The sequence below is a fragment of the Macrobrachium nipponense genome, chromosome 10, assembly GCF_015104395.2.
Source record: "Macrobrachium nipponense isolate FS-2020 chromosome 10, ASM1510439v2, whole genome shotgun sequence".
Lineage (NCBI taxonomy): Eukaryota > Metazoa > Arthropoda > Malacostraca > Decapoda > Palaemonidae > Macrobrachium > Macrobrachium nipponense.
Genome location: NC_087204.1, coordinates 80,253,080 through 80,305,579, shown reverse-complemented (window position 1 = coordinate 80,305,579; position 52,500 = coordinate 80,253,080). Strand labels below are relative to the sequence as shown.

Below are 52,500 nucleotides of genomic sequence, written 5' to 3'. Positions count from 1 at the left end.
CCAGCTTATCCCATTCTTCAAACGCAAAGGGAAGACGGTAATCTTATGCTGTCAACATCTCGATAGTCTGAACGTGGTCAGACTCAGAGCGGAGAGGTTGTAGGTACCTTTCGTGTTAGAGTAGGACTGACTCTCTCGGAAAAGGTCCTTCGGAAAGTGAACTAGGAAGGACGTGACCTCTGTGAATCTAGGATCTTGAAGGCCAACATGGGGCGATCAGCGTCATTGTCGCTCCCTGTGACGTCAAATCATCTATTACATTTTCCTAAGCGTTTGAAAAAGGGGAAAAGAGACTAAATCATCCATCCCCGTTCAATATCATAGGATGGCGTTTAATGGTACCGCTCCCGGATCGAGAATAAGGGAGCAGAGAAGAAGCCGCCTCTCGTCCTCAACATAGCGAAGAGATGAATGAGGACGTCCCTAAAGTCTCCACAACTCTCAACATACTTCTAAAGAAAGATTCCTCAGAAGAAGTCAGTAGTTGCTGCCGTCGATCGAGACGATTCGTACGGACTTTGCAATCCTGTAACGAACCTCTAGAGGATCGTTACATTCTACGTCTGTTGTTATAATAGGCTCTTTCTCGTAAACCCGAACAGGGAACGAGAGAAGATACTTCCAAGATATGAGAGAGCTGTGGTAGATCAGAGTTGATATGGACCACTGGTTCCAAAAAACTCGTTTCGAGGACTGGAGGGACGACCAAATTGCTTCCACTTCTTTCAGATTATGATCCAGGACATCTGAAACCTCTCCAGATGTCCGGCACCTTCTTTCTATCACCTCAGGTGATACTTGACGCACTGAGAGATGTTCAGAATCATTCCTAGATCTCGAATAAAAAATTTCAGTTTCCCGGTAGGAAAACATGTAGAGGTCTGAATTGCAGTCTATTCAGGGAAACAAACTTCTTTAGGAAGGAAATGGTCCCCAGCAAGCTCATCCATTCCCTCACACAGTATGTTACTTCCCTAATAAGGCTGCGCTTTACCTAAGCAGGAGAGCATATAACAGTGCAATGTTGCGGTAGTCTCGTAGTCCTATACCGTGCGGTAACGAGCACCGAAAGGAGTAAGAGATATCTTTGTTGAACATAGTAAGGCAAAACGAATGCAATGTTTATTCATCATGTAAGAAAATCCCCTCAATCTTAGGCTAAAGTCCGTGATTGTAGGGCAGAGATACAGTAGTCAGTCAATCCCGCAGGAGAGACGTAACCGCCAGCACAGAGATACGGTTAGTCAGTCAATCCACGCAGGAGAGAGAGATGTAACCTAACGCGCATGACAGCACACGAGCTGGCAACTGGCTCGGTTGGAACTTGGACTGGAGGACAGTCACAGCAGCAGCTTACGATCGTCGTCTCTTAACTTTATGCCTGGGTTGCCAGCTACCCTATTCTACGAAGAAATAGGTCCGTTATTTTTGAGCAGAAAGAGACTCTCAAGCTGGTATATTTAAGCGAAACAGAAAACGCTAAATATATAGATGTGTTTGTGTCGTCATAACACTACCATACAACAGTAAAAGATGGAAACTCCTGGAAGGCTGCAGGGAGTAACGATTAAATGTTCTTAAAATAATAGACAATAGACCTCTCGGTTTGCCATCCGAAGAGGTAAACTACAGCAAGCGTATATGACTTGAACCAACCAGTAGTAAAATAACGCAAGGCAAATATGATATTATATTACAATAAAGTTTGCTCATACTTACCTGGCAGACATATATATAGCTGAATCGGAAATACAGCTACATACATATCTGACAGGCAAGTTTCATGAACAAAACTTAGAGAATCAAAGCAGACAGCTCAAGCTTCTTATGTTATTGGACATAAGCGTTCATTGACGTAGTCTACAAGTCTATTTCTTGTACGAGTCTGCGAATGACGAATGAGAGCTCTTCCGAATCTTGTCAATAAGAGCTTATCCGCTTATGCAATATAAAGTTAATGAGATGTTTGTCAATGAGAACTAACCCATTTACGGGACAAAGAGATATTTTGTCAATGAGGGGATACCCACTTACTTGACAAAACGATAGTATATTGTCAATGGGGGAAAGTCACTGAATTGACAAAACGTAATCCAGGAAGTCGAGCATTTTATTTTTCCGATCCCGTCTCAAACGAGGAAGGGGCAAGAATCTGTTAAGAGACTGGGCTTACGGCAGGTAGAACGACGATGTTCAATTCGGCAGCGTAGTCCGACTAGGAACTAACAAAATTCTATCATCTGAAAAACCCTTTCAGATGGGCTAAAAAGCTTGCAAAAATTATCCTGGGAAGAGGAAGAAACTCTCCAACCAGCTTCCTCTCCCGTATCACAACTAATGCCTGCTAAAGCTTAAAATTTATTTGCGCAGTATGGCAAAAGGAAGTCCTGTCTTGCGCTTTCTGAAGAGCGTCCTTTTGATGAGTGCCTTTGCAAGAATCCTACTGAACGTTCCGAGAGTCCTGACGTGCAGGACGTCGAGCTTTTACATAACCCGTAACTGCCTTATCGCAAAGTCTTGACTGCGGTAGAGCAAACGAGATCTTCCCTTGAGCTTTCCTTAACTCCATCCACCTTTGCGAAAAAGCAATATAATATGACAGAGACCTCGTGAATTCACGAAACCCGAGGTCTTGCTGGGTTTCGAAGACGAAGCTGTCTGTCACTTTAAGCTTCCTCCGAAGCACTGCTTACTTCACATTCTTTGCATGTGAGGGTATAAAGGTATCACGAAGGTAGAGGTAAAAATTCTTGAGGCCCCAAATCGTAAACAAGAGCTTGAAGAGTTCAACAGAAAACGTTCAGCCAAGGCGACACACCTGGCGTGCTGCTGGCGCGCACTCGGCGTCCACTGGCGAGCAGCGAACACGCTCGGCGTCCACTGGCGCGCGCGCTCGGTATCCACTGGCGCGCGCTTGGCGTGCACCCGCGCGCGCCTGGCGTCCATCCGAGCGTCAAAAGAAGCGTGAAGAAAAGCGTCACGCTCCTGACAGGCGTCAAAACAAGCGAGAGAACTGCCTTCCGGGAAGAGCGAGATACATCTCGGAGAGAAATCCGACTGCACGAAGCAGTCTCAGGAGAAGGATTGATCGTGTGAGAATACGAGGGGCGAGGGAACGCCTTCTTATTCTCACAGTAAACAAAGCTCGGACGTCCGCTCTCAAAGCGTCCTGCTACTAAGATTCTTTTTCATATTTCTCGGTGGAAATAGACGTACACGTGATCAGGCGACGTTCGCCTTCTTACTTCTCACTGAAACACATAACGAGAGAGAGAGGACGTGAAGCGTCCTCTTCTATAAAGCTTCTATTTAGAGGGCGCGAGTCCTTCCGAAAGCTCCAACCCCTGCGCGGGGAGGACGCTTCGGAGGACGAGAAGCAATCCTTCAGGATTTGTGCACGTGCACGCACTTTGGCAGTCTGGGGATTTTCATCAGAACTGCCGAAGGCACGCCAGATCGGTGGGGGTTCCTCGTAACCCTCCTTCGGCTTTTGACATGCTCTCTCCCCGGGTCCTCCCCGGGAGTCAAGCAGAGAGTCCCGGCCTAGAGGTGAAATAAGGCGATCTGACGCACCCTCCACTACACAAGGGGCACTTGGTAACTGCACTTAGCCACTTCACTATGCTCTCTAAAGCAAGCACTTCGATTCTAAGTTACGAATCGAAAGAGTATTAGAGAAAGGGGCAATAAACCTCTACAGACACTGTTTTAGGGCCCGAACGGCAAATTACAGGGTTAGGAGTAACAATAACGAAGTAGCACTCTTCACAACAATGAAGGAGAGCGATCACCTCCTCGCAGACATACATCAACCCGTAGGCCATACTACAGGGGTTAGGCAAAATAAAGTCTACAGAAGGTAGCAGGTTCACTACCCTGACTTTTGTTTACTGATTAATTGCGTACATACGAATCATACGTCTTTCTTACGGAATTAGACATGTTTACTGATTAATTGCATACATACGAATCATACGTCTTCCTTACGGAATTAGACAAAGTCTCACACTCCTTACATGATAAATCTCAACAAAGAAGCAAGACCCATACCCCTCGTGCATACCAAGTGCGGATCTACCGAAGCTTTCGGTAGCCACACCCTATTTTTGCATACAACACCCTCTGAAACTAGCCTAACTAGATTCAGATATCTTATGCAAAAATGAATCAAATTCAAATCAATTTAAGATAGCGTATGCCTAGCCACAAAAATCAAGTAAATAAATTAAAAGACAATTAGGATACTTAGCGGCAATGAAGTTTCCAAAATCTAAGACGGAGGTACTGAAAACAGGTGTTTCCCAGCACCGGCAAGAGAAAAATTATAAATAGAAAATGGGAATGGTTCCTGATACCCGCCTCCCAGCGGCGGGAATGGGTACTAACCACCTGGCCGACCACTGCGTGTGCCGGAAGTTTTTGAAATTCTGTCGGACTTCAGAAAATACAGCTATATATATATCTGACAGGTAAGTTTTTTCATGAACAAAATAAAAAATATTACCTGGAGTCAGTATTCGGTGCAATGAGTAAGACCACAGAGAGAGGAGAGTGAAGACGGGGGTCTGCCCCTCCCTACTGACTTACTAGCTGGGCTGGGATGATTCGCCCATTCTTTCACTAACCAAATCACTTCTTTTTGTACAGTAAAATACCTATCTAGTGACAATTGGCTTTTACAGTTTTTTATCAATGTAAAAGTAACTTAGCTTCACAATAAACTCACTGATGCTACATTCGGCTTCTGCATTTTTTATTGTATTTTTAAACGACTTCCTTGTGAAAAGTTATTTAATCTCCTTTCTTTTCTTCATTTTCTAGTACTTATTATTTGTTTGCAAAATCCTCATGTTGCATATTTTAAATTTTTGCCGTTTGCCACAGTAAGTTGATGTATTGTTGCATAATCTCTTTCATGCACTTGAGATCCATGTGTACACACATCTACAATCATACAGCTGATTACTATCTCTCTCTCTCTCTCTCTTCACACGCACGCACACACACACACAGAAACGGGATGCACACTATCGATTCTTTTGATCATCTTGTAAAACGTGAATAAAATTAAGTTTTGTTATCAACCTTTGCCTACTGCAAACCATTTCAGTTTCCTCAAGGGGTTCCTGTCTCTCCTCCCTCCATCCCCAGCCAGCTGTGCGCCATTTTCACCAAACAGTTCGTAAAATTGTACAAAGAAACAATTTCAAATTTTACTTCATAGAATGTATACCGTTTTTATTACTTTACACTTTTAATTTTAACTTTTTGAACACATTAATAACAGAAAAAAAATTTTGAAAGGGGGACTTTTGAGTTGGTTGGAACAAATGATCCTGATTCCCATTATTTCTTATGGGGATAGGTATTTGTTTCATATTTATAACAAATTTATTCAACAAGTCTTCCGGAACGGATTAAGTTCGAAGTCTGAGGTACTACTGCAACTTCAAATTGCTCAATAAGAAAAGCCAAGCTCACTTAAACTGCCCTGGGATGAGGAAAAAATATGACCAGTTTCAAAACCTCTTCCTGTATACGTACATTTAAATCTGGCAAAGCACAGAGCCAACTCTGTGAATTAAAATCAATAATCAGTGATAATTTCATATTTTTAGTTCAAGACAGGTTAACTAAAACTATCTTCAAGTGTGTGCAAAACTCAGGATGATGATGATGATGATGATGACGATGCCATTATCAATGAAAATACATGAGCCACTTACGTTTGGGAATGGTTTATATTCCAGATTAAGCTTTCTAAAAGCCATTCAAAACGCTTGTAGTCCATTCGTCTAATGCTTCATTAATTTCTTTCTCCCGTGCAATCAATTCAATTAAGTGACACCGTGCAGGTTTATCTTTCTTATTCTTCAGAAGTACCTCTTGTAAGTTTCGAATCTTGCAAGTTAACATAGTAACTGCAAAGAAAAAGTAATTCAAGTGACAAATATAAATCAATGCTTTATAATTACCTGAAACTACTTAATTTGAAAGCTAGACCAATCTAGAAATGAAAGTACCTACCTCAGGCATGCTAACCCAAAGGAAGTCCTGTATTTATTTCTTCTTATTCACTAGGTCATTACACTTATCTTATTGTACAGCAAACAAGTACAAGATGGAAGAGACTGCCAAATATGCTGATGACATTCAAGACATTCAACAAAATCAACTACTGGAAGACTATAACATTCTGGACAACCTGTTGACATCATCATCACTAAAACTTGGTTGGAAAGTTGATGAGGTAGATACTGGCTATCATGTACAGAAAATATTGGTTCATAATGAGACATTCCAAAGAGAAAAAAAATTGCAAAGTTTTCCCAATGATTCTTTAACATTTTGACAAAATGACTAAACTTTGGTTTTGGAGACAATGGACAGTATGTACTGAGCTTTTGATCAAGTAAAAAAAAATTCTGATTAGTAACTATAGTATAGACTACATCTCAGCACTGAATTATAATTCAGAGCTAACAATAATTCAATAAACCTATCCTACTCTGTTGTACTTCATGTTTATCATTCAGATTAGGAGACTAATAAAACATTATGTAACTGATAAATAACAAGGTTTCAGGAGTTGTGGGATTACTGTTATGACTCCAGTTGCCATAAACAGTCTGGATGTCAACATCCTACCACTGCCTTTATCTTACAGACAAAATAGCTGAAGTGCTTGTTTCTTTTTTCCAAACAATCATAACTATGAATCCACCATAACTGGAATCTATCTTATTTGAACACCTTCCATAAACTATAAAAATATATGGGGTAAACTTCTTGTACTGCTTTATACTATGTATCAAAGAACTGTTGCGTACCATTCGCCTCTGTTGAGATGCCCCATCATTATGTTGCCATATTTTAATGTATAATTAAAATGTACATGGCACTATTGCTGATGCCAATGCCCAAGTGTTTAAGAAAGGCTGTAACACTAAAGTGCCCCATGCACTTGGTTTTCTGACTTCTTGTGCTATTCATATTTAATGCATGTTTATGCTGGTTGAAATAACTGTTACTTTATTCCTGTTGTTCCCCATATTTTTTTTTTTTTCATATATAGTACTTTAACTTGTGCAAGGTTGTTTTTTGCAAGCCAATGGCCATTCAGACTTCTTTCATATGTTGAAACTCAGCCATCTTAGTGCCTTTCCCATGAGAAAGTTGGAAAATAACTCAGTGGCCTGTTTCTGCTTCTTCATTGTATTAATTAATATTCACCACCACCCATCTTAGCTATCTACAGCTGAAATGTTGCTTTGAAAGTGTTTTCAAGTTATTAGCTGTTGTAACCTCTTTAAAGAAATAACTTTTTCCACCATACAGAGTATCAAAAGTCTGGACACAATAACAGGCTCTATATTAAAACTAACTACACAGTGCTTAAACCTGGTTCATTAAGTTAGTCTAATGTCAACAAACGATTACCCTACTCTATCCTGGACCTGAATGAAGACCATGGTACTAAAATGATAATTTTCCATTTATAATTATATCTCATACTAACTGCAATTTGTGTAATGGGTAAAACTAACATGCATGAAACCAAAAAATAAATTTGGTTGCAAAAAAATAAAATTTCAGCAAGGAAAAGAATGGGAAAATTATTATAACTTCAAATACAGTATAAATGAAAATAAAAAATGATACTTTTAGATAGATTACAACTAAAAGTGGAAATGCTTGCACTGTCAATGAATCCTAAACGTGCAAGTTTGTTAAGAACTGAAACAGAATTAGTGCTGTTTGTACTATGAGCAACACAAGGAATGTGCATGTAATGGCTGACAGGTATTTCATGCACTGGAATTAAATATACATATTACATAAACTTAATTAACACAGTTCCAGCTATTCATGTTCTCTCAAATCTAAAGCAAGGACAAGTATTTCAACATTCTCCTATGCTTATTCTAAGTCTATAGAAGCATGGAAATATATTTCAAAATTCTCATATACTTAGTGTCTCAAGTTATGAAATTGAATATTAAATCTGATGAACCTGCAAGCCAGAATGTGAAATGATACTTGAAATTCTCAGTACTCACATAAGAAGATATGCTTTTCTGATCAGAGGAAGGAGAATTTTTAAGGAAACAGAATCTGCACTTGGTATAAATTCTTTCACTATTAGCTATGTGAACTGTAGCTAATATTGAGGAACTTTCACTTTATTGCTCTACAATTATCAGATAAAAAGTATAACAAAAAACAATAAATGAAATGTTTCAACATCAGATAATCATACAGTAGTATATAATTTTTCTGATGGTATATTTGGCCCCATTTCCTTACTTGTAGCTTCCATGGAACCAGTATCATATTTGTGTTTCTGTACCTTCCTCAACGCATCCAGTCGTCCAATTTTTCAGGGTTTCTTCACGTGTTGAGAGCTCCAGTGATAAGAAACGTTTTGTTTCTTCATCCAGTTCCTAAATAAAACGTGGAGGATAATTATACTTCTGAGCCATTAGATACTTGACAAAATCTACAGCAAAGGATATATGATCAGGGAAGCTGAAGTCAAAGTATACTCTACTTCTTTAGTCATATCAAAACATGGGGCATCAATCAACTCAAGCCATTGGTATGCAAAATATGTAATCAATGCAAGACATAACGATAATTATGTATTGAAAAACTGAACTATTTCCTTTCTGCGATACATTACGGGCTATAAATTGAAAAAGAAATAATACAAAATACGAAAAGTTTCCTAAAATCAGCTTAAAAATTTCCCTTATATACACATGTAAACCACAGTTTCACAAAAGGCTTGACTGGTAGCCCTAGTTACTTGTTAGTTATTTAAATTTGTAACAAGTCATGATAAGAGACAAATCAGTTTGAAATACTGTGCCCTGGGCAGAATGGCCATACAAAAGGAAACCTTTTTGTTTGTGATATGGGGTGGTTACACCTCTTACAAAACTCTATGGTTTGGCACCCCATTGAAATAAGGTCTTATATAATATCGTAAAAAGTTTTTGCAATAAGTCTTACATGTTCCCTAACAAAAAAAAATTAAAAAGCTTCATATAACTTAGATAAGCATAATATATGCACGGAAACTAGATACAACCACAGGCAATGATGCTAACGGTAAAAGAAACATAATTTTGTAATAAAGGAAATATTATTCTGTAACAAAAGCCAAAACACAAGAATCTGGAAGGTTTTCCTATCAAGTTTAACAAAACTAGTGATTATAAGTTTTTTTCTCAACTCCCTTCCTAGCACTGGCCCCCCCCTGAAGAAGGACAGTCATACCCCTACATATGAAAGTCCCTACGTACAAAAATTCAGGTTACGAAGGCAAAGACGTAGATTTTTTTTTTTTTTTTTTGCTTCTGTGTACGAAAATAATTCAGGTTTTGCGAAAGGGTGTGCTGTAAAGTCCGAGATTAGCCTGGGCCTCCACGAACAATTTTAAAACTGGCGCGCCGCCAACTCAGTAGACTCGCCACCATCCTCCCACTCTCCCCTTGGTTCCTGATGCTAGTTACCGCCATAAGATCCTGCTCTCCTGTTTTGGTCAGTATCTATCCCATCATGCATCTACGTAAGGGAGTTCCTCGACCTTTCCTTTCAGCAGCATTATCGTACAACAGTGAAATTCGTTCATTCATGTAGATTTGTTTCATTAACTTAAATTCGTGTTAGTGATTTCATAAAGTTTAGTGTTAATGTTTTCTGCCATTTTTTAATGTTTTCGTAAAGTTATGTGTTCATGTTTTCCTTGCCGTTTTTCTCCTCCTCTGTCGGTCACTTTCAGACATCGCCTCAATCAAAATTTAATGTTCCTTATTTTACTACACACATACATACAGTATTTTCGTTGTACCCCCCTTGTACACTAATACACTATTTATAAGTACAGTAACAGTTAGGTTAGATATTGAATGGTCCAAATTGTAATATTTCACTGTTTAATTGGTCCCAATTTTAAGCCTTTAAATTATAAAAATTTTACTGTGGGTGTGGTGTTTTTGTAGGGCTTGAAACAAAATTCCGGCAAAAAATTTACACGTAAAACGTAGTTCTGGATAAGAAAAATCAGTTACGAAGGACCCCCGCTTTGGAAACCGGATTGATTTTTTGGTAACCTGAGGCACTACTCTGTACAGGTCGGTCCCTCCCCCTCCCGGGGTTACGACGGTTCCGGCTTACGACGTTCTGAGGTTACGACGCTTTTTCTTAAATATTCAATGGAAATTCCGTCCTGGGTTACGACGCTTGTTCCGAGGTTACGACGCTGACGCTTCCGACGCTCCGAGTTAACGACGCTTTTAAAAAACGAAAAAACGCATGCTATGATAAAAATCCTTTATAGTTTAGCACAGTACATAATAAAAATATGTTTTTGGTTACATTACAACAAAAAATTTTGAGGTTTATGAATGATTTTTGACACTTTTTTTTTTTTCTTTTTGTATTTTTTGTTTTGAATTTTTTAGTGACGCCGCATATGCGGAACTAGTTTGTGGGCGAATGAATACACTAGCTTGGGATGCGCAGTTTAAAAAACAGTCCAAAAAGCGCAAATAAATAATGAAAAAAAATCATTGCTTGTTTCCAGTACATAATTAAAAAAACTAAGTTTCTGGTTAGATTACAACACAAATTCCAAGGTTAACGACGTGTTTGTTATGCTTTTTAACGATACCTCATATGCAGAACTAGTTTTGAGCGGAGGTGCATAAATTAATTAACGCTATTAAACTGTATGGTAAATTGACCGAACAACGACCTCGGACGGTCGAAGGACGCCAAGCGTAACAATACGAAAGGACGCCACTTCAATCGCGTGCCTGCCTGCATTTCACTAGGTTGTGTGCTAAAGACGTTGCTGAAATAAATTCCTTGCCATTTTCGCAAATTACAATGGCTCCTAAACGCCAAAGTACTTCCTCGATGATAGTTCATCCAAGAAGAGGAAGGTTCATCGATGGAGGCGGTCAAATATGACGTGATAAAGCGTTCGGAGAAGGGAGAAACTAACACCGAAAATAGGCCGTTCTTTAGGCTTGAGCACGGACCACGGTGGTAACCATTGTGAAGGACAAGGAACGTATTCTGAAGCATGTTAAGGATGCTGCACCGATGAAGTCAACGGTGATAAATGAGAAGCAACGTAGCCAGAGCATTGTTGAAATGGAGAAATTGCCTCATGATCTGGCTGGAGGACCAGAACCAGCGACGTGTTTCCGGTGGGGGTGAGCTTAAGTGTGATCCAGGAGAAGGCTAGAGCGCTGCATGAAGCAGTAGTGAAAAAGTTTGGCGAAGGCAGTGCTGGTGGTGAATTTTCCGCGAGTAGAGGTTGGTTTAACCGTTTTAAGGCTCGTGCAAATTTGCATAATGTGAAGCTGCAAGGTGAAGCTGCTAGTGCCTGATAGCGAAGCAGCAGAAAGTTTTCCAGGTGGTTTGGCTGAGATAATTAAAGGAGGTGGTTACACGGCTGACCAAGTCTTTAATGTGGATGAGTCTGGATTATTTTGGAAAAGAATGCCAAATCGAACGTACCTTTCCAAGGAGGAGAAGTCCAGCACCTGGCCATAAAGCTGGAAAGGAGCGACTGACTTTGCTGTTTGGGGCCAATGCCAAGTGGTGAATTTATGAAACTGAAGCCCTTGCTGGTGTATTTGGCCGAGAATCCCAGGGCTTTCAAGGGCATTTTCAAGAGTCAACCCCTGTGATTTGGAAAATCAAACAAGAAGGCTTGGGTACCTTAAATGGTCTTCGAAGATTGGTTTTTTCAAATGACCATTTCGTGCCAGCAGTGGGAGCGGGTCGTTTGAACTTTCGAAGGGTCCTGGCCCTTTTAAAGGGCCCCCCTCTTAGTCCTGGACAATGCCCCAACTGGTCACCCTTCAAACTTTGAGCGACAATGCATCTAATGTGAAGGTGGTGTACCTCCCACCCAATACCACATCGCTGATACAGCCAATGGACCAGGGAGTAATAGCTAATTTCAAGGCTTACTACCTTAGAAGGACCATACGTTTTGCTTGAGGGCCATAGAAGCTAACAAGGAGTTGTTACACTGAAGCAATTCTGGAAGGGCTACAAACATTTGCCTGATGCAGTGAAAAATATTGCAAGTGCTTGGGACGAGGTGAAGACGACCACTTTAAATGGGGCCTGGAAGAAACTGTGTCCACAGTTGTGCACAGTTTTGAAGGCTTTGACCAGGCAGAAGACGTCGAGACTGTGACGAGGAAGATCGTAGGGCTAAGCAAGAGGCTGAAACTAGATCTTGAACTGATGAGTAACAGAGGCTGCTGGCTTCCCATGGAGAGGAATTGTCTGCAGAGGACTTACTTGAACTTGAACAAACAAATGATTGAGGAAGAGGAGGGGCCGGCACCAGAGCCAAAACCCAGGTCATTAAACTGTTGAAAGGCTTGTCAGAGGGTTTTTTTTTACTCATCCCTGGAGAGAGCCTTGGCTTTTTCTTTTGAGGCAGAAGACCCTAACGGTTTCTAGGTTTGACAAAATCAAGAGAGGAATCATGGATTTGGTGACTTTCTACAAGGAGACCCTGAAGGAGAAGCAGACGAAGAGAAGTGTGCAGTCCAGGCTTGACACTTTCTTTCACAAGTCTCCAGTACCACCACCTCCCCACTCCTAGTCCTGGTAAGGAATTTCTGAAAAACTGTTTTTTTATTTTAAACTAATTATGTGTTTACATAGTGTACATATTAAAATGTGTTTAATTTTTTAATGTACAACTAAATGTAAGAGTAAATTGTAACTTCATTAATTTTCATCATTTGTAATTTTATTGCAGAAGTGGTGACAGTTTTCCAGATCCCCCCTGTACTACCTGTGACCAGTCCAGAATCTCCCTGTACTACCCTGTGACAGTTCCAGATCTCCCTGTACTACCTGTGACAGTTCCAGATCCCCCTGTACCTGGAACCCCTCTGTTATCCAGCCCGCCCACCTGTACGTGTACAATCAGGTAAGCAATTTCATTTTGTTCTCATTTTTCATGTTGGAAATTGTTTACACCCTACATACATACGTACACTGTAACTTACATAGTGGTACAATGTGTTTGATGTTGCATAACCTTATTATTTTTTTTTTTTTTCATTTCAGACCCCTTTGATAGTTACAGTGACCCAGATGACCCTGAGCCTTTCCATGGTTTTGATGCCTCGCCCTATACATCAGGTAAGGAATCCTAACAAATTTGTATAAAATGTTTTATAAATTGCTAATAGAAATTTTATTAAAAGTGTACATATGCTACAATTACATCCACCTTATAATATATTTATGTACCCTATCATTCTTTCCAGATCTAGATGTTCCCTCATCAGTTGATACGAGTATCACCTCTCCAGAGCCCAAATCAGTTGATACGAGTAGTATCACCCTCTCCCATTCCTCCAGGTAAAAAAGAATTCTTCATTTTTTTATTTTTTTTTTATGAACCATACCGTATACACACTACATATGTCAAACAGTAATAACATGTGCAGTAGTTACAGTAGTAGTAACTATCATTTTATATATTTTTTATCATTCCAGACTCCCAAGCACCTGCCCATCCCACTCCATAGCCAGCCACCCACTCTCATGTACCATATGGCCATCCCAGTAAGCAAGCCAACCACTAGAATTGGTAAGGACATTTTTTTTTTTTATTAATGTTTTATTATTACATATGTAATAACCATGTTATGTATGTAACACATACTATATAATCATATGTACTATTACATTATCATTCCAGACTGGCATGCACCTGTGACTTACATAAACCAGACCTCTACATAGCCTACATGTCTTCATTTTGCTGAAGGTAAGGAATTCTCAGTTGTGTTTAATGTTTGCCATACGTTACAATAAATTTTGTACACCTAAGTGGTTACATACTGTCCAACCCTTTAATATTAATTCTTCATTCCAGACTGCCATCATCCTAGCCTGTTATCTGTGATAAAGCACACTGAAGTTAGGTTTGGGAATGCATCCTTATCATGATGCTCTACACCTCCACCTCCATCTCCCCACAACCTAGGTAACAGCTTTGAGACTCACTAAAAGTTGGTAAGTTATGTAAGGAATTTCTAAATTAAGTTTTTAATTATAACATTACTACATGTTATATGTGATATTTTAACCACTGGTGGGTGGTGGCAAATAGTAAACTGTATGTTAACTTACTCTGCAATAGAGGACTTACTGACAAAATTATTTTTTGTACATTCCAGAGTCCCCTGAATGATGTAGCTATGGGGGGGCCACATAAGACTTTGTCCATCCAGGGTTACATTGAACGACCAACTTTAAACTAAAAGTAAGGAATTAATTAACATACATTAACTCTTTTAGTACTCTTGATATATCTACAGTAATTAAACATATTGCATTCACAACTTTCTGTAGTGTATATTTTGTACACTAATTTTGTTACTTTTTCCTTCCAGAACCACATTTTTCACACAACTCCAGGTTGTTACTAACAAATTACTACTACAAGTGTCATCAAGGGATAACTACAAGTAGAAGCACCATTTTTGGATGATGGAAAAAAAACCCTTCAGAAAAGGTATAACGTATCACATGTAACATGTAGTGTAACAAAGTATGAACAGTAAGGTTTTTTGCATACAGTAGTATTACATACGTACATAACCTTTTTTTTTTTTTACAGGAATTTTCCCAACCAACCCAAGTTTGATTATGTACATACATGTATAAAACCACTGGTAACCGTATGGTTTACTGTAGTGTAACTTGTACTAAACATACATAACATGACTTAACTTTGATACTTTTTTGGTACATTCCAGAAAACCCAGGACCCCCCTCCATGAAAAATTGCAAGGCTATGGGGGCCCCCCACATAAAACTTTGTCCAGGGTTACTACATAACATAAAGGTAAGGAATTATACCATAGTGTAGTAAAAACATACATTAAAAGTTAAAAGTTTTTTATATACGTACATACTAAAAAAAAAAAGTGAACCAAGATCTCTCACATGGGAATAAGTGATCAGGTCCCTCATGGAATTACGTACATACTGTCACTCTGCCCTGCTGAACAGGGGGTTGTAGACCAATCATTACTATGCATACCAGTTGATATTAAACCATGTATGGTGCATATTAACTGTATGTAACTTACTATGCATAGAGTACTTACTGACAAAAATTATTTTTTGTACATTCCAGAACCCCCTGAATGATGTAGGCTATGGGGCCACATAAGACTTTGTGCATCCAGGGTTACATAGCACGACAACTTTAAACTAAAGGTAAGGAATTAATTTAACATACATTAACTAAGTTTTATACATGGTTATATATGTGATATTAAACCACTGTATGGTGCATATTACTGTATGTAACTTACTATGCATAGAGTACTTACTGACATACTAATTATTTTTGTACATTCCAGAACCCCCTGAATGATGTAGGCTATGGGGCCACATAAGACTTTGTGCATCCAGGGTTACATAGCATGACAACTTTAAACTAAAAGTAAGGAATTAATTCACATACCATTAACTTTTTTACTCTTGATATAACTCAAAGTAAGGAATTATAAAACTAAAAGTAAGGAATTAATTAACATACATTAACTCTTTTACTCTTGATATCTATAATTTACATATTGCATTCAGGACTTTGTGTAGTATTTTGTACTAATTGTGTTGATACTTTTGTTACCTTCCAGAGCTACCAGACTGGGATTTTAGTGTACTCCAGGATCTACCAAAGGATTAGTGTACAGTGTATAATAGTGTTTAGTGGTATAATCTAACCTAAGGATTAAGTGTAGTACAGGTGGGCTTTATAGTGTCACACAAGAGTTTAATAAAGAATTATACCTTCAAGAACCATCCTTTGCCATTGAAATAACCACACTACACATCATGCAATATACTTGCATGTCACACAGGTAAGGCTCTCTCTAACTTTTCTTAGTTTAAGGCATATTTCAAGTGTCGTTCCGGCTTACGACGATTTTCGGCTTACGCCGCCCTCAAGAACGGAACCCCCGTCGTAACCCGGGGACTGCCTGTATTGGTACTTGCTGGTTTTTTATACATATGCTGTATTTATACTCAACATAAATATACGTATACATTAACATTAATAGAGTAAAGTATATGTTAAAAAATGCAAGGAGTTAAACCTTTGCTAGCTATCCAAAAGGCTCTCAAAACCATTTTCAGTAAACGGTTTAACCCAAGCAAAAAATATGATATTGTTAAGATACAATAAAGTTTTGTACATACTTACCTGGCAGATATATACTTAGCTATAGACTCCGTCGCTTCCGACAGAATTGCAAAACTCGCGGCAACACGCTCAGGTAGGGTCATGGTGATCTACCATTCCCGCCGCTGGGTGCGGGATCCGGAACCATTCCTGTTTTTCTAATCAGATTTTCTCTTCCACCTGTCTCTGAGGGGAGGCTGGGTGGGCCATTAATCGTATATATCTGCCAGGTAAGTATGTACAAAACTTTATTGTATCTTAACAACAGCTAGATACAAAAAATAATAACAGGAAACGACAAATGTTGTAGGATATAAAACCCTTGGTTCTTACCTCATGATTACTGTCTATGAGCCTGCATGCCTCGAGAGCCTCAGCGAGGTAGCGACCTATAACTGAATAGCCCTTCTGGATCATGTCAATGGGGGCTAGCCCGCTTACGCGACAGAGCCTATATGGATCGTGTCAATGGGGGCTGACCCCGCTTATATGACAGAGCCTGACCTGTATCATATCAATGGGGGCTAGCCCTCTTACATGACAGAGCTTTAGGTTTTATAAAAAATTACACAACGAGGAGAACTAAAGTCAATCCCGACCAACCTGACCATCTAAACAATGTTAGAGCTAGGAATTGAAAGGGGGGGGTAGGGGGGGCTATTCCTATATACCCCTCTTCCAATCAACCATAAAAACAAACACCACAAAGTTAAAAAAAAAAACTAAGCTAAACTAAGTAGGATTAACCTCAGCTCCTCTTCCCAGCACTGAATCCATGGATACGTAAGCTCCGAGTGAGAAGCACTTCTCATATGTAAACCTCACATCTTTTAAGTAATGAGAAGCGAATACCGAGTTACACCTCCAGTAAGTGGAAAACTCTTCTCAAAAGACCTGGAGAAAACCAAAAAAACCCACGTCCCCCCCCTTTGGTTGTGAAAAGCCATTGAAGGTTTTTTGCTTTATGGCCCCCCTCACTTCCATGCGCCTTCACTCTGAGGAGCTTAAGTGCTCTCGTCACCACAGGAGAGATGAGCCTCCTTAATTACGTCCCCCCTTTATGAAAAAAACGTTAGTGCGTTTTTTTCGAAATGGTCTTTTCGGATCCTTGACCGAGCACCATAGACTTTCTTCTGTACCTCCTAGTTGAGACTCCTTTGTAAATAAAACTTGAGGGCTCTGACAGGACATAAAGTCCTCTCCGGCTCTTCCCCTGTAATCGAAGAAAGCCCTTTCACTTCAGGGGGGGAAGCTTCTTGGCCATGGCTTTCAAGGGTTCTCATTCTTCCGCTAAGAAGAGAGGCTTGAAAGAGCAAATAGCGAGCTCTTCTTAAATCCAACTCTGCCTTCCAATGCTTGAAGCCCTCACTTACTTTTTACCCTTTTCGCTATCACTAGGGCGAACAGGAACAATGTACTTCCTCGTCAAGTCTCTAAAGGAAATCCTTTTTTATGAGGAAGGTACGAACCTTGTTTTTTCCCGGACATAAGGTATTGAAGGACCACATCCAAGTTCCAACTAGGGTTCTGCTTGGTCTGGCTTTTCGGGGTCTTGAAAGACCCCTAATAAGATCATGCAGATCCTTGTTCTCTGAAACATCCAAGCCTCTATGCCTGAAAAGAGAAGGGCCCAAGCTATTGCCCCGTTTCCCTGTTAATCCTTTTATCGTTGAAACGGCTAAATTACATTTTCTTCTTAGGTAAAGAAGAAAATCCGCGATTGTCAGTTACAGAGGTACTGGAAGAGGATACTTTCTGAGCCTTGCTCCATCTTCTAAAACACCTCCCACTTCGACTGGTACCAAACGCGTAACGTGGAAGGTCTCCTGGCTCTTGCGATGGCTTTCGAAGCCTCGCGTGAAAAAAACCCCCTTGCTCTAACGAGTCCTTCGATAGTCTGAAGGGCAGTCAGACTTAGAGCGGGGAGGTTCTTGTGATACCTGTCGAAGTTGGGGCTGTTTGAGAAGATCGCTCCTTAGTGGAGCGATCTGGGAAGATCCACTATCCACTCCAGCACCTCTGTAACCCAGTCTAGGGCTGGCCAGAAGGGAAGCGATTAAAGTCAGCTTCGCTCCTTCTGAGGAAGCAAACTTCCTTAAATCCACGTTCCCCCTACTAGTTTTGAAGGGGGGAAAATCGTACCGTCTACGCCCGTCCAATCCATCAGGAGGCCGTCTATGGCTATTGCTCTTGGGTCCCTGCAATCGGGAGCAATAGTTTCTCCAGTCTCTTGTTCCAATTGGTCGCAAGAAAACAAGTTCTAATATTCGGTCTTCCCCATAACTCCCACAACTACTCGCAAACTTGTGGATGGAGGATCCACTCCGTGGGGAGGACTTGGTTCTTTCTGCTTAGCAGATCCGCCGAACGTTTCTTTCTCCCTGCCACAAATCTGGTGAGAAGAGAGATTTCTTTCTCCCTGAGCCCAGAGCAGCAACTCCTTTGCTGTCTTGTAAAGGGAGAATGAATGAGTTCCCCCTTGCTTCCTGATATAGGCGAGGGCTGTCGTATTGTCCGAATTAATCTGAATGACAGATCTGAGATCTGCCTTTGAAATGAATGAGAGCCAAATGCAATGGGCTTTTAAACCCTTTCTTTCTTGTTTATGATGCCAGGCGACACCCTGTGCTCCCTTCTAGGTGCCTGACACTTCTTCCAAGCCCCAGCGTTGCCCTCCCCATCCTGAATCCGACCCCGCCGTCTGGCAAACAACGCTCGGAGAGGGCTCTGTAGGTGCAGAGATATTCCTTTGCTGAGTTCTTTGGGTCCAACCACCATCGAAGATCCTCCTTGATCTTGTCTGTCAGCTGAAAGGAGTCTCCTAGCTCTGGGAAACTCTGATCCCATCTCTCCTTCAGGTAATACTGAAGGGGTCTGAGGTGCAGCCTTCCTAAAAGAAATGAACTACTCCAATGAGGAGAGGGTTCCCAGCAAACTCATCCATTCCCTCGCGGAGCAATGTTCTTTCTTTAGAAAAGTTGCAACCTTCGCTAGGCAGTGTTCTATTCTCTCTTGTGATGGAGACGCTAGAAAACCCCGAGAATCCATCTGAATCCCCCAGATAGACAATGCTTGCTGGGGATCCAGCTGGGACTTCTCGAGGTTGACTAGGAGTCCAGAGACTACGTCAATTTTAGAGTCAAAGAAAGGTCCCCTCCAGACACTGAACCTTTGATTTTGCCCGTATGAGCCAGTCGTCCAAGTACATGTAGATCCTGATCCCTTCTAAAGGTAGCCAATGTGCCACATTCCTTAGGATGCCCGTAAAGACTTGAGGGGCTGTCGATAGACCGAAGCACAGAGCTCGAAACTGGAAGACTCTTCCCTGCGACACGAATCTCAGATATTTCCTTGATGCCGGATGAATTGGCACATGGAAATATGCATCTTGAAGGTCCAGGGATACCATCCAGTCCCCTGGACGAAGAGCAGAAAGCACAGAGGAAGAAGTCTCCATCGAGAACTTCTTCTTTATCACATAGAAGTTCAGCGCGCTTGTTACATCTAAAACCGGCCTCCACCCTCCCGAGGCTTTCGGCACTAGGAATAGCCGATTGTAGAAACCTGGGAATGGAGGAGCTCTTGCACCAGTTCTATGGCTTCCTTCTGTAGCATAAGGTCTACTGCTTGCAGGAGAGCTTGACTCCGGACAGGATCTTTGTAATTTGCCGTTAATTCCCTTGGAGTTTTTTTCGTTAAGGGAGGATTTTCCTTGAAGGGGATCAAGTATCCTCTCTCAAGGATTGAGAGGGTCCAGCTGTCTGCCCTCTCTGCGCCCAGACTCTGGCAAAGTTCGATAGTCTGGCGCCTACGATGTCTGGAGGGACTTCTCGCTCACTTTGCCTTCCCGAAAGGTCTTCTGGAAGGTCTTCCTCTCTGATCCGGCCTCCGACCTCTGAGAGGGGCTCTCGAAGGAGGAGGCTCCCCGAAAGGGCTGCTGAAGGGGTACTTTCTCTTTCTTGGCCACGGGAACAGCGGGTCTAAAATCTCTTCGCTGATTGGGCAAGGAGGTCCTGCGTGGCTTTCCAGTTAAAGACTTGGCTATATCTTTATCTGTATCCTGGGGAAAGAGGTGGCTCGAAAGAGGCGAATACAATAAAGCCGACCTCTGTAGAGGAGAGACTGACTTAGACAGGAAGGAACTGTAGACGGACCTCTTCTTCAAGATTCCGGAGCCCAAAGAGGGAAGCAACCTCTACCGAACCATCCATCACAGCTCTATCAAGGCAGGCTAAGACACTCGACAGCTCCTCCATGCTTACGAAGTCCAGGTCCTGCGCTCTCTTAGCAAGAGCTCCCAGGGACCAGTCCATGAAATTGAACACCTCAAGTGTCCTGAAGAGGCCCTTGAGGAGATGGTCGAGCTCACACATCCCCCAAGTAACCTTTGCTGAAAGGAGGGAGCGCCTCCTGGAAGAGTCCACAAGCGAGGCATAGTCTGCATCTGCTGACAAGGGAGGTCCTAAGCCTATGGGTTCCTTGGTGTCATACCATCTTCCCAGGTTTGCCCGTCAGCTTGGAAGGAGGGCATGAAAACACCGTCTTGCCCGCTTCTCTCTTTGACTGAAGCCATTCTCCAAAGCCTTTTGAAGGCTTTCTTCATACAAAGGGTCGGACGCATCTTCACAAAGGAGGAGGCTTTTTGGAGACTTAGTGCTCAAAAGCAAAGATCCTGACGAGGGAGGATCAGCTGGCTGAAGTGTATCCCCAAACAACTCCTAAGTAAGAGAGATGAAAGCCTCTTCTAGTCGGAAACTACTGGGTCGACTGGCAACTCCTCCTCCAAGACCTCCTCGAACACTCCAGCTGTAGAAGAGCACTTCGAAGGGGAGCGGATCTGAGAAGGAGAAGGACTCCTGTTACGCGAAGGAGTGCGCCTTCCATGAGATCTATGCTTGTTGCTGCTAGCTGCAAGGGGGCTCTTGAATGGAGAAGAGATATTGGAAGGATCCTGTGTCTTGCGAGGAGAAGGGCTCCTTACGTGCGAAGGGGTCCTGGTAAGGTCCTGGCGCCTGAGAGGCTCCTGGTGCCTGCTGGGCTCCTGGCGCCTGACGAGATCCTGGTGCTTGCTAGGCTCCTGGCGTCTGATGGGATCCTGGCGCCTGCAAGGCTCCTGGTGCCTGATGGGATCCTGGCGTTTACTCGACTCCTGGCGCCTGAAAAGCTCCTGGCGCTTACTAGGCTCTTGGCGCTTGATAGGCCTGCCGTGATCCTGGCGCCTACCGAGTTCTTGACGTTCAACAGAAGAGTCCGACTCCTGATCCCTACGCGAATCTGGTACTGTGCGCCTTCTCGGAGAGCGGCTACTGCTGGGAAACTTGCTACGATCAGAGGAGCTCCTGAGAAGCTCAAGATGTCTACCGCCTGGAGAACATCTGTACGGAGGAGAGGAGCGCCTGTAGGGCGCAACGAGAGCGCCTGCTAGAAGGGGATCTCCTGTGAGGAGAAGAGCGCCTGGAAGAATCAGAGAGATCTCTTCTAAAAGGAGATGAGCGCTTGCTACTAGCGGGAAGTCTCTTTGAGCTCTTCACTGGTAGAGACGTCTCTTTCCAGCGCGCAGAATCCTTAGAGAGGCGCTACCAGGGAGGACAACTGCTCTTGAAGGCTTATAAGAAAAAGCTTGGTCGGATCTTGGGGAGCGGGAGAAGGTCGTCTAGCCTTCTTACTGCCTGAAGGAAAATCCTCAGGGAAGCGCTCAGGGCTCGAGTCAAAAGCGTCTCCTTTTGGCAAAATTCAAGATCTCTTCAAGGGGCGTGACTTTGAGGCCGAACTCCAGCCACGCTTAGGCGATGACGAAAAACTCTCTAAGGATGCCTTTTCTGCAGCTATCCAAGGCAGCCTGGGTCGCTTCTTCAGGATCTACCGAAGGGACGCCTGACCGTTGGGGATGCTCCACATCCTCCTTGCGGCTGTCAACATTCCTCCTCCCCTGTTCCTGGGAGTTTGAAAAAGGTCTAGGCCTAGGAGCAATGCGGAGCCGATCAGACGCCCGTCCACTGCACTGAGATCACTGCGCAAGTCACTTTCACTGAGATCACATTAGCCACGAAGTTCCCGACTTTCCAAGTCCTTAAGTTTCGATTCCAAGCCTTAATTTGCTCTGTAGCTTCCTGATGGAGGACTTCATAATCTCCATCTCTGAAGATGAATCCTTGGATTCAATACAGGGAGAAGGGGCTGAGGTTACAGGTGAAAGATTAGAACCTACGATGTTAGTTTCTATTTCAGGTTCAAAAGAGCAAGACCTACTTGAGCTCCTTGCGGAAGCCTTCCTAGCTCTATCTTTCTCTAGTTTTCTAATGTAAGAAGTTAAATTCTTCCACTCTTGCTCTATTAGTCCTTCACATTCTACACAAGTATTGTTAAAAGAACATTCAGAACCTCTACATTTCATACATACCGTATGAGGGTCTACCGATGCTTTCGGCAGTCTAACCTTACAATCATCCCTTACACACACTCTAAACAAAGGTGTTACGATAGCGTCAGACATCGTGAGAGAAAAAACCTATCCAAAATCAAAAACTGTCCACGAAAGCGTATGCCAAGCCAGAGAAAAACAACAATACTTCACCAAAGGTCAATCCAAAATAATTCTCGGCAAACGAGCAGAATTCCAAGCAGGAGGAACCAACAACAGTTGTTGTCGTACCGGCGACAGAGAAAATCTGATTAGAAAACGGGAATGGTTCCGGATCCCGCCACCCAGCGGCGGGAATGGTAGATCACCTGACCTACCTGTTGCGTGTGCCGCGAGTTTTGAATTCTGTCGGGAACGACGGAGTCTATAGCTAAGTATATATCTGCTGGGTAAGTTGCATGTACAAAATGACATTTTTAACTCAGATACAGCTTGGCATGAAGGGTTTGTTCTTCATATGTTAATCTCATTTGATAAATGACTTCTAGAAAATTTAGTGACTGGATATTCTAAAAATGCTAAAGACTCTGGCAAAATCTTTAACAGATTTATTTCTAAGAAAAATATTTTAAAATTATTTTTCTTACTACATACATGCAGGAGGTTGCAACGTTTTTTGAACACTGAGGCACATATTTGTTGCGTCATATATTCTCTCAGTTACATGAAAGATTGAGGGGATTGAATGCTGTTAAATATATTAGGTTTACATACTTGGGATGATGTGGCAATGAAAATGTTATAAAATTAAAAAAAAACACATGATGATCTTACTTTCAAAGGCATCTTTAGCTGGTAAAACCTTGAGAGGAGGTCTTGATGGGTTGGGCTCTGCATATGGTTGCAGATCTCCAGACTTTGGAGGTGTCCAAGATGGAATGTATTCAGGTCTTCGCCATACAATGCCATGTTCATTAAGCTCTAGTCGCATAGCATAATGACGACGCTGGTCAAACACTGAAAATCAAGTATAAGACAGTAAGAAATCTAAAAGCTTCTACAAATATGAAATGTTTTATACAACTTTTAATTGCTTTGTAATCTTGAAAATTAAGCTGAAATTATATACATAGTACATAACTGGTTATTCAAACGGTAGCCATTACTGATTAAAGCTACTTGTAAAAGAAAAGTAATGCTAATTAACAGGGATGAAACTGAAACAAACTTCACTTGGGATACAGTTTCCTAACCAGGGAAGGGGAAATTTTATAACCCTGGGCCTGCCAACAATTACATACTTTATCTAGAATATCATGTCCTATCTGACTGGAGGAGCTCTGCCCTTCTGTAAGTAGGAAGTTTAGGTTATTCAAGATAAAGCTGTTCCCAAAACATGTCCATTGTATGAGTTATTCTTCCAAAATGTGGGCCAATTTCCTCTCACCTCATTACAAAAAGTGCAAAATTCAAACACACTTTTAAGTATATGTTAGTAAAAGTACTAGGTAATAGTGTGATAATAATTTTCTCACTGTCACTAAATTAAGTAACACAAATGTCTGAATGATGAAGATTTTGGTGCTCTATTTGTGAAGGACAGGTAGATGATTACTACTTTACTAATACAATGTCAAATGACTGTCAGTTTTCTAAACTTACATATTCTCAGTAACTTCTTGGATATTCTTCCAAAAGTCTTCAGAGCAAAGAGCCCTTGTGCAGCAGACTGGCACTTGTACAATTTTTTTTAAATAACACTTACTCTTATTTTTTTCCTACCTTAACTTCATATTTCTCATACTTAGTTTTTTGTCACTTTTATTTTCAGTATCCAATATTCACTTTCATCATGGATCTATCCTAAGATAGATGATCAGATAGCAAGTAAAAAATAATAAGCAAATTTAATATACAAATCTAGAGCTACAGTATAAAATTTTTTTCAGGATCATGAAGCTTTCTGCCTACATATAAAACTGATTTTCTCAATGCTGCATTTTTTATTACTTCAAGTGAGTCACAATTTGGAATCATTTGGTGATGACAGTTGCTGGGAAGGTAAATCACTGTAAATGTGGTTTTTCTGTGATTGCATTACAGGAACTTAAGAGAAAGAGGGCAAGGAAGAAGAATGGCTGTATGTATTACTTTTCCTTGCTAGTCACTGAGCCATTCCCATACCCAACACCTACTGGAAAGAAAACAGACATTCCCTCTACTTATGAACCATAGCCTAACAAATTCAAGATAAGCAATATACAAAGTGCATATTTGTACGTGTAATGGTAAGCTGAGTTCGGAGGCAGAGGCCTCCAAAAGGCCAGGCTAACTCAGTATCTTAGCTAGATTAGGTTAGGCTACAGCCCTGTAAATATCACTGCTACATTTTCTGGCTGGGGTGATGGAGGTTCTGGGAGAAGACAAAGCTTCCTGCCCACTTCCATGGCCAGGCAGGTAAAAACACTGTCTTAGATTATGTTCGGATCACTAAATATCACAGCCACACTTTCTGGGTTCGACCTGTGTCGGCCGGTGAAATGCTCCTGTAGCACGCATTTCTAGGTATAAATAGATGCTAAATATACCAGAGAAAAAGCTAAAAGGAATGCTGAAGTTACTACCTTCAGCTCGCTCACCCATAGGGTGTTGGTATAAACACAGAGGCGAGTGGAAGCCACTACCACAGGTATTCTGCCAATTAGAAGATTCCCCTCAAAACCCCTCTCTAGGTAGGTGTCGTTACAAGGACTACAATACGTCTACCTTCCGCTCGCTACTACTACAACTCCCGCTCGAAGGCTTCATTCCTGTATTAGCATGCTACAGTGACCGCACGTGTTTTTCTCGCTGCCCTCTTCTTGTGTTTTTGACGAAGCCATGTCTGCTCCAGAGCCCCAAGCTTCTTCATCTAAGTTGAGTATTCCTTTTTTCGTTTTTTGTATCTCGTGAGGGCACGATGCATCCCTTTTTAGCCCTTAATTGACCCCTTAGTTCTCGCGAACCGGGATGACGCTTCTTTTACATCCGCCATCTTGGGTGCATCATTCGCCACGTGTGTTCTTTCTCATTGTTATATTATGATGAAATTTCCCTCACTGTTTGCATTTCACTGTTTAGACATGATATTGTTATGATACAATAAAGTTTTATACATACTTACCTGGCAGATATATACATAGCTATTGACTCCGTCGCGCCGACAGAATTTCGAATTTCGCTCACACGCTACAGGTAGGTCAGGTGATCCACCGCGCCGCCGCTGGGTGGCGGGAATAGGAACCCATTCCCGTTTTCCATCAGATTTTTTCTACACCATCTGTCTCCTGAGGGGAGGCTGGGTGGGTAGTTTAATTGTATATATCTGCCAGGTAAGTATGTATAAAACTTTATTGTATCATAACAATATCATTTTTATACATTCAACTTACCTGTCAGATATATACATAGCTGATTCACACCATTGGAGGAGGGTAAAGACAGCTAATAACTGATTTAACAGGAAAACACAACAATCGTTGTAGGTATTAATAACATAAAACCTTGGTTCCTACCTGTTTAGACTGAAGACTTCATGGTTAATGCCCAGGAGTCTGCTTAGTCTCAAGAGCCTCAGCGAGATATTGATCTATTGCTAAGAGTTCTTGTAGGTCTGCCAAAGGGGTCTTATCCACTTACTTGGCCGATCCTATAAGGGCTATGTCAAAGGGTTTTTTTTTCTTTTTTTTCCAAATCCACTTATATGACAAGAACACCTTTTTTTTTCTAAGGAGCACAATCCCGATCCTGATCACCTTAACCTAACAAATGTTGTATCTAAGATTGCAAGAAAGTCATCCCCGGACTCCTTGCAAACAACCAAAAAACTCAATCACAATATTTTTACACCTAATTCTTTATGAAAAATAAATAAAAATAAAAATAAACAAATATAATTTCAATTTGTACTACCTCGCTTATAAGACCTATGCACATTCTCATACTGTCAAAAGCACCAAAAGCCGCCTGTGCTAGCCCAAGCATCTTGTCAGCAGAAAATCCTGATACTGTCTTAAAAGGAGAGAGGTCCATGTACGAATTTAGACAATGTCTTTAATCCTACTCCGTTTAAAAGGCACATTTCTAGTTCCTCACTAGCAAGGGCTATGGCCGCCTGTGCGACACCAAGCACTTTTACCAATAGTAACACAAAAACTGCCTCAAATAGTGGAGATCTCCGTAATCAAAGACACCGTTTTTATCCAAGCCTATCCTGTAAGATAAACTCAAAGTTCCTTACCTAAACAAGGCCATGGCCACCTGTGCAACAACTAGCCGTCAGGTAAGAAAGTTGAGAGCCCATCCCACCAGTATGGTATGGAAGTATTAGACTTCATAAAGGTTTAAGGATCGGTATGTGTCCTCAGTCCAGCACTGTATCCGCAGACACAAAAGGACCTAGAGAGAAGCACTTGTCGTAGGTAATTTTAACATCTCTAAGATAGTGGGATGCAAATACCGAGTTGCATCTCCAATAGGTCGCATTAATAATGTCCTTCATGGACATATTCTTTTGGAATGATAATGATGTTGTCACTGCTCTTACCTCATGAGCTTTAACTCGTAATAATTTAAAGGAATCCTCTGCACAATCGCTATGAGCTTCCATAATCACACTTCTAATAAAATACGCTAGCGCATTCTTGGACATTGGTCTTTTCGTGTCCCGAACTGCGCACCATAGACTTTGTTTACATGCCTTCAACTCTTCTTTCTTTTTAAGATAGAACCTAAGAGCTCTAACCGGGCATAAAGTTCTTTCGATTTCGTCTCCCATTAAGTTTGAAAGACTTTTCACCTCAAAACTCCTTGGCCATGGTTTCGAAGGGTTCTCATTTTTTGCCAAAAACAGAGTTTGAAAAGAACAGATGGCTGCGTCTTTCTTAAAACCCACCGAGAATCTAGGGCATGGATTTCTTATTCTCTTAGCCGTCGCTAGGCTATGAGAAAAACACACTTTCTCGTCCAAAATCCCTGAACGAGGCACGGTCGGGAGGTTCAAATTTTTTCCGATGTAGGAACTTGAGCACAACATCCAGATTCCAACTTGGCGGAGTAGAGGATATAGATTTTGACGTCTCGAACGATCTTATGAGATCGTGCAAATCTCTATCCTCTGCCAAGTTTAAGCCTCTATTTCTAAATACCGCTGAGAGCATACTTCGGTATCCCTTTATTGTAGCTACGGACAGATTGGATTCCTCTCTCAGGATAACAGAAAAATGCTATATTGGTCACAGAGGTATCGGAGGAGGACAGCTTATTCTTCCTACACCATCTTCTAAACACATCCCACTTCGATTGATAGACCCGGATAGTTGACGATCTCCGGGCTCTAGCAATTGCTTTCGAAGCCTTGCTTGAAAAGCCTCTCGCTCTGACCAATCTTTCGATAGTCGAAAGGCAGTCAGAGCGAGAGCGGGGAGGTTTTGATGGAACCTCTTGAAGTGGGGTTGTCTGAGAAGATCTATCCTGTTTGGAAGAGATCTTGGGTAGTCTACTGTCCATTCCTGTACCTCTGTGAACCAATCTTGGGATGGCCAAAACGGGGCGATGAGAGTTAATCTCGTCCCTGTTGATGCTACGAACTTCTTCATCACTACTCCTAGCAACTTGAATGGAGGGAAAGCGTAAGCGTCAAGTCCCGACCATCCAGTAGCATGGCATCCACGCTATCGCTCTCGGGTCTTCTACTAAGGAGCAGAAGTTCTCTATCCTCTTTGACAGGAACGTCGCAAACAAATCTATCTGCGGCCTTCCCCACAGGTTCCACAGACTTTGGCAGACTTGCTCGTGCAGAGTCCACTCCGTGGGGAGAACTTGTTTCGTCCTGCGAGCCTGGTCTGCTCTGATATTTCTTTCCCCTTTCACAAATCTGGTCAGGAGGGTAATATTCCTCTCCTCCGTCCATGACAACAGATCCTTCGTTATCTCGAATAGGGAAAACGAGTGCGTCCCCCCCTGTTTTTTTATATAAGCCAACGCCGTGGTGTTGTCTGCGTTGACTTGAATCACTTGATTTCTTACTTCTGACTCAAAGAATTTTAATGCCAGAAACACTGCATATAGTTCTTTGGCATTTATATGCCAATCTCTTTGTTCTTTCTTCCATTTGCCAGAGACTTCTCTTGCCCCTAGAGTCGCTCCCCATCCCGTTTCTGAAGCGTCTGAGAACAAGATTTGGTTTGGGTTCCGAACCTCTAGGGACACTCCCTTGTTCTCTTTGAGTGGGAGCAGCCACCACTTTAGGTGTTTCTTCACCTCTAATGTTACCGGAAAAGTGTCCGACAGATGGCCCTTCTTCCAAGTCCAAGATCTCTTTAGGAAGAATTGTAGGAGGCCTTAGATGAAGTCTTCCTAGGGATACAAATTGTTCCAGGGAAGAAAGAGTCCCTAGAAGGCTCAGCCACTCCCTGGCTGAACTCCTGTCTTTCTTAGGAGGATGTAACTTTCTGATCCCCCGAAGAATCCTTTCTTGTGGGACGGAAAAACCCGAAAATCCCGAGAATTCATCTGATCCCCAAATAGACTATCCTGACCCTGGGGGTCATCCCTGCGATTTCTCGAGATTCACGAGAAGTCCTAATTCCTTTCCTTTGTCAAATTTCTAAATGTTTTTTTTTTTCTTCAGATCCTCCAAACATTGTTCCTGGGATTTTGCTCTTATCAGCCATCGTCTAGGTACAGAGAGACGCTTATGCCTTCCAGGTGTAGCCATCTGGCTACGTTCCGCATCAGGTACGTAAATACCTGTGGAGCTGTGGAGAGGCCGAAGCACAAGGCCCTGAAACTGGTTAAGTAAACCTTTTTTTTTTTTCCCTTGCAATCACAAACCTGAGATACTTCTTTGATGACGGGTGAATAGGAACGTGGAAATATGCATCCTGCAGGTCTAGAGAGACCATCCAGTCCTCCTCTTCGCAGGGCTGCTAAAGTACCGAGGCAGAAGTCTCCATCGAGAACTTTTTCTTTTCCACATATTTGTTCAGAATGCTCACGTCCAAGACTGGCCTCCATCCCCCGGATGCCTTTGGAACTAAAAACAGGCGGTTGTAAAACCCCGGAGAGGAAGGATCCTGAACCTCTTCTATTGCCTCTTTGTCCTTCATTCCTATCACCATCTGAAGAAGTGTCTCCCTCAGAACAGGGTCCTTGTACTTCGCCGACAGTTCCTTTGGGGAATTCGACAAAGGTGGTCTGGCCTGAAAAGGTATAATGTAACCTTTCCCCAAGACTGCTAGCGTCCAAGGATCGGCTTTCCTTATCTTCCATGCCCCTACGAAGTTTAGGAGGCCTGGCCCCTACAGATGTTTGGAGGAACCTCGCTGCTACTTTGATTTCTTGAAAGATCTAAAGGAGGACCTTCCTCGCTTTTCTGCTGTCTTCCTTTTCGTTGGAGGATGAGAGGTGGAACCTCTCCGAAAGGGCACTACCGGAGTACGAGTAGTCTCTTTCGCTACTGGTACTGTTTGGTCTTGATTTCTTGGAGGATTGTACTAATAAGTCCTGGGTTGCCTTTTCAGCAAGAGACTTTGAAATCTCCTTCACCAGTGCGAAGGGAAAAGGTGATCCGAGAGAGGGAGCGTATAACAGGGCTGACCTTTGTGAATGAGAACCCGCTTTGGTTAGAAATGAACCAAATAATGATCTCTTCTTCACTACTCCTGCTCCAAATAGAGATGACAATTCTCCCGATCCATCCTGAACCGCCTTATCCATACAGGATAAAATGCAATGTAAAACTTCAGGTCTAAAACATCTGGTTCATTTGCCTTCTTGGCCATCACTCCAAGGGACCAATCCAAGAAGTTAAAACTTCTAGTACATGGAAAAGTCCCTTGAGGTGTTGATCCAATTCTGACATGCTCCAATATGCTTTAGCTGTATTCAAAGCATGTCTTCTCGATGCTTCAACCAAGCTTGAAAAATCCGCCTCCGCGGAAGATGGAAGCATAAGCCCCATCGCTTCCTCTGTCCTGTACCAATATTCCCCTCCTACCTCCGAGCTTACATGGAGGAGTGCAAAAAACTGTCTTCTGAGCTTCCTTCTTCACCTTCATCCAATTATTTAAAGATTTGAATAGCCTTCTTCATTGATATGGCTGGTTTCATTTTTAAATACGAAGACGATTTAGAAGGAACCTTCGTACTAGAGAACAGAGATCTCGGGGAAGGAGGAGCTGCAGGGCTTAGAGGAGTCTCCAAATTCTTGTAGGGAGAAGAGAGGCTAACACTTTGTAGTTAGATACCCCCTCATTGTTCGGGGTTTTTCTTTTTCCTTCCTTCCCCTTTTCGCCCAACCCCCTCATCCAAACTCCATCCTAGAAGGAGAGCGAGCTCTTTTATTAGATTCTTTGTCCGTAGACATATTCCCATATAGGAGAAATACTCCTAGAAGGAGGAGAGACTGACAGATCTAGAAGTTCTCCCTTTCTTATCCACCAAAACATCCTGAGACATGGAGGTTGAAACCGTAACCTTCGATGTACCAGGTTGCTTCCTTGCATTAGGGTTTCTACTTGTAGGAGACTCGCTATCCGAAGACATTACATGAAAAGATCTTCTATTACCCTTATAACTTCTCGCTCTTGCCGCTCTTCATGATCAGCTGGCGCCTTGCACCTGACTGGCGCTTCGCGCTTGGTTGAATCTTCTCGCGCGGTTGGCGCCTCGCTGGCTCCTCTTGCGCTGGTGGCGCCTTGCGCTCGACTCGCGCTTCATGCCTGGTTGGCGCTTCGCGGCCGTCTATCGCGTCGCGTCTGGCTGGCGCTTCGCGCCTGTATGTCTCTTCGCGGCCGCCTGGCGCCTGGCTAGCGCTTCTCGCCTGGTAGGCGCTTCTCGGCAGTCTGGCGCATCGCGCCTGGCTGGCGCTTCTCGTCTGGCTGGCGCTACGCTCCTGGATGGCGCCTCGCGACTGATTGTCTCTTCCTGTTTGTAGGAATTCTCACGCGCGGCTGGCTCCTCGTGCCTGGCCAGCTTCTCGCGCCTAGTCGTCTCCTGCGATATCGGATAGCGCCTGGTTGCCGCGTCGCGCCTGATTGGAGCCTCGCGCTTACGTGTTAGTTCTTTGCGGCTGACTGGCGCTCCGCGCCTGGCTGGCGCTTCGTGCTCGGCTGGCGCTTCACGCCTGGCTGACGCCTCGCGCCCCGAACTCGCGGGTCTGTGAAAATAGACCCTTCATCCGAAGAAGAATCTTCTTTTCTGGGAGGTTGATAGTAAGGGTTTTTTGACTTCTTCACAGGAAGATTAACATCCTTTCTTCTTGGAGGATCTCTCGAAAGGACCCCGACTAGAGAAGCAATAGACTCTTGCATATCCTTTAATATCTTCGTCGTTTCTTCTCTCTGGTCTAAACGAGAGGAAGGAGAGACCTTCTTCTTTCTCCATTCCCCACAACTTATCGGGAGAAGCCAAAACTTTGCTTTCTTATTCTCTGTCGGGGTGGAGTCCTCCGAAAAACGTTCCGGACTCGAGTTTATGCCCGATTCTTCCCAGATCCTCTTCAAGGGACGAAAACGATCCGCTGATCTCCATCCTCTTTTAGGTGAGGAATTCTCCGATGACGAAAAACATTCACATAGAACGCTTTTTCTAATGCGTTCTCTGGCAGTCTGTGACGTTACAGATTCTGCCAAAGAGACGTCTGACTGGTGGGGATCCTCCATAACCTCCGTAAGGCTTTCGACATTCCTTCTCCTCTGGGCTTGGGAGCTTGAAAGAGGTCTAGGCCTGGGAGCGTTGTGAAGCCAATCAGACGCCTCCTCCACTTCACTGGGGAAATTCACATCACTTTCCACAGCACTACTTTGCTTACCTTCTATGGCAGCCATTTTACGCTCCATTTTCATAAGCCGCATCCTTTAAGGCTTGCTATCTCCGAAGCAGAGTCCGTAGGATCTGCATTGGAGAAGGACCTGAAATATTACAAGGAGCGTTCATAATGTTAGAGGAGGGTACAATATTACTCACCAAACCACTTGAAGATTGAGAGCTAGGCTTGGTTTTGGAAGATGACTTCCTTAACCGGGTCTTTCTCTAATTTCCTTAAATAAGAAGTTAGAGACTTCCACCCTTCAGCACTCAAACTCTCACATTCATGACAAGTGTTATCCATCGAGCATTCATACTTCCTGCATCTTTTTACATACAGTGTGAGGATCAACCGAAGCTTTCGGCATTCTCACCTTGCACCCTTCATTCACACACATTCTCACCACACTTCCAGAATCAGACATCATGATGAAAATTCCAAGCCAAAATCCAAATAACGATCCACAAAAGCGTATGCCAGTACAACGATCCAAATACGTCACCAAAGGGTCCAAAACGATGATCAATTGTATCCAAAAACGAAATCCAGCCGGAGATACCAACAACGATGTTGCCAGTATGGCCGACAGAAAAATCTGATGGAAAACGGGAATGGGTTCCTATTCCCGCCACCCAGCGGCGGCGCGGTGGATCACCTGACCTACCTGTAGCGTGTGCGCGAAATTCGAAATTCTGTCGGCGCGACGGAGTCAATAGCTATGTATATATCTGACAGGTAAGTTGAATGTATAAAATATTGTTTTTGCATACCCCATCCTTATTCTAGCTCCTGTCGTTTTCTGAAGCTTTGGTTTTACGAATCTTATCCTTACGTCGTAGGCCCTAACTCGCTCCTGACGTACTCTGAGGTCTCTTGTTGTATGTTTATATTTCGTTTTTCTATAGCCTTTGGTGGTCTCCTTTTTGTCCTCAGTCCCTCAGGAGCGTGTTGGTTCCCCTTCATACGTACTTTTATTCTCAATGTTATATGCGAGTATAGTGTGTTTTTGGCTCCTAGGCTAGCCTATAGTACCCCAGTTTTTGTGGAGAGGTTGATTCCTCTATCTCTCTCGCGATATTCATGCATGCATTCTTTTATTGTGTTTTTCAATGTTAGTCAGTAATGCACTCGATTATATTCACGTTTATGATAAATATTCATGTTCTTTGTGAGGTTGGAAGTCCTTGCAATTCCCTTCCCTGGCCTACCCGACCAGACCTAGGCTAGGTTTTGGAAGGTAGGTCAGGCAGTCCTGCCCCTCCACCCTTTCAGCCCCCACTCTTACTGCCTCCTGCCCAGGTTATTATGCTTGCTGGGAGAGCAGTCCAAGACAGAGAGCCCCTCTCGTGTCATGTTTGTTGGGCCTAGACCTATCGTACCTGACCAGGTCGGAATTTTCGATTTTGGAGGGTTTAGTTAGGTTCTATCCTTCCACTTCATGATGTCCTTCGGAGGCCAGGCTAACCTACCTGACCAGATCTGTACCGATCTTGGAGGGTTAGGCTGGGTCCTTGCTGGTGCGTCCCCCCCCCTTTCCCTCTTTTCGCAGTTTCTTCCAGTAATTCCTCATCATTTATTTTATGTTTGTCTTGTTGTGTGTAGCCTGGGCCTTTGCCCCCTTTAGGATGTCAGTTGGCCTACCGTCTTCTGCTCCTTTAGTGGTAGGCTAATTACAGCTCCCAAAAGGTGGTGGGTCACTGGATCGGTTGCTGTGGCCAGGCGATCACGACTTGTCCACTCTCCTCCAGACCACTCCCCCCCCTGCCCCGGTCTTGTTCCAGCGCTGCCTAGCTAGCTCGCGGTTCAAGTAATCCTACCGATGAATGACCGCTAGAGCATATAGCTTATCCAGAGGGATTAGTCGGAGGAGATTGGTTGCTTAGTATTTTGCGTAATCTCTTTAATATGTCTCCGGGCCCGTAGGTCCTCTGGCTAGGTGGGGTCTACCATCACACCAACCAGCAGGCTACAGGCCGGATTGTACGTACCACTGCTCTGCTGCTCAGTTGTCTATTCTCCCTGTTGTCTCTGCCTCCCCACTCTGTGGGGGCGGAACTAGGCTTAGAGCTGCGTTTCTAGTTCCCCGGTGTTCGATCAGACTCAGGCCTAGGTTTTACCTTTTCCCCTGCTCTGCTCGTATCAGCCCGTCTCCGCCGGCATTTACTGTTATGAAAACGGGATTATGGACTCCAGAGTAGGTGAAGCCTTTAAGAGATTATGCTAGAACATGTTTTATTAGCCTCTGTAGGTATGTCTCCGGATCCGTAGTGGTTCCGATGTTGTGTGGTCTACCATCACACACGCCAGGAAGTATATACGGAGTTTATTGTACTGTGGTTTCTGTTGCTCAGTTTTCCGTCTTCTTTGCTATTGCTGTTCCCCATTTCGGTGGGGACGGAACGGGGCTCAGCAAATGCGCCTACATTTGATTACGTTGCATTAATCTGCTGCGATGCGATCAGACTCAGGCTTAGGTCTTACCTTTTTCCCCTGTGCTGCTTGTCTCAGGCCCTCTCCGCTGGTTATAGCTTTACCGATCACGAGGACGGACTCCTGAGCAGGCGGAGACATCCAGAGCCCCTTTTGATAACCAGTTAGTTGAAATTTATACCCGATATTGCCTTTAACGGATTAAATATTTAGTTAAAGTGCACCCATCTTGCCGGAATTAACTCCGGCGCCTTTATTCGATGATACTCATTTGACTTTTCAACTTACAGATGGTCGTTTGCCAGGTATCGGGATGTCAGGCCGTCCTATATAGGCCGTACGGGCAAGAGGTCTGCCGATTTCATGCCAGCTGCGCCATCCTGGTAGATGGGAATTCGGTCTGGCACCCAGAGGCCTGCACAGTTTGTTAAGAACTGGTGAGGATCGACTCAGACGAGTCGGTAAGTAACATTCTCGCCTCGTGTTTTCTGCGAAATTTCTGCTATACGTTGACTTTGGGAAATTTTTTGCCACGGGGATCCTAATTTGGTTATTTTTACAGGTTAGTTTGTCGCTCAAGCACCTCGTAGATGGCGTCCCTTACGTCCTGGGTGGGAGGATTCGGGATGAATGCTAAATCCAGCCAGCCCTACGTGCTGTCAGAGGAGCTCTGTTCCCTCCTATGGGTGCTTCGGTTTCGGCGGCTGTACCTGCGTCTGTGGCGGCTCCCATTATTGAGGGCATCCATCAATAGACCCAACCCCTCCCGGAGGACCAAGAGGGCTTGTGTGACATCGTCACAGAAGAAGTTGCGGTCATCAGCCTTCACCGCGAACCTATGGCCACAGAGGATCAGGAGGTAGGTAGGGAGGTGAGGCAGGTAGTCTCCCTTTTAGTTCCACTCCTTCTACTCCCCCCTCTTTCCAGGGCTTCCCTAGGGAGTCCGCCCCCAACTTGTGGGATAGCGGCCTCGGTAATCCCCAAGGTCAAGGCCTGGAAGATGAGATCCTTGCCAAAGGTATCCAAACCATTCAAGCCTTCTCCGGCAGGCTGCAAGGTCGTCTTCGGCTACCAACCGTCGACTTCCGCTACTAAAGCTTCTCCCCCACCCAAGGGGTCGAGGGCCATGTCCCCAAAGCCAGGCCGGCGGAGTCCGGCTTCGACCAGAAGCTTTCGCAAACCTTCTCATGATGAAGATGAGCGAGGTAGTGGACTCCAAACTTGAATCGGTGTCCACTCGACTCGCCTCAGGACTTGGTGTCCGGATTCCCCCAGTCCGGAACCACACAACAGTCCGTGACGGTAACCGGACGCATCCAAGCTGCCGCCACTTTGAAGGAACAGCAAAACCCTTGGCAGTTGGCTCTGCACAACCCGTTCTCGGACGGCAAGCTGACGATCAAAGGTTGCGGAACCCGACAGGTAGAAGACTTTGAGTTCTTCCCGGCGGGCCTTCATTCCTTTTTTTCAGGCTAACGCTAGACTAGCCGAAGATGCGCTAGTCAGGGTAGACAAAGTCCCGAAGGAGACAGTTATCTAGCCTAGGGACCAGGCCCAGTCTGCATGGGTCCGCACCCTCACAGATTGGGACTGTGTTAACACAAAGTTGACACCCCATAAAGGATGCTTTACGATGTTTTTGGTGTACGTCGAAGGTTGCAGAATTGACTCTGCAAGCTGCGGTAGAGGATAAACCTAAACTCAATCCAGAGTGTGCCTCCACCCATTCAGTGAACGTTTGCCTAGAATTCTGGGCGCCATGGTCAAAGCGGAATTCAAGGCAAGATGCATGCTGAGTAGGTCAATTAACTCAGTCACCACATTTGCAGATGTGCCTCTATTTAGGATCCACACAAAGTCACTATTACAGGCCTTCCAATCAGACCTGTATGACTTCATAGTGGCTAAGCGAGCCTTCAGGAAGCATGTCTTTGCGAATGCTTCCATAAGACACAACCAAACAGGCTCATAAAGGCGTCGATCTGGGGTGCCAACCTCTTCCCTGAGGACGTGGTTAACAATGTCCTCAGCGAGGCTGCTAGAGCTAACCAAACCTTCGGGTCCGTTGGTTTCCTCTTATACTAGAGTTGAATCTCCGTCCCAGACGGATTCCCTGTCCAGAACTGACTCAATAGGCGGGAGCTGAGATGGCGGCAGGAAGGAAGATGACGTGTCTGTGACCAAGGGAGTCGCTGGAGAACCTTCTGAGGACTCCCTGGCAGGCTTACGTCGCTTCCTTCTACCCTCATAGCACCTACTGCTCCTCTGACCAAGATATAGTACAAAAATCACAGGGCTCGGCACGAGAGCATTCGCACCCTCGGCACCGAGCACACAATTCATGAGGATCCACTTCTGGGAAGGAGCGGAAGGCCCCACTTACGGCCGTCCACACCAGGGCAAACTCTGTGGCTGATGGGGGGGGCATGGGGACGTCTCCAGCTCACGGCAATCCATATCACAATAAATATAAAATACAAAAGCACACGTACTTACAGTATTTTAACACACACACAAAGCAAACCAAGTTTGAGAAGACAAAGCATACGACGAAAGGCGGGCAGAGAGAGGTGGAGAATACGTCTGTTAACCAGCACGGCCGAAAACAAATTGGATCTTCACCTCCCAGTCCGCGCAGTTGCGTGGACTGTCGGACAAGCAGTTAACTACAGACTCGCTTGTTCGAAGCTTACGACCGGTTCCAGCTGCCGCGAAGTTACATTCCTATTGTAAAGGACCGATGGTTTGTATTCATATCGGAACAATATACACATTTTCATTCTTAATTCACTCGAAATTGCTCTTGATATACTTGTTTGAGAGTTGTTGACAGCGAAACCATGGCGGGAACAATTTTTTGTCTTATGTACAGGGTGTCCAAAAAAGGCTCAGTATATCATTACAAGTATTTATTGCTCAGAAAATCATTTAACAGAGTAATGCAGTTTTTTGTAGAATGAAGTGCTCTGAATGTAAACTTGAAATGTAGAACATTCTACAACACTGCATTACTCTAAGTTTTATGTTTCTGAGAAATAAATACTTGTAATGGTATTGGGACTTTATGGACACCCTGTACGTACATATGACTGCCAAAAGCACAGCAAGCAGACGACAGATTAGAGAATTGTTTATGACAAAAATTTTGTATCTTTTTGATCTCACTTTTCATTGATTCAAGTCTATATTACTATTTTGACTTTTTTACTTAGTAGCTAATAATTGTAACTTTATGCCCTGAAATAAACTGTAACCTTTAATGCTTGCATGCTAGGAATGGCAAAATTTCATCGTTGCCAATTTAGTGGAGCTTCACACATACGCTGTTGCATTTACAAACTGTTTCCACGAATTCTAGTTGTCACGGTAATGCAATAATGATAAACTTGCTCTAATATGTATATATCCTGCAAATAGATACGTATGCTAATTTCACGTATTTCCATGGTTTTGTGTAAGGTCTTGTACCCAGTTTGAGGGGTAAACACATACCAAATGGCAACACTGATAAACGAAAGGAGAGTGCAAACCACATCGTAGCTACTGTTCACAGCAAAACTGTTGATATTTGAGTCAGGAATCTAGTTACTTTTTCATCAAGGATTATTTTCAAATTAATTATCATGAATACGTAATAAATTTATGTAATTCATAATCTTACACTGATGTTTAACTATTCATTTTAAATTTGGAGCAGCTACAGTGCGTGGGCCAATCTTACCTCTGACCAATTTTCTTGTCCAAACCTACCACTAGATGGCGGTAAGTTCGGATAAGAAAATTGGCGGAAGAGCACACAACCAAAATGGCAGTGAAACCAAAACCAAAACAATGTAGCGGAGAAAGCCTAATAGAAACGGTAAAGGGGGACCCTCTTGGGAAACCGGGGTTTTTGAGGGGGGGGGAAACGGATACGAGTGGCGACAATCGCCAAAAGATTAACAGAAGCGGTTAAGGGGGACCCTGTTGGGGATCGGGGGTTTGTGGGTTGGGGGAAACGGATGAGTGGCGGCGATCGCCGAAAGATGGGTGGAGGAAACGGATACTGGTAGTGACCTAACCTAACCACACCAAACCTACCTAACCCGACTTAGGGTGCTGTGCCCTGACCTGGCCAGGGGGCGATTGTGACCTAACTATACGAACCACCCTAACCTGACTTAGGGCACATGCCCTTTCCCTCTTTGCAGTGTTCACATTGACCACTAAAATTGCTAAAAGGCCACTTTTAAAAAGGAATGAGCGTAATCGGGTTAACAGCGGCAAAAGCAACATGCGATGGATGAGGACTAGACTGCGATGCCATGTTGACTGTTTTGAATGGTCGCGGGTTGTGGTAGGTCTTCCAGGTCGAAAGGACTACTTACCTGTGTGGATGGATTTGGTTGTTGTGCCCGGCCCCTGGAAGTGGCCTGTGAAGCTGGCCACAAAACTGTAAACCACCCCAAAATTATCCATGGCACTCTTCTTCTTCTTTCCTCCCTGAAAATTGCGAGTTTCCTTTGACTCAAGAACGTCGTCATCGTTTAATAGATTGTTGTGAAGAAAGTGTCCCAGTGTCTACGGATACAAGTGGTGTGCGGATTTAGCACATGAAATGGAAAGTTTATGGACACAATTGACTCCGCAAACATTGAGATAGTGTCAATCTTCTACACGTAAGGTGTTTTAAGTAAAAATTCGAAAGCGTCATGGAAGGTCATGGAGGTAAGTTTGCACTGCACACGGCTAACTGTCAGTAACCTCTCTTTAATCTTAAGGGGGCCGGCCGGCTAATGCCCTTTTTTAAGGACAGGACTTTGATATTCATACCACTTAATAAGGTGACTTGGGACATCTCCAACCGCATATGATTTTCGCCTCTGACCTTCGGTTTTGTGACGCCAGGGCGATTTATCCAGAAAATAACCATTTTTCAAATTCTATCTCCGCCCTTGATATTTAATATTAAGACCTGGATTACTACCATATATGACCTGATGTAAAGACCTCCAATCGCAATGAGAGTTTTTTTTCTAAAAGTCATTTTTTTGCATAGCTATGGTCAAAAATAAACCCTATAAATCAGGAGAAAAAAATTTATAACAAAAATGTGAAACAAAAATTGGAAAAAAGGGCTCTATTTGATTGTTCTATAATGTCTTTCTGAGTTATATACCAAATTCCAATGTTATAGCTTTAAAACTAAGGGAGAAGATAGATTTTGAAGGTCAATAAGTATAGTTTGAGATACGGGCGTTCAAGTTTTCCTTCGTATTTCTATAAACACAATATTAATAAATAATGATTATTATGAATGTATATTTGTTTTTTGTGTAATTAATAAACCAAAACTATTTTATTTATCATAATTTAATCATAAATGATGATCCCTTTGCTCATATATTGCAACCTGGGGCACTGCTTGAGGCAAGATGGGGGCACTCCTTCCTACGCAATTCTCTCTCTCCCCTTCACTAACTCTGCTTATTACAGCGAATTTTCTTCTTTTGTGTTAGTGAGATGTTTTCCTTATATTTTCCTCTTGGGCATGATGAAATTCTTGCCCGAAACAAAGATAAACAAACGTAATTGCAAGAGAATGTCAAGAGGTGAAACTCGAAGGCGTACACTTTTTTTACAAAGACAATCTAATAAATCATGATTATTATGAATTTCATATTCCATTTTGGGTATTAAAAAACCAAAACTTTGTTATTTATCATAAATGAAGATCTCTTTGCTCAAAGATCGTAGCCTTTAGGCACAGTGTGACGGTGTGCTGTCAAGCAAGACGGGGGCATTACTAAGCAACCCTCCCCTCTCTCTTCACTAACTACGCATATAGGTATTATGATATTCTCTAATAACACTGAGCGTTTTTTTCTTCGTCTGTATGTTAGCAAGATGTTTTCCTTGTCTTTTCCTCATTGGCATGATTGAAATTCTTGCCGCTACAATAAACATACATGAAAGCAGGCGAATGTCAGACGTGAAATGGAACGTGTAGACTGACTCGACGTCTGTGATCGCACTAAATCAGGACTGGACTTGGTAGCTTGAGCCTGAAGTCTCCTCTCGACTCGGGGAATGTCTACAGATGCCATTTCTCCCAATTTCTTTGACAATAATTATCAAAATTTACGATAATAGAAGAAATATTATATTTTCTTGTACGGATCAATGTTTTAGGCTTATTGAGTTACGTTAACTAATTACCCTGTAACTACGAAAGTAAGAGGAATTTTTCATGACTGCATTTTTCGCCCTATACCTCCATATAGGGGGAAACATCAGTACAGGCCAACCCTCAATCACGGTAGACGGGTCTTATTAACTCGATATTTAATTGGTGAAACATGAATACAATTGCAACTCTAAGCATACCATTTAAAAAGACTGAAGTTTCGTCAACATATTGTGATATATTTTTTTTTTGAAAGCCCCATACGAACTAAAATAAGCCATGTGAGCTCTTCGTAAAATATGTTTTCAAGGCAGTTTTGAAATCCAATATGGCGGCTACGTTTTTCATGGACGGTTCTCATCAGTGACGGACACCATCTTTCCCCAGCCTTCCCCAGCATCATTTGAACAATGTTAGCGTATGTATGTAACGTTTATTGATCTTACTCAAGATTGCAGTTGTAATCAGCACAATAAAACAACATTTTGTTGCCTATATTAGTGAAAGTATGAAACTTGTTATTCCCGGGGTTATGGTTGGAACTGATTCATTCTTACCTTGTAATCGGCGGTTTTTTATTTTCCTTACTGCCATCACAACTGAAACCCTCCACAGTGCTTATTTGATTGTTATTATACACATTTTGGTCTCAGTTCACTCCACATTGCACTTTAAACCCGTTGCTGTTCCTGGTTTCTAACGCAGCGCGCCATAAACACAATTACAAACAGCAGACGACGACAGACGACGACAGACGACGAAAACTGCAAAGCTTTTATTCCCTAAACTGTTACTTTACTCGTTATTTCAGTTTAAATTTACATTGTTATTTAAAAATTTTGATTTAATTCATGTATATTATCCCTTTTTTACAACCAAATTACCCCGAAAAATTACAGATATTTCTAACGTAGATAAAATCAAATGTTTCTAACGTTTTCTACGGTACATCTGGCTGCCGAAAACCATAGAGGAACGAATACGGAAAAGTGCATAGAGGAAAGGGACTACGTTTTTTTTTTTTTTTTGCTTTTTTGTTTTTGCTAGCACTTCATTGATTTCAGTCTTTATTAGTATTTTGAATTTCTTAAATAATCGTATGCCAGAAATAAATGTAACCTTTAATGTTGCATGCTTTAATGTTTGCATGCTAAGAATGGCAAAATCATCGTTGCCACATTAGTGGAGGCTTCACAACATACGCCGTTCCATTATTATAAACTGTTTCCATGAATTCTAGTTGTCACAGTAATGCAATAATGATAAAATTGCTTTAATATTTATGTTATATACTTCCATACATACGCCTAATTTCACCAATTTCAACGTTTGTTTATAGTCTTATAACCAGTGGAGGGTAAGCACTACCGATGGCCACAGTGAATGTCCCGTTCCTATTCCGTCCTCTCTCTCTCTCTCTCTCTCTCTCTCTCTCTCTCATTTTTTTAAATTTTACATACCTATGTCCTGCTTAACTATTTTGCGAGCACTAGTAGATGCACCTACATTCATCATTACGACTGAATTAAAAACTTGAAAGTATTTAATTAATGCTATACAAGTATGAAATATATTTTCTTGTTCATTTTTCGAATTACGATAAAAGGACAAACAGAGAGAGAGAGAGAGAGAGAGAGAGAGAGAGAGAGAGAGAGGAGAGAGAGAGAGAGAGAGAGAGAGAGAGAGAGAGAGAGAGAGAGAGAGAGAGAGAGAGAGAGAGAGAGAGAGAGTTGAGTGGATCAGTGTATAAATATATCGGTCAATGGGCAGGTAACAACCGAGTGAATCGTTAGATATATCCACCAATGTAAACTACTATTATTAGATAGATAGATGGAAAAACATCATAGAAAATAAGTTTAAACTGCAACAACTTTCAGAGAGAGAGAAGGGAAGGTGAAGGAAGGAAGAAGGACAGGGGTGGCGGTGGAGGTGGGGGGAGAGGGTAGGTGGAGCTGTTTACTGGTGTGGTTCCTATCCCATTTCTGGATAATGGAGTTTTGGTCTATTAAGTACAAGGACCAAGTGTAGTTATTGTTTACGATTAGTGATTCACGATACCCTTATAAATTACGGCACTGGGGGTAATGCACTAAAGAAAAATCTCGCTCTGTTACGAGTGTTCGTTACAGAAATAGGTATTGCCCAAAAACGTGCTTGCACTGTCTCTGAAACCCATCCGTAGACATGCTGCTTAGTTGTCAATCAAGTTTTTATAAACCAAGTATTTTTTACAAGCTAGCTATTGAATAAATTTGTATTTTTCTCAGTCAAAAACATATGCCCCTCAATGCTAACTTTCCTCTTTTAACGACTTTCTGGTCATTGCAAATTCGGCCCCATAATTTCTTATGGTGCGAAAACAGACAGAGGCCCCATGGACCGAAAACGATTGCGTCACACTACGGCGATAATCCAGCAGTAAAACATCTTCAATAAAAAGTATCCAGTAAATAATATAATATGCGCATTACGATTATAACAATTACATGTATAGCTGATAACAATCTGCACGAATAACTGGTAAACTGTTCTGCAATGACAGTTGAGTATAGCAATTATTTACAATAGGTACGAAAGTCAAGATGTCGTGACGTCATAATACAGAACTTGAAAGAACGTTCTAATTCAGAAAAATAATTACTTAAATTTGAGTCAGAGTCGAGTTACTTTTTCAATAACGAATATTTTCAAATTAATCATCATAAATATGTAAAATATTGATGTTTTACTACTTATTTAAAAAATTAGCCAAGAGCACGCTTCTCGTCATCTTCTACCCCAACAGCTGTTTACGCCTGGCTTGTTGTTGATGAGAAATCTGGGTTTCGATTGGTTTATTGTTGTGATAAAAGTGCTCCAGTGTCTGTGGGTACAAGTGGTGTGCGGATTTATCACAGGAAATGGTTAGTTTATTGACACAAGCTACTCCGTAAACATCGAGATGGCGTCAATCTTCTAAATACCTCGAGTTGTAAGTAAAATGTTGAACGCGTTTTGTGAGATTTGCACTACGTTTGAGACCGTTTTCAGTACCCTCTGTTTAAATCTGTTTAAATCTTAAAATTTGGCCTTAATTTCTAACTTTGGGGAAAATACTTACTTCGAAAGGAGAGTAGAGGTCTTTAGCTCCGTTTCTCACCAACAACAAGTCGCGACTGATGCCCATCTCGGGTGTCAGGACGCGTTATAATGTACTTTTTCGGAGGGTGGCTTGCATTGATGGTAGCTGGCCTGCGTGGCTTGCTGTGATGATCTACCCTATAGAGGTTCCGGCCGGCCCCCTTAAATTAAGACACTGTTTTGTGCTTTGGAGAACTCTTATTTTGAGAGGAAATTAGAGGTCTTGAGGTGTTGCTTCCACGACCAATGACTTGTGACTGGTGTCCATCTCCGGTGTCAGGACGTGTTAAATAACTTTTCCTGGAAGGTGGGTCAACGAATGGGTAAGACTGGCCCAGGTAGTCAACTCGGTTGTTTCCCCTAATCTCGATTGCCTATTCTAACCTTGGCCCGCGGTCCCTACCCTGGCTGACTTGAGGAGAGGACCCCCTCCCAAAGTAATTCGTAACCCCTTAAGTAGTATACTTCCGCCCCCCTTGACTGATTACTAACGTGGTAAGAGAGAAAATGAAAATAAGGTACCTAGGTATACTAGTAGATACCTAGCCGGTAGGCTATCGTGATTAAGCCCTTAACCTGACGTACCTGAATTACTGGGTAGACATAGTAGAGTAGGCCTAGGAGATATCGTGACACGTGAAAAGGCTGATGTTAAACCTCGCAATACATGAGATGAAGCTGATAAAGTTGCACTTGCACGATAAATACTACCGATGGGGGCCATTATCTTTCCGCAGCAGCAGCAGCAGCAGTAGTAGTAGTTTGTAAGTGGGTAGTAGTAGTTGTAAAGTGGGATTTTCTTTTGAAAACGGCTCACTTGCTTGTTTTCATCCTCTTTTGTTTAAGTTTTCTCTCTATGTAATGCCATAGTTCCTTTATACATTCGTTCTTGTTTCAACTTTACCCCTCAGGAGATCTGGAAATAATTAGGCATTTATTTCTCTTTATTTTCTGAAATGGCTGCTGCATACAACTATATCTCTTCCTAACTTCATTATATGCTGGACATTAGAGTAAGAAATGTTCTAAATTTTCATTTCCCCTCACAGCACAAGCATTTTTGTATCTTCCCCTTTTTGTCTATTTTTATCATTTAATCCCAGTGTGCCTAGTCAGGCACTACTGGTCAGAATTGTATTTTCAGTGCTATCATACTAGATTTCTTCTCTGATGTTTTCTTTATATTTTTTGCAGATTCTTAATGTTGTCTTGTCATTCATTTCATTCTGCCATGCTTTTCTGTCCCAGTTATTTATGATTTTTTTTGCTGCTTAATTTTGATTCAATTTTACTTAAGTTTATGTTCAATTCTTTCATATATTCTTCTTTTCTCATTATCCAGGGTGTTTACTTGTTTTCATACTGATCCACGGTTATCTCGTATAGGAGCCTATTTACCACCACTCTCAAATGTACGTTTCAGATAGAATAGTTTATTCTTAATATCTCTTGAGTGGCAGGAAGAGTGCCCTATTTCGGATCTTGGGAGTAATAGTTGTGGTAAAAGCCTTTAAAACAGCTTCTTTGCTTGTTCTCATAGGAAGTCAACAAACAGCTGCGGACGCGCACTACACTCCTAGAGGTAGTTACAGAACTTCTTCTTGACTAATCGATGACTCCTTTGTAACAACGCTAACTTTTCTAGTTTTCGAGCTCCGCTTAGTATCCCCACTTTTGATCTGACTCTTGTTACTCAAACATTCATTCACTTTACAGGTTGAGGTTTTAATGCCAATTTTCAATAATCACTTTATCTTTGTTACTTTCCTAATTTTGAGTGTTTCTGTCTACGCCAAAGCCATTACACTTTCCTGTAAGCAATGCCTCACAGATATAATTCACAGTGGGCAAACAAATAACTTTGTACATTTAAACATCAAAATTAGCTTACTGTACTACTTCTATAATAAAATTACCTTGCTGTTACTTTACTTACTTTTTTTTAAGTGACTTCCCTTGGACCTTTACTGAAAACCAAGGACTTCACGACGAACAGTTCTTGACTCACTCTTATTTATTCACCTCGTTTAGTTAGGTAAATTTGGATATCTAAGGCTGTCCTCATCCTTTATTTTCACAAATTCCTTAGAGAAAAACTGTTTAGCATCGTCTTCTGAAATCTTGCAGAGATTGCAATACCTCACATTGACTGTAGTTTCCATTATAATGCCCTGCATCGTTTGCTTAGATTTCTTTAATGTAACAGTTGATCTTCATTGTTTGTTTGTATGTTATTTTTACGTTGCATGGAACTAGTGGTTATTCAGCAACGGGAGCCAATGGCTTTACGTGCCTTTCGAACCAAGTCGAGAGTGAACTTCTATCACCAGAAATACACATCTCTAACCCTCAGTGGAATGCCCGAGAATTGAGCTCGCGGCCACCGAGGTGGCAGGTCAAGACCATACCGATCACGCCACTGAGACACTGAATTGATCTTTATTGAAGTTTTGTATGAACCTCAGCCTCTTCATTTCTTTCCTCTTCTGCTCCTAGTCTTTGCAATCTTCTCATTGCCTTTCTTTTTATTTCCTATTTCAACTGTCTTTCATCATATTTTCTCGCTTCTTCTGTCTGTCGTATTTACTGTGTATGTATTGTTATTACAATTTTTTTTTATATCACTGTCCCATAATGGCTTTCCAGTCATTCCTTTACTATTTCTATCTTTCGTTTTTTGTTCTGCCCAGAGTTTCTTGTTTTGATGCTTCTATATATATATATATATATATATATATATATATATATATATATATATATATATATATATATATATATCACGAAAGTTATGATCGTGATCAAATAAACAACGGAGTATCCGCGAGATCTTTCGACATTCAACGTCATTTACTTAGCAGATGAACAGACTTACATGAAGAATTGACAATACAAGAAGGGTTGTATAACTGACAGATAGGGATTATAAAGAGATTAGTACCTAGAATCCGACACACCTGGAAGATGAGTAACCTTCCCAAACAAGCATAAACAATGGGTACAATTAAAAGTTTAAGACAATAATCTCAGACAAGGGCAAGACAATTAAAGAATTATTATAGGTGACAGCTATTCAGAAACTTTGGTAAAACAACAGCATATTCACAATACATATTCAAAACCAATTACATATTAAACATACATGACAACGAAGATATCTCTAAGGCAACTAATTTTTATTTAAGTCTGTAATTATATCTTTGAGGTCATTCTTAAACATGTTACAAATACAAGGGTCTAAATGAAACAAGCCACGACTAATATTGAAATTACAATGAGAAGTAAGTTGTATTAAAGCAGATTCTAAAAGATTTCGTAATAAGACATCTTTTGACCAATCCAATTTACTTCGGTGGTTGTTTTCACTTAAAATGAATGAATATTGCATTAGATGTTTGGCCAGTTTTTGCAGAATATTTATGCTGGCTTAACCTTACTTCTAAGCCCTTGCTCGACTGTCCGGGATAAAATGAGGGACAATCCACACATGGAATTTCATATATTATGTTGTTGCTTTCTCTGGGGCCATTTTTTATTAACATTCCTTTTAGTGTGTTATTATAGGAAAAAACAAGGTTGACCTTAAAGGCTTTTAACAATGATTTAATGGTTTCAAATCCGTTAAAATAAGGCAAACTGAGAATGTTCCTAGAATTTTCTTCGTGTTACTTACCCTATAAAACTTTTTGTGGGCTTTATTATAACAAATATCTAATAATGTGAAGGATAGCATAAATCTTTCCCTATTTTTCTTATGTATTCAATTTCTTGATCCAAATATTGAGGACTGACAATGCGACCAATGCTCGTAAAAAACAACAGAAGAAAAAATTTATATTTTTATGTTAAGATGGTGGCCTGAACAGAAATGAACATAAGTTAAGTTGTTGGTCGGTTTTCCTATAATACTGAATTTTACATTGAAATGGTTCTCTATGTATCAAAACATCTAAGAAAGGGAGGCAATTGTCTTTTTCTAATTCTAGAGTAAACTTAATCGATGGTACCTGGTTATTTAATTTAGAGAGTAAATCATTTACATCAATACCGACAGGCAGAACAGATAAAATATCATCAACATATCTTAATACCACTTTACAGGAATATAAATGAATTAGGTAAGTAGCGTTTTTTCGATTCCATCTGTCTGCAGGTTTGTCTGTGCTGCTCTGTGACTCTTTCGTCATTAGAAGATGCGAGGGACAGGTAGCCTAATGATCTGATCTAGCCCAGGCCCAAATACACCAAGAAAAACTAAGGGTAAAAAAAAAAATGAGTTGGGTTCAAAACCGAAGGAAAGGAAAGAATGACGATGAAAGGTATCAAAAGTAGCGTATAAGGAATGAACAAGGGAGACAGGAGATGTCAGAAGGAAAGGAATAAGAAAGCTAATATGAAGGAAGCAAATAGACAACAGGAAAGAATTATTTTACTCTAAACACTGAGAAAAGAAAAGAGGAAGAAAAGCGATTATGAGATACTATAGTTGAAAATGCTTAAACAACGACTTAAAATTATAACTCACAGACATAAATTATATGTACGCTTGGCTAAAACTGAGACTAAAAGGACAATTTTATTATTATAAATTAAAAGAAAAATTAAAATGTCTCGGCAAAATAATAAACAGAATGCCAACACATATGAAATCAAAAGTAAAAGTTTATAAATCATAAAACTGTAGCTGAAACAGCTACACGCGACCAACCTTTTGAGCATCAAAGATAAAAACTCATTAAAAATAAACAAGGTCAAGAGGCACAAAGAATGACAGAAATTTAAGCTAAAACAACGGTATAGCAGAGGAATGGTTGTTCAGAGTCGGAATCCGTAGTTTGATGTTTAAGGTTTCCAGAACCAGTAGTTCGTCAGTTTATTTGTTTGGCCAATACCTGTAAAATCTTCATATTTGATGGGTGTTTTACATTTAATGAAGTGATTCCTTATATAAGAAGCTGCTGGGTAGGATATTACTAACTCCCCGATGAGAATCGGCGTTGACCCTGAGAAGACGCCGGGTAGATCCTATATATTTTCTCAGATTACATCCAGTGGTGTAGATAGCCTTCCATCAGTGAGGTGGGGGGGCGGTGGGGGGGCAGGTGGGCAGAGCTATTTTTTGGGCGGGCCAAAGGAAATGGCATAAAACTTATATAAAAATTATATAATAAGTAAAAAAATAGTAACGAGTAAACATGCATTCGAAATTATGGAGTTCAATTAATTCTCAACTCTTACTATTTACCTCACAATTTCGCTCAAAACTATATATATATATATATATATATATATATATATATATATATATATATATACATATATGAGTGTTGTAAAGGTAACAAGAATCAAACTAATGTTATTATGAATATAGCAAAACTGTAAATAAACTTGAAATATATAAAATAATTTCTCAGGTAAATAGCATTAGAATGGATCAAAATAATATCATCAGCAGCACAAAATGTCAATTGTATTTTAAAAAAAATACTACTAATACAGTAAAATAAACAAAATACTTCTCATTTATATACGAATACAAACTGTACAGGTAACAGATAAAGTCATTAAGAATATAGCAACACTGTAATTAAACTAAATGTATTTTTCCGTATTTCAAATTAAAATATGCCCATGACATGTGAATGAATCGACAGCTTTAACTGCAAACATATACATTATTATTAATTATCTTTTCAGTAAAGAAGTATCTCTCTATTATCATGTTGCTTGGCAAATTTAGATACAATTTTGTCCATATCGATAGATTTGGCTCGACACGTGGATCCAAGGACAGCAAGTGAGGACAATCGTAAATCATCCATGGTGCTGAGCAGATAATTTTTTTGATTAGCCTCATAGATGAAAAACTTCATTCACTTGCAGCGGATGCAGGAGGCAGAACTATGGCTATTGTCAGAAGTTTACACAAGTCAGGAAAGGCGTCTTTGTAAGGTGACATGAATGAAGATAGTTTGTACAAGAGTGGTGATCTTGACTCCCTCTGAATCCTTGCGCTGAATGAGCCTTTTGGCTTGGCGTACTTTTACAGCTAAATCAGACACTTCAACTTCTTACTGGACTGCCATGGTTCAATGATCACTGCATTAAAATAATTGGAGCTTCTTGGATCCAGTGCTGAAATCGACCTCAGTAATTGCTAGAAAGCGGTCAAGCACTGGGTAGAAAAGAGTTACAATACAAAAATCATGTTTTGAGTCAGGTGTTTCTTCCTGGCCAAGGGTAATACTTGTTGCAAAGCCATCAAGCATGGAAACTTGCTGTCTTTTTCTTCATGATTTATGAGCAAATCTGACTGGGATGTCTAGTTGCTTTACCATGTCTTTTGCTTTGACCAAAGAATATCCCAATTTGAACCCTCTCTCTCTCTTGCTCCAGCTTCATCATACAGTCTCAATCATGTCAGCAGCAGCGGCTAGATCAAGTGTAGGTGATTGCAACATTATCTGACCAGCAGTTTGGTACTGTGCAGCAGATTTTTAAACACAACAAAGCTTAGCATGAATGAGAAGTTAACTGCATTGAAGAGTCCAGCTGCATCACCAGCACGCTTGCCAGAGTGCTCATTGGCTACTTCCTCTAGAGTTTGGAAAATAGCTGGTAGTTTCAGCAGCATTGCTTTGCAGGCTACATACTGACATGCCCATCTTGTGTCACTCAGTTTTTTAAGCTTTTGGTTTTGTTTGCCCGGAATTGCCTTGTTTTGTTTTTGCAGGAACCACTCGTGCAGCACAGCTGATGGTATGAACACATATATGGATTACAACAATCAAAAGAACTGGTCTGCAATCTTGACAGACTTAACAGCATCCACAATCACCAGATTTAGGTGGTGATTATAGCAATGAATATAAGTTGCTTCTGGTGTAGCCTCCTCTCGGAAAAGTTTTTGTAAACCAGCATTTGTCCCACTCATTACTGAGGCCCCATCATATGTTTGACCAACGCAATTCTTTGCATCAATATTGCATGTCAGTAACATTTCACATATGCTGTTTTTTTAAGATACTCTTCATTTAGTTCATGCAGTCTTACGAACCCCAAAAACTCCTCATGAAGGATATGATCAAACAAATACTTAACAACAACAACGGATAGCTGTTCTCTTCCACTAATGTCCTTTGACTCATCAAAACCATTATAGAAAACCAAGTAGATTGATAAGCTAATCTGTTATCTCATCAAGGACGGTTTTAGCCATGATTCCAATAATTTCATTCTGAATGGTAGGACTGGTGTATTTGGCATTCATGGAAGACAGATGGGCTTTGATAATGGGATCTTTTTTACTGATGAGTTCCATTATTTCAAGAAAATTGCCCTTATTCATACTGTCAGGACCTTCACGATGAACCCTTTGGGCAATTTTTTTTCCCGAGCTGTTATTATGGGATAGTGTTTCCCTAGTTATGTGTTCTTCAAAATCTTTCCAAGCACACATGGAGTACCTATGAAAATCACTTTTCTCATGTGAGAAGCCAGCATCTTTTTTCTGCTTGCTTCTTCCACTGTCTGTACCCAGTAGACACAAAGGCTGTTTCCGAGGCTTTATTTGGATGTGGAAAGTTCCTACGGCAAAAGCAATATGCAGCATCGTCATTACGGAGTATTCCAGCCAGGAATGACTTGTATACCAAGATGCCTTAAATGATCTTAGTCTGTTGCAATTGAGGAGTTGGAAAAGCATTGCCAGAGCTGTCTACACGGGCTTTTCTGTTTTACCTTGACTCATATCTGCTGGTCCTGGTGGTCTTAATGGAAGTTTTTCACGATGGGCTGTAATTTTTTCAGTCGTACCTGAGTCATAAGCTAGAGAACCAGATGACAGACAGCTTTTTCATCAAAACCAAAATCGATGAAATTAAAAATTGCGTTTTATATAATTAGGCTTAAGGGCAACATATAATAAGGTAGTTTTTATGTATACATCTTACTTTGGTTTTGTGAAAACGTCAAATTATTCATATTCTATAAAGCACAGGTTCATTACGACTGCTCAATGACCAAGAGCCCGTGTCAGCACAAGGCTGACTTAATCTAACAACACAACAACAGGTTCAAATGTTTCATAATGTACTTATTTCTTCCCTCTACAATCAAATGCGTATGGAGACAAATTAAAGACTGCTGCAACAGGAGCTGTCTCGTCAACTGACAGAATTTCTATTTAGATATCAACGGTACAGCCTACAGACAAACACAGGAATTTGAAGCAAACTATCCTACTTGAATGAAACATTGCTATGAGAAAAATTCACCATGCAAACAGAAACCGATGCCATATTATCAAGAAGCAG

The 52,500-nt window shown here is 41.7% G+C and overlaps 1 protein-coding gene across 1 annotated transcript; it reads right to left on the bottom strand.

Moving 5' to 3' along the window:
• Positions 1-5,800: 5,800 nt before the first annotated feature.
• On the bottom strand, positions 5,801-44,931 carry LOC135224179 (uncharacterized). Its single transcript, XM_064263049.1, has 4 exons — positions 44,774-44,931; positions 23,454-23,636; positions 8,308-8,443; positions 5,801-5,921 (listed from the first exon to the last, which is right to left on the bottom strand). The coding sequence occupies exons 1-3, from the start codon at positions 44,910-44,912 to the stop codon at positions 8,331-8,333; spliced, it is 435 nt and encodes a 144-aa protein (XP_064119119.1). The 5' UTR covers positions 44,913-44,931; the 3' UTR covers positions 5,801-5,921; positions 8,308-8,330.
• Between the last annotated feature and the right edge of the window lie 7,569 nt (positions 44,932-52,500).

What these genes read in the sequence shown, in the direction of transcription:
- LOC135224179 (XM_064263049.1), bottom strand. Translation starts at nt 44,912, where the DNA reads ATGGCCCCCATCGGTAGTATTTATCGTGCAAGTGCAACTTTATCAGCT. An exon ending in ATGTCTACCCAGTAATTCAG is followed by an intron (nt 23,637 to 44,773) that starts GTACGTCAGGTT and finishes CTTGATTTTCAG; the next exon opens with TGTTTGACCAGCGTCGTCAT. An exon ending in AGCTAAAGATGCCTTTGAAA is followed by an intron (nt 8,444 to 23,453) that starts GTAAGATCATCA and finishes GTTTTATTTAGG; the next exon opens with AACTGGATGAAGAAACAAAA.